Below are 72089 nucleotides of genomic sequence, written 5' to 3'. Positions count from 1 at the left end.
TGCATGGGGAGTCTGGTGGTGGTGGTATGTGGCATCGATGTTCCATCTCTATGACACCCAATATATTGTTGCGGATATGAGGACTGTATTTTTTTATTGTGTGTTTTATTATTATTATTATTGGTTATTCTGCGCCTCCTGCCTCCGGAGCTGTGTAAAGGTCAAAGGGCGTCCCATAATTAGTCCATAAAGCATCCACACCCCAGATAATCATAGAATACCCCTGTTCGATAGCTTATATCTTATTATGTGTTTTAGGGTAAGGCTGTGTCTCCCATTAATTGAAATACTCCATTGCACCAGTGAAAGAGATAGATTCCCTTCATTCCCACTCCCAAAACTTCCATTCCCCCTTTTCGTCAATTGCCATTCGCATTGCCAACTGCATTTTGGGCGGTTTTCTCTTCATCCGCCATTGACCACGAGGCAGGGTTGGGGAAGAAAGGCGGGTCCCCACCTCGTCATAGAGGGGAGGAGTGAGTCAGCCCCACTCAACCAACCACGAACAAGGGGTTGGACTTGGAGAGGGTGTGGAAAGAAAGATCGAGGAGGTTCGCGAAGGTTGAGGGGTGGGGCCTATATAACCCACGGCAGGGCGTTTCCCAAGGGGCGGAAGGGAGATGATGAGCTTTTACCGAAACTGCGAGAGAAGTCCAGAGTTGAGTTGCAGATCGAGCCACCGAAACTGCGAGAGAAGTCCAGAGTTGAGCTGCAAATCGAGCCACCGCAACTGCAGCCACAGCAGCGTGAGGCCTGGACGGCAGTTTGGAGCAGGGCCGCGAAGGGGCGGCGGCTGCCCAACGAGTCGATCGGGGCAGGACTAGTTGGACCTCCCTATCCCGCCAGCCATCCATCTCCCGCCAGTCCTATCATCATTCCCCGTGTAAGTGTGCTCGTAGTCTGTCTTTTGTCTTGTCCCTGGGTAGTAACAATAAGTCTGTATAAGCTAATATTTTCACTGTGTCACCTGTGTCTCATGTGCTTGTAAATAAACGTGACTGCTGTCTTTTTGCTTATGTGTGTGAATAGTAAATAAATGTAGTAGTATTTCCAAACCTTTCTTTGCCTTCGTTTTCCTCTTTGCATTCGGTCGCTTTAGAGTTTTCCATATTGGGCAGCCGCGGTGCGATACGGCCAACGTTTGGGTGGAATCGGGTTCTAGTCGGTGAATAACTGTTCGGTCGCGGCAACACCACCGCTCGGTAAAATAACATCTTTAACCGCGTCCGTAACAATTGGTGTCTGGGGGTGAGATACGGACCCGAAGCGCGCTTAACGCGCTCAAAATTACAAGCTGCTGAAAAATTGTGTTTTAAAGAAAAACCCGAATTTTGAAATCGCGCCATGGCTGGTCAAGGCGATCGGATGCCGGTGGGTGAGCTAGAGGAGGGGTTAGGAGTAACCCAGGATCAGAGGGACGAAGTAGAGGAGAACATTGGCAATGTGGTTGAGGGAGTATCAGACGCGCAAAATGGCGCTCTCGCGCACGAGGTTACAGGCACACAAAATGGCGGCCTCCCGTACGTGACGGCGATAGCCGGACCCGCAGTGCCAATGGACTGGGGTGTTTTGATGATGCATTTCAGTGCCGCTCTGAGAGGTGACAGTAAGGGATTTGATGCAATGATGGCTACTCAGGGGCTAGACGCGAAAAAAGCGAGGCACGAAGCAAGGTACAACCCGGTTGGATTTCGGGAGCAAATGAACGCCACGGTAAAAAGAATACAGGAAGACATTGACCGCAGGTTGGGCGAGCAGGTCCCACGGGTGCACGAGGAGGTAACGCGGGTCGTGAAGCGCCGGTTGAACGAAGCGGAGAAAAGCACGGGTAACCGGACCGGGGTAGAAATCGCGACACGGGGTTTAGAAAAGCCGGCGACCGATGAGGTAGAGGGAATTTTATTAAAGCCAACGGTCGTCGAGGTGAGTAAAGAAAAAGCGGAAGTGGGCGTTGAAATTGAAGAGACCGGGGACTTAGAAAACCACTCGCAGCAGGAGGAAAAGATGGAATATGTACAAAGTCCCTGCTCAAATCATAATGTGGTTCTCACTAACCAAATAAAGAGTTTGCAGGTGCGCGTGGAGAAGGGAATCCCCCAGGTGAGTCGTGCTGTATATTGTGCGGGTAGATTTTGCAGGAGGATGTTTGGCGACAAAAGAATTTTCGCGCGCTTGGGATCGAGGAAGCATCCGGGCGTTGGTGAAGGGTCCCGTGTGAGTGGAAATGGCACGCGTGTGGAAAAAAAGTGTGCGTCAAGGGGTGAGCATGTTACGAAGCACGAGTGTGATACCGAGTGCGAGCGAGAATGCACGTCGGGGTGTACGGATTGTGACACGGAGAGTGAGCTGGTGATTGCGCAGGTGCGAGAGGGCACATCGGAGCGCAAGTGTGAAACCGAGTGCGAGCGAGAATGCACGTCGGGGTGTACGGAGTGTGACACGGAGAGTGGAGGTGGTGGTGGAACGTGTGCGAGGAAGCACACCTGGGTTGGTGGTAGCGCGAGTGTGGGAGAGCCCATCTGAGCGCGTTAGTGGGTGGATGCCAGAGTGCACGCCCATGGTGAGTGTTACGGAGGACGTAACGGAGGAGAGGTGTGGACCGAGGTGTGCGCAAGAGTGTGCGCGAGAGGTGTGGTGTGTAACAGGGAGAGCGTTGGTGGAATGTACGAACGGCGTTGGAACGCCGGGTTTTGTGAGGGTAAAAGGGGTAGCGTATGCGTGTGAGCATGCCGGTGAAGCATCGACGGTAACCGGGTTAGCGGTTAGAGCGACGGATAGCCGATGCGAGCACTCGGGGCGCGGTGTGCTTTGTTGGGTGCGAGGCCCGGCGTGGATCGATGCTGCGTCGCTTCTCTTCGAAGCGTCGTTGCCGATTCGGGCTTGGCCCCGCCCCGCACGGTCGAGTCCGGGCTTTGTCGGGCGAGGCGACCGGTCCGGTTCAAGGGCGAGTGGGAGGAAGCGGAACGGTGCCCCCTCGTGGGGACGGGGTTCCGACCGGGGGAGATTGAGGCATCGGGCCCGGGACCGCAAGGTGCCGCGCCGAGATGGTGCGTGGAATCTCGGCCCAACCAAACCACCTCCCTTGAGCCGAAAGCCGGACGGATTCAACCTGCAGGCGACCAAACCACCCGAATTCATTGCTCGGCTTTACGAAGCCGGGTTTTAATGATGTCATGGCGCACCGAGGCTAGGATATAGCGGACTGTGATGATGGTGATACTGATAGTGGTTTTGATCCGAAATTTAGAAAAGTGAATAGAATTGGCAGTAAATAGAAAATTTTTGATTGGTTGGAATTTGGTGTGCCAAATTGATAGTGGGACCTCCCCGATGTGGTGGGATGGCAGCTCTGGCCTCCCTCACAGAGGGGGGCAAAGGAGCACTAGTCTTATGGGGTTGATGGCAGTGAAAACTAGCCCGGGTGGGTTAGGATATTGTGTGTAGGGCCCGAGAAGATGACCTTAGTTGACGTTAAGGTTAGGTAGTGACAAGGATACCTGTAGTGGGGACGAAGGTAGAATCGTGTGGATTATAATGACGTGGTATGTGCTTAGTTTAAAGGGAAGACGGGGAGCACTAAGTTAGCAGGGCAACAGGTAGTTCAGATGATGCCGTGTGAGTGTTGGAGGTGTATTCAAGTGTATTGAGCAGTGTGTGAGGAACAGGTGTGACTGAACAGGTGTGAGTGCACAGGTGTGAGTGCACAGGTGTGCAACAACAGGTATGGAGAATGGTTGTGTGGAATAAATGGTAGTGTGGAATATCTGGAGTATTGGAATGGATGGTCGTGGAGTGAGTATGATGGAAACTATGGAGTGGAGTGGATGGTGCGAAGGTGTGAATAGGGGAAGGATGGACCCCCATCACGAATACCCGGGGCGGGTAGTGGAAGTGTTAGGTAGAGGGTATAGGTAAATTGTGGTTGGATATTGGCATCTGTGGTGCGGGTGGAAGAATGGTGATTGGATGGGTGCATTAGTGTTGTGGAAATGGCTGGGCGTGTAGCCTGTTAGTGTGTGTAGTTGGTTTGGGCACTCCACCACTGTGAGGATGTCGGCCAGGTGAGGCCGCAGGTGGGCTCTGGGAGCCGGTAGAGTTGTTGTGGATGGGGCCCGAGGATCCGGAGGACGGACCCGGGTAGCCCAGTGCCAGAGGGCACCAGGGGGTGACAGAGCCAGGAGGGGCCTTCCCCAGTAGATAGGTTAGGTTAAGGAGCTAGGTAAGCTCGGGTGGCAACTGCAGTGGTGGAGGTGTGCAGGTGGGTAGACCTGCTGGGAGAGCTACACGTCACAGCCCAGAAATTGTGCAAGGGCACCGGGAGATGAATCGGGGGAGTGAGACCCCAAATTGAGAAGCACCACAGTTTGGTCAATGGGAATTGGTTTTTAGAACCCATAGTGTAAGTTGGCCAATGGATTGGCAGGGAAAGACCCCGGGTAGTGTAAAGTGTGTTAATGTCATTTAGAGGATAGTTAGGATTGGAGTCTCCTCGCACCATCTGCATCCACTCACCTGAGGTGACAGGTACTCCACACCATGCCATGTTTTGATTATTTTTTATGGTGCAGATGTTTGGAATGTGAGCCGCATCATGACGTGGGTGTGACATTGTGCTTTGTGTTCCATCTCTTCCTCCTTATGAGGATTGATGATGAATTGGGTGATGGCAAATTTTGAAGTAGAGGGATTGTGGAGACGAATTTGGTATAAGGGAAATAAGGGGAAGACGTGACGGTAGCGACGGATCGGTAAATGTGTAGATTTTTGTACATATGGGGTAAGGGCAAGGGTAGTGTAGGTGACAGGGGGGTGACGTACGGTAGGGACGAGCTTTCTCACTTCGCCCTCCGTACGCATTTCGCCTTGCATTGCCTTATTGATGTGTACCCTTGTGACCTTACCCCTCGCTCATTTGTCTCTTTTGTCTCCCACATGACCTGTGCGCCATTGGGCGCCGAGGGGAGCGTGCGTGGGTCGGCCATTGTGCGCCCGAAATTCCCAGAACCAGCTGTCTGCATCGATGCACCACATTATGGACCACATGCCTGTGGCCGAGCACCACTGATGGACCCCATGGGTTGGGGCATGGCCCCTCTGCTGGAACCAGCCATGAGGGCCCAAAATCTTGCTGGCGGACCTTGGCCACAGGGCACCGATGCCCCACAGGTGAACCACACTAGTCGGCCCTGTGGGCCATAAATAAAGAAAATAAAAAGGACACATTGGGCACACTGTATTGCAAATAGGCCGCCAGTAAAAAATGAAAGAAAGACAACAACTGGAAGACAATAATAATAACCAGCAGAGGGAGCCGAAGAGCAAGAGACCACCTGCAGGGTTAGGGGTTATTGATTTATTTTTTATTGTTGAACATTGATGAACAGTGATGACTGCACCGATTGGTGCTTGGGGGTCTATTAGTGCGTTTTTGGGTGCTTTCATGGTGCGTCGATGCAGAGCAGACTGTCTCCCCCCCAGAAAGAACAATTACAGGTCCTGGGTTAGTTTTGTAAATAAAAAGTGTCATTGTAAATAATGCTCCCCACCGTCAGTGTATAGTTTGAAGACCATTCCGCAATTCGGTTAACTGTGGGCGTAAGTCTGTTAGGCAGGGTGCAATGGAGCAGCGGGACACATTTATTTATGTTTTAAAACTGTCGCACTCAGGGTCAGGTTAAAAGTAGAGGGAACTACACCTACGTGTCACACTAAATAAAAGTTGTAAGCCCGGTACGTGCCTAAGAGGAGGAGGGTGCAGTGTTGCGGATATGAGGACTGTATATTTTTTATTGTGTGTTTTATTATTATTATTATTGGTTATTCTGCGCCTCCTGCCTCCGGAGCTGTGTAAAGGTCAAAGGGCATCCCATAATTAGTCCATAAAGCATCCACACCCCAGCTAATCATAGAATACCCCTGTTCGATAGCTTATATCTTATTATGTGTTTTAGGGTAAGGCTGTGTCTCCCATTAATTGAAATACTCCATTGCACCAGTGAAAGAGATAGATTCCCTTCATTCCCACTCCCAAAACTTCCATTCCCCCTTTTCGTCAATTGCCATTCGCATTGCCAACTGCATTTTGGGCGGTTTTCTCTTCATCCGCCATTGACCACGAGGCAGGGTTGGGGAAGAAAGGCGGGTCCCCACCTCGTCATAGAGGGGAGGAGTGAGTCAGCCCCACTCAACCAACCACGAACAAGGGGTTGGACTTGGAGAGGGTGTGGAAAGAAAGATCGAGGAGGTTCGCGAAGGTTGAGGGGTGGGGCCTATATAACCCACGGCAGGGCGTTTCCCAAGGGGCGGAAGGGAGATGATGAGCTTTTACCGAAACTGCGAGAGAAGTCCAGAGTTGAGCTGCAGATCGAGCCACCGAAACTGCGAGAGAAGTCCAGAGTTGAGCTGCAAATCGAGCCACCGCAACTGCAGCCACAGCAGCGTGAGGCCTGGACGGCAGTTTGGAGCAGGGCCGCAAAGGGGCGGCGGCTGCCCAACGAGTCGATCGGGGCAGGACTAGTTGGACCTCCCTATCCCGCCAGCCATCCATCTCCCGCCAGTCCTATCATCATTCCCCGTGTAAGTGTGCTCGTAGTCTGTCTTTTGTCTTGTCCCTGGGTAGTAACAATAAGTCTGTATAAGCTAGTATTTTCACTGTGTCACCTGCGTCTCATGTGCTTGTAAATAAACATGACTGCTGTCTTTTTTCTTATGTGTGTGAATAGTAAATAAATGTAGTAGTATTTCCAAACCTTTCTTTGCCTTCGTTTTCCTCTTTGCATTCGGTCGCTTTAGAGTTTTCCATACTGGGCAGCCGCGGTGCGATACGGCCAACGTTTGGGTGGAATCGGGTTCTAGTCGGGGAATAACTGTTCGGTCGTGGCAACACCACCGCTCGGTAAAATAACATCTTTAACCGCGTCCGTAACAATATGTTTTTTTAGTTGGTAGGTTCGCCAGAGTGGGTAAGACCTTTGGGGGACTGAGGTGGTCCCTCTCAGTCACCTCTAATGGTGCTACGAGAGGACCATGAGGGAAAGGAATTGTGGGACCGCACCTCGATGGCAGAACTGCTGAGGGCCTGAGGAGGTGACCACCCAGGCATGTTGCCAGTAGCCTCTTTGTGGGGCTCCAGAACATCCCACCCGCATCCATCAACTAGCCCCGCTGGGCTGGTCAGATGGATGTGAGTCCCAATTATGGTTGGTCATTCGATGCAGGACCAGGTCCGAGTACCGACACTGGACAACCAACTAAAGCATTATTAGACCAACCAAACACAACCAATTACTAGATTGAGAGCATAATTGAGAAAGGCCCAGAGAGGCCAGTATAACTTTCCACAGATAGTCTGCTGTGAGGAATGGGCCCTCAAGGTTGGGAAGAGATCCCTAGGAAAAGGTGGCTGTATGGCAAGGGAAGAATGGTTGCAACAGGGGCTGCTGGTATTGAACGCAGGAATGAATGATCGTTTTAAGGCCATTTTCCCCGCTAGAGCAGGGGTTAGCCTTGCGGACCCCTTGACAATCATGGTTCCCTGTTTGAGGCAATGTTTTTATGGCCGGATGCCCTTCCTGGCACCAACCCTTAGTCGCCTCTTACGATGTGCAGGGATACGGTGTACCTATTCTAAACCGGGGTACACACCGTGATCATTCATCCCAGCAAGCTGGTACTCAATTTGCCGACCTCGGAAGGATGGCAGGCTGAGTCAACCCCCTGGCGTTAATTCAGCGATCGACCGGGATTCGAACCCAGGATCCTAGGATCCCAAGCCGGCACCCTATCCGCTAAGCCAACACCTGGCTAAACCACCACTGTTTCATTCAAATTTGTAACTTTTTGAAAAATAAATAATTAATCAATTAATGTTTATCAATAATGGGAGGGAGAAAATGGGGAAAACAGGAAACCCATGGGACATGTGGCCTGCTACACTTTTCTAACTTTCATTTGTTTTCTTACTCACAAAATGTCCACGACGGCTATACACAAAATATGTACACAGAATGGGAATTTACTCAGGTAACAGGAAACAAAAGGAGGGTTCCTACCCCTCCCATGCACATTTCCATTTCATTGTTCTATGACATCTATTTCATGGTGATGGAATCATAACATTTGGGCTTCTCTCCTTGCTCTGCCTTGACAACATGAAATTGCCAATTATCTGGAGGATTTAAGCAAAGTAAATGCATCATGTGATTCCATGTCTTGCTGCTGTGAATATAATTATTCCACAAACCTCCAGTTCGGTGTTCATACAGTCACCAATTTATACTGTCGGTCTTTCCCATTCTCAAATTCAGGGCCATCCACATGTTACCGTGCTACGCATGCAAAGAGGCACAGGTCATTGAAATATATACTTTAAAGAAAGGAAGCTTGGGGTAGAGGAGCTGTGGAAGTGATTTTGTCATGGAATGAAGATAAACAGGTGTAGAGAATATTGGTGTATGGCAAGGAGAATGTATGGGGCAAATTGTGAGGATGGTTACATTTTTCTCTATTTTGCATGTATAACTGAGTACATATTGTTGTGGTTCTAGGAATCGGCACTGAAGCTAATTGCACCCAAAATACGGGTCCCACATAAAAGATATTCTGGGGAGGATATTGTGTGCGGACAATCTAGCTGGTGTGGTGGAGAGTGGGCAGAAGATGCGGTAAGTACTGGGGGAGTGGAAGGAGGAATTTGAGAAACATGGGCTGAAGATGAGCATGGGGAAGATGATGGTAATGTGGGTTGGGCAGCAGAGAAAATAAATTAATATCAGGTTAGAGGGGAAGGAGATCATACAAGGAAATAGGTTTGAGTATCTGGGGGGAACAGTAACCGGGGATGGTAAGTCAGAAGCAGAGGTGCGGAAGAGGATTCAGGTGGGTGTGAATGCATAGAGAAGGGTGGAGGGAGTAATGACAGACAGAATATATATGAAGGAGATTGAAAGGAAAGGTTCTGATGTTGTGCATAACGCTGCCCTACCTTTACGGCCTGGAAACGGTGGCACTGATGCAGAGTCAACAGAGGCTGCCCTCTTTCTTCCCATTTCAACAGAGGCCGAAAGGTTTTTCCCCTCTTCCCCCCATTTCACAATGATCGTCACGAGTTCATTACAATTTCCGTAAAATACGATGTGGCGCGGTGGCAACTAATTAGAATATCGTGCGGAAAGCCAGTTTGAATCGCGCGCCAAGACTAAACTGCCACCTTGTTTAACCCGACCACAACCTTCACTTTAGATACCACAACCACCACATAACCTTTATAATTATTTATCAGTACACAAATTTATTTACACTTTGCCTTTATTCCACACTTTAGATATATTGCAATAAGACATTATACATGCTTTTCCCACCACCCCAAGACCCGAAAACACCACAATCCACGAACCACGACGTCGCCTCAACCACACACAGCCTACCTGCATTCCTCCTCCATCATCCCCTCATCTACTCGAACCATGGACATCTGCCGCAGCTTGGGAGCACAGGGAGGGAAGCGCGGGGAGCTGTGACGAATGCCTCCATTCTCTGGACTTCATTCACACCAGAACAAGCAGGCGCCAATTCGCCATGAGCACCCCGTCGACACTTAATTCACTCCTTTCACTCCTACGAGTAATATTGGACATCACAGACGTCGCCCCCATGCCTGTAACATGTCCAGAGAGCGAGCCCACGTTCATCGAGGAGCACCTTCATGTGGCACAGCTAGATGGTGAAGTGAACAGCGGTCATTGTGGAGGTCTCGCGTGAGCGGGGCAAAAGCGGTAATGCACCAATCAGCATCCGTATTTACACCAAGTGTCCATTTTGATCCGATGCTATGCCTGCCCTTGCTAGGCTACTATAAAGGAGAAGCGACTTGGGTGTGTTGGTTTTTGGCTCGTGCTCACCTGGTGTGCAGTAGTTTTGGCATCGGGGCTCATCTGGTCCTGTGCTCGGTTCAAGGAGTTTTGAGGGTGGACGATCGGGACTCCGAGTGGTGGAGCTCACGTTTTTGGATCTGGAGCTGAGAGCTGGAGCAAATACAGATGGAACGAATGCCGTGCAAAGTGCACTTTAGGCCTGAGCCAATCCACACACATACACTCCAAGAATTTTCCATATTAAGGCATCACAATGTCACGTATTCTTTTTACTTCCTTTCACTGAATCGTTCTACTTGAACACAGAAGCACCAATGATTATAAAGAGCTGTTATGGATTCGGCCCTAATGATTGTTGTTATGATTATTGTTGTTGGTTCGAAGTATTCTGGTGATTGTGGTTGAAGGGAAAGGGTTATTATCGTTAAAAGATTTAAAAGCGCTCCTGGTAAAATGTGGCCGGAAATCCGGATCGTGACCGGAAGAGGTGGAGCGAGGAAGAAGAGGGGGTAGGAGATCGTGAAGAGATGTGGTTGGTGAAGCTCCGGACCGAGCGTTCGACGTACAGTATGAGTGAACTTTGCGTCCTTGAAGGGAAGTTCGGGCGATAAGAGTTATCGCCGGAGTGCGTGGAGCTTGTGTCGTCGGGTATCCTCATTGAGGTTCCAGACGATCCTGGCCTCAAAGCCCGGGTTCGAGTGAAAGCCGTCCGCCATCTTTGCCACGCGAGCAACCTGCAGTGAACCGGTTTTGGTCGTGTCGGCTGGGCATTATTCCCCGGTGGTTTGCCGGGGACGGCTGTGCAAGAAAGGGCGCTGAGAATCATACGGAGGCTCGCGGATTGAACCACAAACGTGTACGTCGGAGCGCGTCTTGGTGAGGTTCCTTTTCACCGCTGTATTGCGGGTGCTGAACAACGTGACATCGATCGCCTACGCCTCAATTGACTTTGATCGGGCCTTGACTCCCGATCGCGGGAGCGCACAGAGACATTGGACTTTGCCTTGGAGGGGTGCATAGACATTGGGGAGGTGCCGTGAGTTTTGGGTTAAGGGGCTGGATACGGTTAAGGGTTACGGTTACCACCGTACGATTTGATAGTAGGGGTGATTGCCCCCATTGTATGGCTCTTTTTGTGTGATTTATAATATACTAGCAGAAGTACCCGGCATTGCCGGGCGGGGGAGGGGAGGGAAGGGGAAGGGGAGGGGAGGGGGGGGGAACAGGCGGAAGGGGAGGAGAGGGGTAGGGGGGGGAGGAGCATGGGGGAAAGGGAGGGGAGGGTGGAGGGGGATGGGGAAGGGGTAGGGCGGAAAGGAAGGGGTAGGGGAAAAGGGAGGGGCATGGGGGAGAGGAGGGAAAGGGGAGTGGGGAAGGGGAGAGGGTAGGGTGGAGGAGTGGGAAGGGTAGGGGAGAGGGAGGGGGGAAAGGGAGGGAGGGGGAGGGGCTGGGGGGAGGGGAGGGGGAAGGGGAGGGGAGGGGAGGGGAACGGGGGGAGGGGAGGGGGAGGGGAGGAGAGGGGGAGGGATGGGAGGGGGAGAGGAGTGGGATGGTGGGGGGAGGGGGAGGGGAGGGGGGAGGGGGGTGGGGAAGGGGTAGGACAGAAAGGAAGGGGTAGGGGGAAAGGGAGGAGCATGGGGGAAAGGGAGGGGAAGGGGAAGGGGTAGGGCAGAAAGGAAGGGGTAGGGGGGAAAGGGAGGGGCATGGGGGAAAGGGGGGAGGGTAGGGTGGAAGGAGAAGGGAGGGGGAAGGGTAGGGGAGGGGGAGGGGGGAAAGGAAGGGGGAGGGGGAGGGGGAGGGGGGGAAAGGGAGGGGGGAGGGGGGAAATGGAGGGGGAGTGGGAAGGAAGGGAGGGGTGGGGGGATGGGGGGAGGGGAGGAGATGGGGGGAGGGGAGGGGAGGAGAGGGGGGAGGGATGGGAGGGGGAGAGGAGGGGGAGGGGAGGGGGGAGGGGAGGAGAGGGGGGAGGGGGGAGGGGAGGAGAGGGGGGAGGGATGGGAGGGGGAGAGGAGTGGGAGGGTGGGGGGGAGGGGAGGGGGAGGGGAGGGGGAGAGGAGTGGGAGGGTGGGGGGAGGGAGGAGTGGGAGGGTGGGGGGAGGGAGGAGGGGGAGGTGGAGGGGAGGGCGAGGGGGTGGGGGAGGTGGAGGGGAGGGCGAGGGGGTGGGGGAGGGGAGGGGGTGGGGAAGGGGTAGGACAGAAAGGAAGGGGTAGGGGGGAAAGGGAGGAGCATGGGGGAAAGGGAGGGGGAGGGGGATGGGGAAGGGGTAGGGCAGAAAGGAAGGGGTAGGGGGAAAGGGAGGGGCATGGGGGAAAGGGAGGGGGAGGGGAGGGGAGGGGGAGTGGGGAAGGGGAGAGGGTAGGGTGGAGGGGGAAGGGTAGGGGGGAAAGGGAGGGGGAGGAGGGAAGGGGAGGGATATAGATGGTTACTGGCAATTATTGATCACATCCAGAAATGATGTAATCCACACAATTTATGTACTTTACATAACGTCAATAGGAATACATGGCCGTGTAGATGGAAATACAGTTTGTTTGAAATAAATCACAAATATCAGATGAAAGTGAAAAAAACCTATGTGGTGTGAATGGCAATGTTCCTCGCTGAAATGTGAAAAAAACTGAATTCCGTGCGAACGCATAACTGTGAGATTATGGCGGCAAAGTTGGAACATCACGTGATCCTAGCAGAAGTACCCGGCATTGCCGGGTGGGGGAGGGGAGACCCGTACATTCCCAACCCTTACATTCGCCCTCTCGACTCAAGCTCGTATTCGATTCGTATTCGAAATCGAAAGGGTAAAGGGGAAATCCTTCGTATTCGAATTCGTAAACACGAAATATGGAATTAAAATTTAATTCATATCGCACAAAATCGACACAAAACACCGTCGCATAAAGGTGAAAAAACGCAATGGCTTTTCGCCCTGAATTACGTGCAAATGTGTGACGTGTGACGGGATGGAACATCACGTGATCGCTCTGAGCAAATCAGCGAGCTGCTCGCACTGGCTGAGATTAGCGGGTACTTCGCTGAAATGCGCTGAGGTAAATATGAATAAAAAATATGGATCTCGTCAAATATGGTCTCAGCCATGTTCGTCCATGCTCAATGGCCATGTCTATGCCAAATATCAAGCACATGAGCCTCTCCGTTTCGGAGTCTATCGATAACATTACACACACACACACAAACTGTGTTTTATATATATAGATTATTGTTTGTTCATAACCTGGTGTGGTTGCATTATTGATTTGACTGTTTCCTTGCTTGTTCCATTGAGGGTTTCATTATTTGCTTGATTTCAACCAAGGATAACACATCTTTCTGCCGGGGACCCTCTCGGGGTTCGGAGGTCTACCGAGACCAGATGTAAGGGGGGGACCCCATAACAGAAATTGGGGGCTCGTCCAATTGATATTCGTGGGCTTGCAATTGGGTCTGCATCCGGGATATAAAAATTCCTATATTTAGTCCAGGAAAGAATTCCCTAACATTCCCAGAATTCCCAAATTTGGAACTTTTTCCAACATTCCCAAAATTTTTCCAAAAACAAACAATAACAAAAAAATAACAATTTTTTTTTTTTGTTAAAAAAAATTCTTGTGTGAAGAGTTACCAGTAGTCACTATGAAGTTTGACGCAGAGAAGTTTACAGTGACCCCTAGTGAAGCACAATTTAGAGCATTAGTAAAATCGGACCTCTGGAAATTGGCCAAATATTTTAGCTTCGAGGTCCGAACTAATATGAAGAAGGCAGAGTTGCAGACAGTGGTGATACAATCTATGGTGGGATTAGAAGCATGGGAAGAGGTAGCCTGGGATTGGTTACCAGAAGAGCAAGAAAATGTGGAGCTCCAGAAACTGGAGATGCAATTACTGGAGAAAACTGGAGAAACTGGAGAAACTGGAGATGCCAGGAAAGGGAAAAAGCACAGGAACGAGAACTCCACGAAAGGTTAAAAGTACAGGAACGAGAACTCCAGGAAAGGTTAAAAGTACAGGAAAGAGAACTCCAGGAAAGGTTAGAAGAGAAAAAAAACAGAGGAAAGGAGAGTGGAAAGAGAACTCCAGGAAAGGTTAGAAGACAAAAAAGCAGAGGAAAGGAGAGCTGCAAGAGAACTCGAAACAGAGGAGAGAAGAGCCGAAAGGGAGTTAGAGGACCGTGAATTGGCGCGTCAGCAGGAAATTAAAGTCAAGGAGCTGGAGTTAATGAGAGAACGGGGAGAGGTACCATCCCTGCTGACTGGTTCGACACCTAGTCAGAACACCTGGGATATTGGCAGACACGTGAGGCTGGTCCCACCCTTCAATGAAAAGGAGGTAGCCAAGTTTTTTCCACACTTTGAGAAAGTAGCTCGACAGTTAAACTGGCCTGAGGAGTACTGGTCCATACTAGTGCAAAGTGTTCTGGTGGGTAAAGCTCAAGAGATTTATTCGGCTTTACCGATTGACCAATGTGCAGATTACAAGGTATTGAAGAAACACATTCTCAAAGCCTATGAATTGGTCCCGGAAGCTTACCGGCAAAAATTCCGGAATAACCCTAACCCTAACCCTAATAACCCTAACCCTAACCCTAACAACCCTAACCCTAACCCTAACAACCCTAAGCCTAACCCTAACAACCCTAACCCTAACCCTAAGTTGTTAGGGTTAGGGTTAGTGTTGTTAGGGTTAGGGTTGTTAGGGTTAGGGTTGTTAGGGTTAGGGTTGTTAGGGTTAGGGTTAGGGTTGTTAGGGTTAGGGTTAGGTTTGTTAGGGTTAGGGTTGTTAGGGTTAGGGTTAGGGTTGTTAGGGTTGTTGTTAGGGTTAGGGTTGTTAGGGTTGTTGTTAGGGTTAGGGTTGTTAGGGTTAGGGTTATTAGGGTTAGGGTTAGGGTTAGGGTTAGGGTTGTTAGGGTTAGGGTTGTTAGGGTTAGGGTTAGGGTTAGTTGTTGTTAGGGTTGTTAGGGTTAGGGTTAGGGTTGTTAGGGTTAGGGTTAGGGTTAGGGTTAGGGTTAGGGTATTTAATATTGATAATTATGATGTAATATGTCACATGGTACAGGCGCCTTATTGTGTAAATCAATTTAATATTTGACAGAAGGTGGCACAGAAATGTGGAATTTATTGGTTCATCCATTGCCATTCGCCGTTTTTTACCCAATTCATTCACAAACCGGCTGTCCATGCCTGAAGTCAAAAAAAATGTAATACTTACATTATTTGCTTACTGGTATCCCAACCGACGTCATACAGACTCTTCAATTAATCTCTCTCAATCAATTAATCTCTTCAACTAAATTATCAAACAAGCCTGGCTACGCCGTTGTTAGACTTTCGGTCTTGTTTATTGAAAGTTTGGAAGCAATTAGACTGGGAATTGCGACTTGAGAATCCGCTCTGAGTCTGGGAGGTCCGTAGTTTGATTCTGACCCCAGCCGAGTGCTACCAAGGACTTTAACAATGACACATGCTGCTTTCTTGCATGACGCTCAGCATTTAGAGGATAGAGCTTGGACGACCCCCGCCCCGTGGTGCGATCTTTCATTAAATCATTGTGGAGAGAAAAGTCACAAAATTACATCAGCAGAACCCACAATGCTCCGGAAATGAGACATGGTCTGCATTGGTGTTCGTCTCAAATAAAGTCCAGCATTGTTTGGTATCTCAGCATGTCAACTCTTTCATCTGTTAGGCATGAGTTTGAGACCCTGGAAAATGGGGGGGGGGGGGGTGTGGGGAGGGAGGGAAATGAAGGGTGCAACATGTTATGACGGAGTGAAATTAAAAGCATCCTTCAAATGCTTACTATAATTGGAGAGCATTTTAAAGACTGCATTGCATGTTTAAAAGTGAAGGGCAAGTCGAATTTCAAATTGGGCAGAGATGTGCTTAATTTAATCAATTAATTTCACATCATTTTTGGAAATATTCTGCCATTGCATATTAAATTCAGCTTGAAGATGACGATGCTAATGAAGACGACAAATCCGTGTTATGTGCCACATTTGAGCTCGATCTGTTTCCTGAAACCCTCTTCCACGTCTATCCGATGTGGGAACCACGTTGAGTTCAAGGTTAATGACGTTGGCTGTTCGAAACAGACCAATAACACTAAATGTTCCATAAATTACAGCAAATGTAATTGCAATGCGAACATAGTGGGGCTTGTGAATCTCAAGTCGCATTCATATAACCTCCTTGATTGCCCGACAGGGTTTTACATCAGTAACTCTCACTTCCCTTTAAGTTTGAACGCCTAGGTTCGATTCCCGACTGACTGTAGACAGGCAGAGAGTTGCATAACAATGTGCACTGTCCCTCGGATGCACGTTAGTGGGTCGATGTTAAAGGTCCAAAGTTGTCTTTTGAAGTAGAGTAGGCGAGTGATCACCAGCACCTGAAATAATTAATTACAAATTCCTGCTAAAACACATTCAGTCGAAATGAAGGCATTGCCAGCCGATTCGTGAAAGACGTGAGCTAAAAAATCCCCCATTCGACCTTTACAAGAAGTTGTGAATAAATGTGCCTCAACATAGTAGTAGTAGTAGTAGTAGTAGTAGTAGTAGGTGACGTAGTAGTAGTAGTGTTAGTAGATGATGTAGTAGTAGTAGATGTAGATGTAGATGATAATAATAATAATAACAAGCGTTACGCCTATGTCCCCCGTCGGTGAAGTGATGAGTTGACAAAGTGGAAGACGCATGGCGGCCATCTTGGATTTTGACGTGGCGACCCAATTTTCAATAGCGTTCTTCCTTATGTCGAGATACACCCACACGCCAGATTAGAAGTTGGTACTTTGCTTATTTTTCAAGATATTCCGCTCACAAGGTTCAGACATACATGGCGGCGGCCATCTTGCATTTTGACGTGGCGACCCAATTTTCAATATCGTTCTCCCTTATGCGTAGATACAACCACACACCAGATTAGAAGTTCGTAGTTCGTTTATTTTTCAAGATATTTCGCTCACAAGTTTCAGACATATATATGGCGGCGGCCATCTTGGATTTTGACGTGGCGACACAATTTTCAATAGCGTTCTTCCTTATGCCGAGATACACCCACACACCAGATTAGAAGTTGGTACTTCGCTTATTTTTCAAGATATTCCGCTCACAAGGTTCAGACATACATGGCGTCAGACATACATGGCGGCGGCCATCTTGGATTTTGACGTGGGTTGCACCCGCACACCAAATTAGAATTCGGTCCTTCGCTTATGCACGCACGCACGTCCGCACGCACGGACGCACGCACACATGGATGGAGGGGAAAACCATAGTCCCCCTTTCGCTCCTCGGTGTGACGGGGGCCAATAATTTGCTGGTTGGATTTTGTATCACTACAAAATGTAACTGAACATCGTAAACCAATGTATGAGTTTATAGTTTGACTTGTCCACTTTGACCAAGTCATGCGTTCCATGGCTACCTTTAAGAGTGTAAGGTTTGATTAACTGAGCAAGAGTAAAAACCCTTTTGTGATCCTTTGAAGAAACCATGCAGGATTGACAGATGACAAACTCGTCTTCCAAAGAAGCATCGTTTTGGACCAATGATCTGATTTTTACCTTCGACATATCGCTGGTCTACAAGAGCTTTGTGTTGTTGTTGTTGTTGTTGTTTGTGTCGTTGTTGGAGTTCCTGTTGGTGGTCGATTTTGAAATGTGCACCCATTGGTCAGACAGCTGCTGGACCACACCCACATCTGTCACTTGACTCCACCCACCATAGCACTGAGATTAAATAATATGTCCGCCATTTTGTTTTTCTGGTGGGCCAGAAACACATTAGGCTTGTCGGCATCTGCTGCTGATACACTGCAGGGGTCTGTTTGGGTTGAGTGTTATTCACGATGACAAACCGAAAAAAATGTAATCTTATGTCAAACAAGTAGAGCTACATTCATGGTACACTGCTCCATACCAAATAAAAAGATAACATAATAACATAACATGTCCTTCCGAACAGATAAACAGGTCCCACAACGCGCGACAATGCCAGGGCGCCTTTGATGCCTGGCGAAGCCGTGCAGCACATGGAGATGGTTTCGGAAGTGGTGTACAATAATTAATTGATTAATTGTGTAATTTAAATAAATTAATAATAATCGTAAAATAATTAATTTCTTAATCAATTGGCCAATAGCATACCTAAACCACCACTGTTTCATTCAAATCTGTAACTTTTTGAAGAATAAATAATTAATCAATTAATTGATTACTCAAATCAAAAATATCTTTATGGCAAAATCACTTGGTCACTGTCGTGTCCAAATATAAGCTTCCTAGCTCAAAAGAGATATTGGGCAGATGAGAAAGAAAATAAATAAGTACTTAATAAATCTATAATGATTAAGTAATTAATCAATTAATTCATTAATCAAAAAATAAAATACCATTTGCCAAAGCACTTGTTCACTATTGTGCCCAAATTTCAGTTTCCTAGCTCAAAAGGATGGCTGAGATATCACACAGATAAAAAACTAGGAATAAAACAAGAAATAAAACAAGAAAACACCCAAGAAAACAAACAAGTAAAGAAACGCAGTGAAAACTGAGTAGTCCCTTTTGGCATGCGTCTTCGCCGGGTCCCGACGTCGTGCAGCGCCTGGAGATGGAATAGAGAAGTGTGGAGTAGTTAGTGCTGTCTTAAGGCAAGGGTTAAAGAGTAGTTATTAACAGGTAATAAATTAATAGGTTTAATAAATATAATATTAAATATTTTATTATAATAATAAATATTAATCGGTTTAATTAATAGGGTAAACTTTACTAGTTAATGCATGGAATGGTCTCCCTAGGAAGGTAGTGGCAGCAGGAAGAAGTCGACAGCTTTATATTGGAATTAGATATTGCAGGGTCAGTTTTTCTTTCTTTATCTATCTATCTGTCTTGGGATAAGTAATTCTTGCAAATTGTTCTTGTTTGTAAGGCTCACTTGGCTGCTCCTTGATAGGTTTGAGCTGCTTCTAATCTATAATCAAACCTGAATCCCATCTAAGTTCCCCCTGAGGACTATTTTTGCTCTTTGCTTATTCCAGTTCCTTCTGATGACTCAAATGCAGTATTCGATCTTCAATTTGAATAGGTACCTAATGCATTGAAGAAACACGGATATTAGCATGCAGGACTTGAATGTGGCTTGTGTTGTTGATGGATGGAACCTGGTGTTGGTGTAGTGCAGGTATGATGTGCCGAATGGGTTCCTCCTGTAAGTTTCCATGTAAGTTGCTAAGATCACATTTCTCATAGGAAAGCGAATGATCCTTTATTCGTGTAAGTTACTTGGCTTTAAATAGGTCTCCTAATAAGTCAAGTCAGGCATGTGCTGGAGCAGTGCGTCGCCGCATCCACTTTCCAATGGTACTCCAGGGGCCTCTGTCTGGCCATCCCCCAGGCTGATGCCTGGCCCATCCCTATCGCCTTGAGATACCAATAAACCTGCTGCAACCACGAGGCACGCGGTCGGCCCGTTGGCCTCCTCCACTCATGAGGCTCCATTTCTGAGAGTAACTGGTGAGCTGGATCAGCGTCCGGAAAATGAGCCACATGTCCATACAGCCGCAGCAGATGCTCACGGACCATACAGGAAACAAATCTCATCTGAGTCTCTCTCAGCAACCGCTCATTGGACACAAAATCCGACCAGCGATAACCAAGGATTCTCCGAAGAGACTTGGTTCCAAAGGAGTTAAGTCTCATTCTCTGGCCTTTGGTAAGGGTCCAAGTCTCACATCCATAGAGCAAGACTAGAAGTACCAAGGACTTAAAGACTCTAACTTTCGTCCTCTTGTGTAGATACGGACAGCACCACACCCCATGATCCAGTTAATCCATGACTTTCCAGGCCTGACCCAGATGTCTATCAACCTCTGGCTCGCAACATGCGGAGACATGAATAACACTGCCAAGGTAAGTGAATCTCTTCGTGACCTCAACATCTTCGCCACAAACTGGCACAGACAAGACAGCAGCATCCAAGATGTCATCGAAAGCCTGGATCTTGGTTTTGACCCAGGAAATCCGTAATCCCAGTGGCTCCGCCTCCTCATTCAGTGCCTGGAGCCCCCCCCCCCCCCCCCGTAAGAATATCCAGCGTCTCCCCAAAGATGACTGCATCATCTGCGAAATCAAGGTCAGAGATCTTGACACTCCCAAACGAGCCTGACCTCTTGGACATCCTCTCCAGAATCCAGTCCATACAAGCGCTGAAGAGTGTGGGAGCCAATACACACCCCTGCCGAACTCCAGTAACAACTGAAAATAAGTCAGAGATGAAGCCACCACACCTCCCAGCACTCTCAGAACCAGAGTATAGTTCAGAGATCAGATTGATCAGCGTTGGTGGCACCGCACGAAGACCAAGAATCCTCCAGAGAGCATCCCGATTCACCGAAATGAAACACTTAGCGCAGATCAACATAAGCTGCAAGCAGCCCCTGGCGAAACTCTCGCTTGCGTTCGGTGAGGACCCGAAGCGCAAGGATACTGTCAATCCCATTAAGTTTGCAGAATAAAGTTTTATTTTTTATTTATTTCTGAAATTCGTTTAATAAATTTGCTGTGTCCGCCGACTCCGAAATGCAAAGTCAAAAAGGTGACACAATTTTGCAGCACAATGGAGGTGTCAGACACGTGATGTCATCGAGGAGGACGGGTCACTGTGCAACCTATCGATCTGATTTTCTCGGGGCTCATCGCAATTAGCCGGACCAATCGGAGTAAAGGATTGTGCTCACCTCGGGCAATGGGCTTGGTTTGTATTGATTTACCTCCTTTTAATCGCTGCCCTGTCCTTCCTTCCAGCCATTTCGCAAAGACAGACACAGCTTCCAGCTACATTTTTCATTATCTTTATGTACCTGTTATTGGCCTAATGGTTAGGGTGGTGGGCTTGGGATCCTAAGGTCCTGAGTTCGAATCCTGTTGAATTGACACCAGCTGTGGTTGACTCAGCCTGTCATCCTTCTGAGTGTCGGCCAAATGAGTACCAGGTAACTGGTTATAGAAAAGCATTGCATCTGTGGCAGACGCACCAACAGAAGAAATGATGCAACCAACAGCTGGGTGGTTGTACACGACCAACGAATTCTTTTCATGGCTTCATTCACCTAGACTTATAGGCCTAAGCTCGTCATTTTTTTTAGTGTTTGTAATAAGTTTTGTTTTCCCTTTGTAGTAGTTGTTGGACTCTTTAACATTTGAAATCCAGTATTATCTCCCCGAGGGGAAAGGGGCAATTAACTTTTGATTGTCTCGCTATTACCTCTCAATTTGTGATTAATAGGTGTAATAGGTGATTTATAGATGCAAACCTGATGCAATTATATCTAATTCATTGTGATTAATTGAGCCAATTTTTAAAGCTGTATTTTGTACTACATTGGAGAAAGTATTTTTTTTTTTTTTTTTTTTTTTTTTTTTTTGCCCAAATGTGAGGGCTGTGAACCCGAGGTCACACGAATCATGTTTGACTTCCACCGAACCGTGCGCTCAAAACCTTATTCCATCGATCCCTTTCGCTACCCTGATCCATCTCTCATCCCTTGATCTGCAGTTCAGGTTCTGGCTTTGTCCCTGCAGGCAGAAACTGATGTAATCCACTCAAACCGCCTGAATGATTTACTGTATAGTGGTCATTTATCCATGATCTGCATGTTCATGAACGACTCTTTCAGAGAGAAGTGTAAAATTGGCGAGAGAGAGAGAGAGAGAGAGAGAGAGAGAGAGAAAGAGAGAGAGAAAGGAAGAGAGAGAGAGAGAGAGAGAGAGAGAGAGAGAGAAAGAAAGAAAGAAAGAAAGAAAGAATGAAAAAAAAAGAAAAAAAGAAAAAGAGGAGAAAAAGAGAAAAGAAAGAATTGAATTGAATTTGCAACACCATTTATTTCACAAAAAAAACACACCAGGTCAAGTTACATTTTTACAGGAGAGAAAAAAAATAGAAAAAAAACAACAGTTCTTAATGTTAAAAAGAAAAGTACAAATTCGATTCATTCACAACACATAAGGCTTCATTAATACACCATTTGCACTCAAAGAGTTTGACATTTTCATTCGCCACATAATAATCAAACTCTAACCTTATTCTTGCAGACACCAGCCCTTTAAACATATGAACAACATCAAACCCATGCCCATTATCAATTTTAATTTTCCTTGATTTATATATTGAATATTTTGCTACAGCAGCTAAGAAGTTTAGGAGAACACCAGAGTCCTTGCAGGAGGGTCTGAAAGATACACCAAAAATAAAAGAATGTGAAGTAAAAGGAAAAGACAACTGGTCAAAAAGGTGTGTGAGAATCAAGAAAAGAGGTATTAGTCTTTCGCATTTCACATAGGCATGAAAGAGATCCTCCTTCTGTACACAGAAGGGGCATCCTACTGGCACTGAGCTGTCAAGGTGATGAACAAAGGTGTTCGTAGGGAGAGCCCAATGTGCTAGTCTCCACTGGATATCTGCGAGGAACCCGTAAATAGGTAGTTTGTACATATTAGGCCACAGTGGCGTGGCAGGAAACCCTGGCCCTAACCTTTCTGACCACAAGGCCACTCGTGTCACTCCGGAGAAGGGTGATGCTTGGTTTTCTCGAAGGAGCTTGTGAATACCCGCCTTTGTTACCAAATGAAAATGAGATACAAGTTCACAATTCGACTGGAGAGCTGGGAGCACCTTAATTTCAGGGAAAGACAGCCGAAAATCCTCCACATTGTTTATACCTTCCCAGCCAATATTTAACTCCTTAAATTCCTCTTGACGATGCGTATAATTTGGCTGACAATACGCACGGATCTTAAACCAAGAATGGCCGCCACCCTGCCAGCAGACATCCATTTTGTCCCAGATGTATCCCTCAGGTCACAAACTTTGCCAATTCCTCCTTGAGTAAATTTCCTAATCAAAGTCAGACTATGAGGAATGCATGGAAAAAACCCGTTATAGAAAATAGGCTCTTGGATAAACATCCGGCAATTATAAGCCTCAAGGCAATGATGAACCCCAAAACCTTTCCAAACTCTCAGCAAACCCTGATAAAAAATTGGGATTGAAACTTGTGAAAATCAACCAGATCCACAACTTGTCCCATAGGTAGGTTTAATCTCAATTAGATCTTTGACATCATCCTGTAAAATACAATCATGCAATAGATATCAGGATCTTGGTATCATACTGAGCAGACCGATAATAATAGACAAAGCAAGCGAGTCTAGCATATATGTGCGAGTCTAGCATATACGTACCATTCAAGACTACATGTAAAGTAAATGTCACAGGTGTGGCTCCGCATCGCGGACGTCCCAGGTTTTATAGACGCCCCTCAGTGGCTGAAGCGAGTAACTCTCCTGGGTTCAACTATGGTATAATTTCACTACATTCTCCCCGCCGTTAGAACTATACTGCCGCTAGGCAGATCGCAAGCGTGCATCAGCATTAATTGATTAGGGTACGTCATTCCATGTCAGCCAGTCCACCCGTAGCGGTCGAGGTGGCGAATGACCCTGCCAGCCCGCGTCCGGAAACTACCGGGTGCAGCGTCCCCAAGCCCGGAGTCCCCGTCGGAGTAGCCGCTGGAGGCAGGTGTCGGAGGGGGAACCCCAGAGCCTTCAGGCAGGGGTGTAGGTGACGAGAGGGGTGACGGCAAAGGTTCCATAGAGGAAGCTTCGGTAGAGTCCATAGACTCGTAGATCGGTTCGTCGATATCCCTATAAGGGTCGATGACCCCACAAGGGATGGCGTACAGAGACAGTGGACTCGCGTCCATCTGCCGTCAGCACACGAGCATGCTCGGGATTAGCCTGGAGTACCTGCACCTTATCCACAAAGGGGTCGTACTTGCTCGTGCGCACCACTCATTTGAGATAAGCCGGCCCCGGCTCAGCGAGCCAGCTGGGTAAAGATCGGATACTACCCGAGCTTCTAGGGTGGTGGAACAGTCACTCATGAGGGGTCTGGTTGGTGGCCGTACATAGGAGAGCCCGGATCGAGTTCAGAGCCGCAGGTAGCGACCAAGCCCATTTATCGAGACCCCGGCCGAGGGTCCGGAGGCTTAGAGTGACGGCCCTCCATATAATCCCATTGAAGCGTTCGATCTGCCCATTCGCCTGGGGTCTGTACGGTGTGGTGTAACTCGAAGCAACATTATTTTGGAGCAAATAACCCCTCAGCTCCTGCGACAGGAACACCGCACCCCGATCGGTATGCACGTAGGCCGGATACCCAAACATAGAAAACAAATTCTGCAGGCACCGTATGACCGTGGCAGCCCTCATATCCCTGCACGTATAAGCAAAGGGGAATCGCGAGTACTCATCAACGATAGTGAGCAGATAACGAGAGTTGCTCGACACCGGCAGCGGTCCTTTGAAATCCATCGCCAATCTCTCCCACGGTCTAGTAGCCCTAACCAGCGACCCCATGGGAGGGTTGTAAAAACGCGGTTTGAGTTCCGCACATATAGCGCAGTCACGGCAGATCCGGCGGATGCCCTCAACCGAGTATGGCAGATTACTACTATGCACAAAATGAGCGAAACGCGTCACCCCCGGATGACACATAGTGTCGTGCAGAGTGCGCAGCCCCTCCAAAGTTACAATCCCCACGCACGTAGCCGGCCTCGATAAGGCGTCGGCGACCAGGTTATCCTTCCCCGGGCGGTATTTGATGGTGTAGCAGAGGTCGGCGAGTTCGATACGCCAGCAAGTGATTTTCTCATTCTTAATACGTTGAGCATGCAAGGTGTCGTACATGAACGCAACGCTTTGTTGGTCCGTGATGATTTGGAAGCATCGCCCGAGTAAGTACGGTTGCCACCGCCGAATCGACTCGACGATCGCGTACGCTTCCTTTTCGACAGACGAATGCCTCCGCTCAGCGGAGGTGAGAGTCCGCGAAAAGAAAGCCACCGGGCACCCCCCTTGGGAGAGAGTCGCCGCTTTCGCATGATCCAAGGCATCACTTTCTACGACGAAAGATTCGCTCTCGTCGATTGTCGCCACAGCGGTGCCAGCGATGTCGGCCCTAAGGCCCCCGAAGGCCGCCAAGGCGGCCGGGCTCATGGGGAACGTGTCGCAGGCCATGAGGGGGCGGAGCTCCGCAGAGAAATTTTGCACCCACTTCGAATAGTGGGCGAACAGCCCGAGAGCACGCTTCAGCGAAGCTCGATCGCCGGGCGGGGCCATATCGAGCAAAGGTCGCAGACGCTCCTTATCCAGAGAGACAGAGCCATGGGTCACGGTGTACCCCAGAAGATCTATCGTGCGTTGAGAGTAATGACACTTAGCCTCATTCATGGTTTGGCGATACCTATGCGCGACCTCGAGGAAGCGCCTCAGATTAGCATCCTGATGCTCCTGGTCATACCGACAAACCGTAAGATTGTCCAGATAGACGAAGACATCTGTCAAGTTCTCCTTAGTAACGAGGTCGTCCATAGCCCTCTGAAAACAGGCGACCCCGTTCGTTACCCAAAAAGGTAATCGGGTGAACTGGTATAACCTTTGACCTGATTCAAAGGCGGTGTAGATGTGATCAGCCCTCGAGATGGGGATCTGATGATACGCACTACGCAGATCGAGAGTGCTGTAGACGGAGTACTGGGCCACCAGTCGTACTAGCGCGTCCATCCCCGGTAAGGGGTAGGCGTCCAGCTGTGTAAAGCGATTAACCGTCTGTGAGTAGTCGATTACCATGCACCGGCGATGGGCCTCACTTCGCACCACTAAGACCTGGGCCCGCCACGGCGACCGGCTAGGTTCGATGACACCGTCCTTTAAGAGTTGGGCCGTTTCTTCCGCAATGAATTGCGCGTCCGCTCGTGAGTAGCGCCGCGATTTTACTGCTACGGGAGCGCAGTCAGTGGTCAGGTTGGGGAACAGCGAAAGAGGCTCAATTTCCGTTTTTGCTAGTGCACACACAGCAAGCGTGTCCGTCCCACCGAATTGAATTTCCAAACATCCATGTCGCTTAAGGAAATCGTGTCCTAATAGGATGTCGGCACATAAGGCAGGCAAGACCATGAGATGTATATCGGAAAACATGCGTCCCTTTATCACAAGTTTTAATCGATATTCCCCCTTCGTGCTTAGCCGAAGTCCCTAGGAGGCCATGAAGATCCGTCGTGTAGTCCCGATGACCGGCCAACCATGTTGACGCACCAGCCGCTGATCGATGAAACTATCCGTAGATCCTGTGTCGATTAGGGCCCATGCAAAAATGCCTTCGACCAAGAGAGGGATAATGGCCTGGTCAAGGCCAGAAGATCCGGCAGGTATTGCGCCATCCGAGCGAGAAGATCGCGCCTCACGCATGGATCCCACACCGGCTGCAGTTTTCCGGTCGTCGAAGGAGCCTCCGGAGGGCCCCCGTGCCAAATGCATAGATGGACGTGCCGATCCAAGAGCGTGTAATTCGTACGAGCCGCCATCAGATGGCGCTCGTGTCATGTGCGAAAGATCGCAGTCAACATGTGCTCGATCAAGAGCATGTAATTCGTACGAGCTGCCGTCAGAGGGCGCTCGTGTCACGTGCGAAAGATCGCAGTCAATTGTACTTTCACTGCCGTCAGACGGCGCATGCGCAGGAGCTTTCAAAGCCGGCACTTTTTGTTAGTTTGAGGAAGGCGTTCGAACGCCAGTCAAGGTCGATCGCGCCGCGGCCGGTCGCGTTCGCGACATTTGTTGTGGCGACCCGATGTATTTCACCAAGGACATGCGTGCAGCCAGGGGCCCGGGAGGAGGAGGACAGCTCATCAAGGCCGGGTGAGGTGCCCCCGCTCCGTGCTCGGTCCGCTGGCTCGGCGATTAGCCCGTTCAAGGTCGCGCGTGCTCGAGTGCCACGCGCGGCCTTCTTGCAGACTTTAGCAAAGTGTCCTTTTGTAGAACACAAATGGCATATGGCTTCCCGAGCCAGACATGCTGACCTGGGATGCTGCCGGTTGCCACAAAAGTAACACGTCGCGTTCCGGTCAGGCCTGGGCCTTGCTGCTGTAGCTGCTGCTAGGCCGGAATCCGAGTCCACCTCGGGAGTGGCCAGGGGCTCGGCCGTAGTCGAGTCCGCACCCGCTTCCTCGGCGGTAGCCCTCTCCAGTCGCGCGAGTTGAGTAGTCCCCGCAACGATCCGAGAGTGGTCATAAGCGGTGGATTGTTTCCGGGCCTCAGTGTAAACGTTGGCTACCCGTAGAGCCTCCGCGAACGTTAGGTCAGCTGTCTCCAGGAGCCTGAGTCTCAGATCTGTAGAGCTGATTCCGGAGACGAAAGCATCTCGGACAAGATCGTCCTGGACTTGCTCGTGTGTCCGCACCTCTTGAGTACTGTCCACGAGGAGGTGCCGCAGCTCCTGTGCGAAGCGGTCGATCGACTCGGTTGGCTGTTGACGTCGCGTGGCGAGCAGATGCTGGTTGTACACCACGCTCCGCTTCTTAATGTAGAGTCGCTTTAGCTCTTCCATGGCGGTATCGTACGTCGTACATCGAACGATGCTCCTGTAAACGTTGTGGTCGACTTTGGTCTGTAGCACAGACAGCTTCGTTTCAGCAGTGGGTACAGCATCCTGGTCGCCGAACTGGTTCTCCAGCGTTACGAGCCAGTGAGCGAACACCGAGCCCGACTCCTCGGCTAGTGGGTCGGAGCCGAGTATCAGTACGTTGATCATCTTGTGTCCCGCCATTTCCGTAGATCTTAATTGAGATTAAGTGTTGTGAAAATCAACCAGATCCACAACTTTTCCCATAGGTAGGTTTAATCTCAATTAGATCTTTGACATCATCCTGTAAAATACAATCATGCAATAGATATCAGGATCTTGGTATCATACTGAGCAGACCGATAATAATAGACAAAGCAAGCGAGTCTAGCATATATGTGCGAGTCTAGCATATATGTACCATTCAAGACTACATGTAAAGTAAATGTCACAGGTGTGGCTCCGCGTCGCGGACGTCCCAGGTTTTATAGACACCCCTCAGTGGCTGAAGTGAGTAACTCTCCTGGGTTTAACTTTGGTATAATTTCACTACAGAAACTAAGTTGACACGGTCAAGGTTCACCAGGAACAAGTGCCTATCATAACACAGGCCTCCCGCTTGTTGCAACAAGAAAAACGCAAATGAGCACCAGGGCAGCTCTTCAGCATACAACAGACGTTGCACAGACTGTAGGCGAAAAGCTATAAGCCGGGTGGACACATCCACAATTCCATGTCCACCCTCCTTCCGAGGATGGTACAGTATTTGCGGCCGAAGCCAGTGGTATCCATTCCAAAAGAAATTAACCAAGACCCGCTGGATGGCTGGTATCAACTCCTTGGGTGGCTGCAAGGCAATTCGTTTATGCCATAATCTTGCTGCTATCAAGTTATTTATAACAAGAGTGCGGCCTTTATAAGAAAGAAATCGCAGCAGTCCTTCCCATCGTTTCAACCGGTGTGTAGTTTGTTCAGTCATTCCTTCCCAGTTCTTCGTTTCTACTTCCTGGTTGCCGAGATAGACACCAAGATATTTGACCCCATCTGTTTTCCACTCTAAATTATGTGGGAGTGACGGTGGCAGTGATAAAGAAAGGTTATCTGAACCGCACCATAAGGCTACACTCTTGCCCCCAATTTACTTCGGCGGAAGAGGCCGCAGAGTAGTCTTTAAAGCAACGCTGCACCGCAGCAACACTACTTGGGCCCTTAATCAGAACACATACATCATCAGCATAAGCTGTGACTACAAATCTTGAACCAAAAACGGCTCCCACATCCCGAGTTATTCGCTGCCTGATGGATGCTAAGAGTGGTTCAAGGGCAATTATATACAGAAGTCCAGAAAGGGGACAACCTTGACGGATACCCCGACGGAAAGGAAAAGGGGGACATAAACTGTTGTTTACTTTCATCATGCAGAAGGTGTTAGTGTATAACAGCTTAACATAGGAAATGAAAGTTTCGCCAAAACCCATCCGCTCCAGAACAGAAAACAAATATGTATGATCAACACGATAAAAAGCCTTTGTTTGGTCAAGAAACAACAACCCAAAACTGGCACGCAAGTACTTATTACAAAAAATAATATCCCTTATCAGAAAAATATTGTCATAAATTGACCTTCCTGGTACACAGTAGGTCTGGTCAGGGTGCACAATAGAGCTGATCACAGTTCCCAAACGGTTTGCTAAAACCTTCGACAAAAGCTTGTAATCCGCACACAGCAATGAGACAGGCCGCCAGTTCTCAACTAGTTGAGTGTCCCCAGCCTTTGGCAACAGGTAAATGACTGCTCTTCTGCAGGACAGGGGAAGCTCTCCAACATGAAGGCATTCATCAAATACCTCAAGCAGGTCAGGTCCCACAAGTTTCCAAAAAGTCTTATAGAACTCTCCGGGCAAACCATTAATCCCAGAGGCTTTACCATCCTTCAAACTCCGCATAGCAGTTTCAAGTTCAGCAGCCGAAACTGACATGTTCAATGTGCGTTGCTGGTCTTCCTCAAGTCTTGGAAGCCCAGTCGTCAGCTCCTGCAAGGTCTCATTACTTATGCTCTGGGGGAGTACAGGTTTGTATAAAAACCCTTCAAAACAGACTTAATCTCCTGTTGGGAGGTCACTATTGACCCATTAGCAGCACGTAGCCGGTGAATCTGTTGTGATTTTTTGACAGAGTTCTCCAAACCAAACAAGGCCTTATTTGGCATATCCAACGTTAAATAACTCATTCTCATGCGTATCAGGGTGCCCATTGCTCGCTGCCATACCAGTTCAGTCAACATTACCTTTTTAGTCCATAGCAGCCGGTCACCTGTAGTGTCTTTCCCAGCCGTATTAATGTTTTCCTCCAGGGCTGCAATTTCAGCCTTTAATGAATCAATCGAGAGATTTTTCAATTTAGTGGCATAAAGACTATATTGTTGACAGAACGATTTGACCTGACCCTTTGCGAGGTCCCACCACAGTCGAAGGTTAGCATGCTCAAATTTGGAGGACCGAATTCTTTCCCACACGGCTCGAAAAGCCTCTTTGAATCTCATATCATTCAGCAGGTGGGTATTAAGTGACCAATACGCACTACCACCTGAGGCCAGAGGCAAATTAAAACCCATTGAAACCAGGTAATGGTCTGTGAAACCAGTTGGGAGTATCTGGGTTGTGGCCATCACATTTAGCATTGGCTTTTTCACGTAGAATCTGTCTAGCCTTGCCATTGATATCCTCCCATCATGGCATCTGCACCACGTATAGCACCGTGAAGTTGGGTGTTGCAACCTCCAAACATCTTTCAAATGCTGATTTTTGATGATGTTCTCCAAAATCCTCGTATAAGCCGGATGGGGTTCATGACCGGTCCTGTCTACGGAAGGATTGATAGTGCAATTGAAATCACCAGCAATACAGATGAAAGCGGTTGTATCCAGTCCCTTTACAAAGTCATGCAGAGTGGAAAAGAACACTCTTCTTTCCATGGGCTCACTCGGTGCATATACGTTTACAATGATGATCCTTTGCGTGTTGCAATAGAAATCCACCGCTATCAGATGTCCCTTATAAATTTCCTTAAAGACAATCTTCCGAGCAGGGATTCTATCACTCAAGGCGATGGCAACACCAGCTTTGGGTGTGGTAAAACCACTCAGCCACCACTGCCCTCGATAAAGTTTTCCCCATTCAGCAGCCAGGGTGTTCGTAGCATGAGTCTCCTGTATCAGGATGATGTCGGCTTTCACCCTCTCCATCGCCTGAATTGTCTGAATTTTTCGTAAGGGGGTACAACCCCCATTGATATTCAGGGATGCGATACATGTCTCTCACAAAGCCATTTACAAAGGTAACTCACCCTCCGCCTGCAATTCCTTATTCGCCTTTGTGACCGCTTTCCGAAGACACTGAAATTGGGCCTCCGAGATTTCCATTGGGTCATTTCTTTGCAGGAGGGGTCTTGCAGCCCTGATGAAAGTTTTCACATCGGGAAAATGGTCTTTGACGCTGAAATTGGGCCTCCGAGATTTCCATTGGGTCATTTCTTTGCAGGAGGGGTCTTGCAGCCCTGATTAAAGTTTTCACATCGGGAAAATGGTCTTTGATCACAACATAGCGTTGCCTAAACGTCTCGTTTAGGAAACTGATGACGTTTTCCTTTGTTGCTTCCATCTGTTATTCTCCCTGATGATCATTCACAGACACAAGGCTTTGAGCTTCCTCATCCAGCTCCCTAACCACATCAACGTTGAAACTCCTTTGTTGTGTGTCAGGAGCTGGCACACCTTCTGTGTCATCACCACTGCAGTCTTCTTGTTGCATCACCAGGGGCACATCTGTGCCACCACTGCTGCCTATTATAGGTCTGCTTGGACCATCATCCTTGGTCGTTTCAACCGGATGTGAGCAACAACCGTTGTCACTCAGGCCCTGGGACTGCTCGTTGTCACAAGGGACAATGGTGCCATCATCACAACCAATACAGGTGCATTGATTTTCTTCAACAAGAGCAAGGGGTGAAGTCCTACTCTCCTCTGTTTCGTCACCACCCTGCCCAGCTTGCCGAGAATCATCAGGATAGTCTGAGATACTGTTTGTTTGTACGAGTATCACTTTGCTACCTTTGTCTTCCACCTCGGTGCTCAAAAAGGTACGTTTTAGGGTCCTCTTAGCCTCGGTGCCTTTTATCAATACCTCCTCAAAAACCATATTATCTTGAGGTTGCAGCCTCTTGTCCACATCGATTGGGTGCTCCCCTGCTGCACTAACCTCAGCAACACCGCCACCACTTGCCACACCCTGGTCTTCTGGTGTGGATGTCTGTACTCCACCAGGCTCATGAACGGGGGGGGCACTGCATCAGTCACAGGGGGGCCGACCCAGCTGCTGTAGCGTACGTCTTCTTGGCGTCTGGACAATACTGCTTAGTGTGTCCGTGTGCTCCACATCCATAGCAGATCAAGGTCTCGGTCGCCATGAAGATTCTATATTCATGTTCGCCTACTTTAAAGGTGTGGGAGGTGCTCAACTGCTTCGCTGCGTCTTTTAAAACAACAAAACAAAAACGTCTAAACGATTGTACGTGCTTCAACCTGCCGTTTCTCGTACGTAGAGGAACCCTAATGATTCGAGAGACGACAGTGCCAAACTCACCTAGCTTGTGTAGGATTTCCTCATTTCCTAGAAAAGGCGGAACATTGCTCAAAATGACTTTAACTGCCGGCGTGTCCATCGACGACACAGGAACAAACAGATCGTTTCCCAAGGTCAAACCATTCTGTACAACAATATCAGCCAGACTTATTTGCGAAACAAAAAACACAATTTTGTGATTCATACTGGATGCGGCACGAATATTGCTCACGTCGATCAAATCCCCAATCGCGAGCAAAATGTCATCCATTTCAACTCCCTCTGGCGGGACAAGGCACAGCCCGTGCTTACGCGATAAACCCTCATCGGTAACACGATCGGCAGGCCTTTGGCTACTCCTAGAGTCCCTGTATAAAGAGAGTTGCGCCATGCGCTGACCCGAGATTTCTGGTCACGTGATTTCGTGGCGCCATTTTGTGTCTAACTTCACCGTGCGTGAACGTCAGCTTGGTACGGGAATGTTGTTTATTGCCAAACAAAATGACTGGTTGTTCTGCTTTTGGTTGTTCAAACCAATCTGGGAAATATAAGATGTATAGATTTCCAAGTGATAAAGTCAGAAGACAAATTTGGGAAGCGAAAGTCAGACGAAAGAGCTGGAAAGCGATCGACTCCTCAAGACTCTGCCAGGTAGGCCCACGCCGCTTGATGATCGATGTTCAAAAGCAATTCTATCTGCTCGGTTTTTTTTTGGTTGTCTGTCCGTTGAAAACCCTTTTAAAGGGAAGTGATTTGTGTTTGTTTATAATCTTCAAGGAGCTGACCAAAAATGCATTTCCGTGGGAAGAACCCTGCTCAATTTTTTTTGGGTAGTCCTAGCGGACCGCATATTGTCATTGATTGATGAAATGTCCCGGTACAGTGACATTGCCTGGTCTGCGGTTGGGTAGTCTGCGGGCAATGTCACTGTACTTTTTCAGAGGGAATTAATTTTGATTTTATAGGGGTGGGAAACCCATGGTCCGTTTTGTTTTCAGTTGTCTGTCCGTCCATTCAAAACTTATTCCGAGGCAAGTTATTTTTTTGGTTTAAAATCTTTAGCCTAATCGGCAATCATAAAAGCAATTTTAGGGGGGGACCTGCTCAATTTTTTTGCGGGTTGTGCAGCCATACGTCCAAAATTTGCCGAGTTATTGTTTGCTTTGTACAGTACTCATGCGTCTTGTGGCATATTTGCTCAAATATTTCCCACCCCGGGATTTATGGCCAAATTGTAGTGATGGAAGATTTGGCACATTGGACAATCCCTATATATTTAACCTGGTGACAGCTATCGTTCCCAAAACATACAATATTTCTAGGTGATTAATGCAGTAAAACAGGTGTATTTGTGTACCCACATTTAAAACTGGCTCAACTTTCAAAAGCTGTTATCCCTGTTTGATATCAATATACATGTGGTCGATAGAGCTAGCGATTTGTCTGGCCATCTTCCGGAAGATTGTCCATGTGATTTTCTGTTGTGGAAGTACTAGTACATGACAGCTCATTAAAATTAAACTGTGTTGTGTTAGAATAAAAATTTCAATAAATAAATACATCAAGGACACTCATTGTATGATTGCAGGAACATTTCGATGTGAATCAGTTTGAGGGGGGGCGAGCTGATGACAAAAAGAGGTTGAAGTGCTCTGCAGTTCCAACAATATTTAGCTACCGGAAACCCGTGAAGCTGCGCAACTCCCCCAAGAAGCGTGGACCGTCCAGAACTGAGAGACTACATCTACCAAACTTGTCCGACCACACCTACTCCACTCATGAACGTATTGACTCCTCAAATGAATCTCAATGTAAGAATTGTTTTATTTATTACAAAATCATGGCAGGACATGTTCAATCAATGACATATTTTAAACGATTAATAAATGACAGGCATGTGCTTGTCTATATTTGTATAGCTCTTTGAACTATAATTGTACGTTCAGATTATGATGACTTCTTCCTGTTGCCATTTTCTTTTTACATTATTCTAAATATTTTGCAAAATTAAATTGTAAAAAAATTGTGTTATATTTAACGTTAAGTATAAAATTATCTTTCCCGATTACAACATTTATCTACAGAATACTGAGCAATTGTACATACCAATTTTCCAGTTGGCCATTAATTGTATATGTGCTCTTTTGTAGCTGAGAGTGAACCGATGGACACTGATACACAAGAGGGCCAAGATACTAGTGATTCTATTGAAGAACGGCTGCTGAGATTGGAGGAGAAAAATAAAAAACTGAACGATCAATTGAGGAATCCATCGCCAGCTATGAAACATATTAATCGATCAGGCAATATCCATCAGAGTTCTGGGCAAGGGTGTAGTAATAAATGAACGTTTCAATCTTACTAGATGCCGATGACGTTTTCCTTATGTCAGAGACAGAAGCTGACTTGCAGCTTGTTAAATCATGACAATGGAAATTGAATATAAATGTCGATAAAACTAAAGTTGTACACTATAGAAATATGGCAATACCACGTACAGAATTTGTTTTAAGTGTGTTAGACTATATGTCGGCTGGAAGTCCTACACCGGAATTGCTCCCCGCACCCTTTAAAAAATATTGGATATGCCCACACTCCTTTCTAAAAGTTATTAAAATTCAGAGAACGACAGCATTGGTTTGTCTTACTTATAATGTTAGCTCTTATATGCAGTGTTGGCTTGTAATATGCATTGCCATACCACTTTTAATATCACCACACAGCTCTTTTTCACGGCAATAGCTGAGTTTTTGACAAAACAAATATCACCTGTATGTAATAATAAGACTAAATATGTGTAGTAAATTTTTTTTTAGCAGGTTTAGAATATATCACCCCATATCGCGAATGTACATGTATATCTAATCCGACACACTTAGACACAAAATGGCGTCCAAATTTGAGTTGACACAACTCTCTATATACAGGGACTCTAGCTACTCCTATCAGCCATATCGTCAAAGGAGAAACGAAGTGAAAGCAAATAGATTTGTATAATCCCCAAAAAAAGAATAGAAAAAAAAAAAATATTAAATAACTAAAAACGAAAGCACGGTTTAAACCACGTTAGGAAAAAACGTGGTTTAAACAAACCCTCACCATGCTGGCTCTCCCTCTCTCTGTCTCGAAAGAGGGGAAAAAGAGGGACAGGTGGTAACGAAGCAGGAAGGGAGGAAAAAGGTCAACAGACACGACAAAAGTACAAAAGGAAAAAAAACAAAAAAAACAAAGGAAAGGGAAAGGTAAAAAGGGAGGTGGGGAGAGGACGAAAACAACACGAGCCAGGAGCTACAACACACAAACACGAGCACACGCCATCTTGCCACGCCCAACAACAGACGGCCAGCAGGGGGAGAGAGAGAGAAAGAGAAATAGAGAAAGAGAAAGAGAGAGAGAGAGAGAGAGAGAGAGAGAGAGAGAGAGAGAGAGAGAGAAAGAGAAAGAGAAAGAGAAAGAGAAAGAGAAAGAGAAAGAGAGAGAGAGAGAGAGAGAGAGAGAGAGAGAGAGAGAGAGAGAGAGAGAGAGAGAGAGAGAGAGAGAAAGAGAGAGACAGAAAAAGATAAAGAAAAAAAAGAAGAACGGAGAATTGCTATAAATCATTCAAGGCTTTGGAAAAAGCTTCAAAGGCTGTAAAGAAAATGAAAATGCTGTATGTACTTACAAACTGTATAAATATCACACTCCACCATATGCACACAACACGAACTACATGCTCATGAACATACAAATAGCCACACACTCATATGTACACGACACAAGCCACACAATCATGTGCACACCACTTATGACACCGAACTCACTACACAACCCAATATGCACATGGCCGACACTACACACACAAACACATATACACACACGGACAGACACTCTTTAATATTTATACAGTACGGATGTTCCAAAAATCTACTATAATTTAAAGGATTGCTGTAAATGATGTTAATTTCACAACATCTTGTATTCAACTTTATTGAAATTCTAAATCTCAAAACATAGTTCCCTTACCCAAAGTAAGAACCTTTACCTGTAAGCACTTGACTGGTTTCCCGACTTCACGGATCATCAGCTGGGCATTGTTCTTCCTCGAGGTTTCGATCCTTTCATCCCAGAACCTCTCCAAACCACGGTCCACCACCTGGTCATAGATCCACATCAGAAGATCCATAAGCTCAGCTGCCTCCAGGTAGTCAGTTAATCAACCCATCAATACACCATCACTAATCAAACATTTATCACTGGAGGATTTAATGTATTATCACATATTTATAACTCTCATCGTACATTTTATTATATGATAATACATTAACTCATGCACATCTTACCTTAAATATAATATGTCCACCACGCAGCACGTACATCCCACTTACCACTGAATCGAACGGTTATTCAAATAATGAAACAGGCATTTTTACATATTTTCTACAAGCTCCACTACGGCCCCTAGCAACGGCTGAAAAAAGGCATTCCTACAATGTAGAATGGAAAAGCATCTCGTTTATGGAATAGTTTGGTGTGAAATTAATTAGCCCATCTCCCATGCCCGGGAGATGGGTTGTTTTTTTTCCAATCGGGTGTGCGTACGTACTTTTTACCATTTGAACTTTTGGCAACAGATTTTTAACAAACCTTTATTTTGAGAAAATGGAAAAGAATAATTAATAATTTGGGCAAATGTCAAAAAGCAAAATCACAGTAAGTACAAATTTGCCTTCTTTCTAAATCCAACGCTGCGCAGCGCAAGGTGGCCTGATTTTATAATCGCTTCCCATTTTATTATTTGTTTTCCTTTGGAGCTTCAGTATCTGTCCAGATGATAAGCTCTTTACTATTGAGCCTCTTTCCTTTATTATGTGAATATGGAGATTTTTTTATGGCTTGAACAGTGTTTTTCCGTATGTATGTATGTATGTATGTATGTATGTATGTATGTATGTATGTACAGTGCATTCAGAAAGTATTCAGACCCCTTCACTTTTTTCACATTTTTTAATGTTGCAGCCTTATGCTGAAATCGTTTAAATTAATTTTTTCCCTCATCAATCTACAATCAATACCCCCATAATGCCAAAGAGAAAACAAGATTTGAGAAAGTTTTGCAAATTTATTAAATATAAAAAACTGAACTATCACATTGACATAAGTATTCAGACCCTTTGCTATGACACTTGAAATTTAGCTCAGGCACCTCCCATTTCTCTTGATCATCTTTGAGATGTTTCTACACCTTGATTGGAGTCCACCTGTGGTAAATTCAATTGATTGGACATGATTTGGAAAGGCACACACCTGTCTATACGTATAAGGTCTCACAGCTGACAATGCATATCAGAGCAAAAACCAAGCCATGAGGTCGAAGGAACTGCCTGCAGAGCTCAGAGACAGGATTGTGTCGAGGCACAGATCTGGGGAAGCCTACCAAAAAATTTCTGCTGCATTGAAGGTTCCCAAGAGCACAGTGGCCTCCATAATTCTTAAATGGAAGAAGTTTGGAACAACCAGAACTCTTCCTAGAGCTGGCCGCCTGGCCAAGCTGAGCAATCGGGGGAGAAGGGCCTTGGTAATAGAGGTGACCAAGAACCCGATGGTCACTGTGGCTGAGCTCCAGAGATCCTGTGTGGAGCTGGGAGAAACTTCCAGAAGGACAACCATCACTGCAACACTCCACCGATCTGGGCTTTATGGCAGAGTGGCCAGACGGAAGCCTCTCCTCAGTGAAAGACACATGAAAGCCCGCTTGGAGTTTGCAATAAAGCACCTGAAGGACTCTCAGACTGTGAGAAACAAGATTCTGTAAATATACGAAATATAATAAAAAAAATATACGAAATATAATCATAACACTGTAATCCCTTTGTCGTGACTGCAAAGTTAATGGATTGAAGTGGTGTATGGTTGGTTCATTGTTGACTCGAAACATATTGAATAAACCAGTATCTCAATGCAATCTCTTCACTTCCATGGTGACCGACAGCTTATACATTTATAGTACTTCAAAAAATGTAATACTTACATTATTTGCTAACTGGTATCCCCACCCAGGTGATACGATCCTCTTCAACTAAAGTATCAAACAAGCCCGGCTACGCTGCTGTTAGACTTTCGGTATTGTTTTTCGTTAGTTGTTGTTTTCATGAAGTTTAGTTTGAGTAAAAAGTGGACACAGACGGGCTTTGCATTTTGAGATGCAGCCTTGTTATTATTGATATCGATTTGTATAGTCCTAAAAAAGAAATTGAGTAAGAAACTAAAAAGAAACACTTCATTACATAAACCACACACATGCATGATATAAACTACATGCATATGCCACACAACACAATCTGCACACACATATTCACACTACATAAACCACACTACGCAAGCTCTATGGACATACCATACTACACAAGCCCCACGCATTCATATGCACACTACACAAACGACATACATACACTACAAACACGTTACAGAAATCACACGGTACTACACAAACCACACGCACACTAGGCCCTACACCAGACACATGCACACACAAAAACAAACAGAAGAAAATGACGTCAGAAGAGAGAGAGCAATTGAGACTGTGGAATAAATATACTCATCACAAAAAATGAAGCAACAAAGGTTTTAAGGTTTGTCTTGTTTTTTATTTTTATGGTTTGTTAAAATGTGCTCATAGTCTGGGTGAAGAGCGCATTGGTCTGCACACCATAAACAAACATGATATCAATGGAAGCGAAAGTTGTTGGTTTGTGGAAAAGAAGAGGACAGCTAAAAATGACTTTAAATTGGCAACATCGCCGGTCTACTAATGATTTAAAGTCTACAATGACAGAAATGGCTTTAATAATGTGTGTGTCCACCATTGACCTCAACACATTGACATCTGATCAACCAAATCAGACTATCCAGTTATCGCTATTGGCGGTTGTGATATTATTCGAACTCGGCATTACACTTCCAGTTGATCAATAAACTGTGGGCGAACTTTGTGACCACAAGCAGGCCTCCTTTAAATGTACCAAGCATATTCGATCAGTTTAAATTGTAGAGATTGTGTTTGCCAGTCCATGTGACTGATTTGGTACTTAAAGGGGAACCCAAACGCTCAGACAACCTCGACACTAATCCATCCCTTGATACTCAACAAAATAGAAATGATGTCATTTCCGATTTGCGATTCATAAAGTGGGTACTTTTTCAAATAATAGCCGAAATATTCTTCTTCATGATTAGCCATGAGGTCACACCATGAAGTCGACTGCCACTTCCGTATTGTTTACGGGTTACATCGCATTACGATTGAACTCAACCGGCGATTACTTTTCAAATTTCTACAAATATTCCGGGTCGATGCGTCCTTGGTGGTTGTAGTACTACAAACCGAGACGGTTTCATGCTACACCAATGGCCGAAAGATCAGAGGGTTGCCAGAAATTGGATGAGGTTTGTCGGAAATACCCGAGTGTGGATCGGCCTAAAAAATGGTCGCTTTTGTGTTTGGAACATTTTACAGAGAACTCTTAAGCCCCTGTCACACATAGGCGGATTTGTCAGCGACTACTGGCGACTGAAAAAATCGCCACCACCTGTCGACAATCGTAATGAAACCGTAATGGACGGTCTTCTGTAGTCGTGGTTATCCTCCCCAGGTCTGCTGCAGTCGGCAAGAGCCGCAAAGGGGCCAAATATTTTTTTAATGTTTAAAAACGGCGCTCAGTTGTCCTCAAAAAGAATCCGCCATGCTGTCGTGATGGAACCGCCATGCTGTCGTCGGTATCCGTAATAAGACCGCAAAGCGGCCGCAACCCAGTCGCTCATAGTCTTCCGCAATCGCCCCAGCATCGCCCCACCAGCTAGCACGGCAGAGATGCGAATGCCATACGGCCTTCCTGCGGCATCTTCCAGACTACGGGCCGACACTGTTGCGGCTGCATATCGACTACAGAAGAACTGTCACGTCTCCCCTGCGGCTATGGGAGACTGACGACGACAGCAGTAGGACTAGTGGCGGCCGAGTTACGGCCATTGGCGACAGAGCTACGACTGCCTGGCGACTGCATTACGACATACCACGATTTTCTGGCCAGGTATAAATAGGGGTGGACATTTCAGCTCACTGCAGTATGTTCTATGGTCAAGGTCTACCAAGGGTCTCTCTACCAACATCTATCATGGATGATGAACATAGGATGAAGCTGGTCCTTCTGAATGACTTGGCAGCACTGGACCAAGATATTGCTGCGAATAACACCAGGAAAGGATCTTCAACTACCGCTTGTCTAGAGCAAGGCGCATCGTGGAAAACGCTTTTGGGATCCTATCCAACCGGTTCCGCTATCTACTCACAACCATGGCCCAGACACCAGAGACAATCGACAGTATCATCCTGGCCACCGTTTGTCTCCACAACCTTATGCGTCTGCATTATCCAGCTCAGCAGAACGAGGTGATGGACCATGAAGACAATGACCACAACGTCATCCCAGGCTCCTGGAGGGAAGGTACGCAGCTGGCCGACATGGAAGAACGGGGGGTTAGAGGGAACGTGCACACCCGTGTAGCCAAGGACCAGAGGAACTACCTCAAGACCTACTACAACTCCCCTGCCGGCTCCATTCCATGGCAAGACAGGATGGTGTGAGGGTCTCCGTGGAGTGAGGTCCTGTGGTGCCGACAAGGATTTGGCTTTATTGTTTGGACTTAGGACTTTTGGGAACTTTATTTTTGGGACTTTGGTCCTTTGGAAACTTTATTTATGGGACTTGGGACCAGTGGAAATAATTTGTTGGACTTTATTTCCATTCTCTCTCCCTGCAGAAAAGTTTGATTATTACATTACAATGATACATCTTTATTAACTTTCTTATTGTACATCAAACATCTTTATGCTTCATGTCATACATCATTGAAATGAATAAAGTGAAATGTAAAATAGAGAAATAAAGATTTTTAAAAAAAATGCAAAATAGAAACACTGTAACGGTAGCTTTAGCCGTCTGATGAGTGCCTGTAGCGAGGACGAAACAGCGATTTTTGAAATTTATATTTAATATAAACAAATTTATTTGTTCATATTAAATACAAATTTGTTCATAGCACAAGTATCCAATAATGAATCACAATGTTCATAGCACAAGTATCCAATAGCACAGCACAAGTATCCAATAGCACAAATATCCACAAGTAATCACTAATGTGTCAATAATCCTGACTGCCAGAGTCATCGTCATCGTCAGCTGGTGGCAGGTTCGGTGTAGACATCGTCTCTTGATGTGTGAATGATTGTGTGTGATCACACAATCATCATGTGTGAATCGTCTCCAATCGCCGGCGGTCTTATTGCAGTCTTGCGGACGTCGGAGTAAACCGCCACCCGGGCCCAATGCAGTCGCTGCGATCCGCCATCGGTCGTAATCTAGCCGCCAGACTGTCGCCACGCTGCCGCCGTGCATCCGCAATGCAGTCGTCGTCGATCTTCAACAGTCGCCATCCCACTCGGGGCGAGGTCAGTGCTTCGTCGCAATGCAGTCGCAATGTGGCCGCCTGCAGTCGCCATACTGCCGCCTGACCATATTTGACCGCCCAAAATCGCCAGTGGTCGCCGAAAAATCTTGATCGCCGGCAGTCGCCAAAATATCCGCCTATGTGTGACAGGGGCCTTATGAAACCACAGAATGTCTATATCTTGTGGTTATCAACCACGAGTGAGAGAGGATGCCCTCCCCACGATTAAGCGGAAGAAACAGCCTTCGCTCAAAACTGTAACACCATCCAGCACCACTCCCCTTCCGCAATCCCCCATCAACCATCACCCGAGCTAACAATACCAACGGCCACTGCCAACACCACGTCAACACGGCACAGACACGACACACATGGCACGCAGTTTACCATCCATGTGAGAGTCAGCACACACATTGATGAATCGTCCTGCCCGTGAAACACCAGGATGCCAGAAATGCTGAGCATTGGTCAGGACCTCATAGCATTGGCATGCAGCTCGTTTCATGCTGTCTCTGTCGAAATTCATGGTTGATTGTTCTTTGCAGGTCATTCTGTTTTGCAGGTTTTGCCATGCAATAGTCATTCCTTCTGATAAGAGTGATAATATAATGATCCTCACAAGGAGTAGTTGTAACCCTTGGACAACCTGAAAGAAGTCCACAATCTCCACGCATGGCTTGCGGACTTCCTCTTTGGTCGTCGTCAACGTGTGGCCCTGAATGGATTTCTCTCATCTCCCCTTCCTGTTCAGGCTGCAGTTCCCCAAGGCAGTGTTCTGGGCTCTCACTTTCCTCGCACACTTTACCTCGAACTTTTGCTGTCGCTGCAACCACCCATTCAGCCTCTCACTTTCCTTGCACACTTTACCACAAACCTTTGTTGTCGCACACTTTACTTTACCACAAACTGTCCATTTTGACAACAAGACATCGCAGAGGTATGTCCTTTCCTCTGAGCTGTTTAGCCTGGTTTTGAATCTCGACCCAGATATGAAATGTTAGGCTGGTGTTTCTTAGGCAGACTGAAGCATCAATGACCCTCAGTGCCAACCCTCGGAGGGACGTTAAACCGCATGGGTATCGCATCCACTAAAATTTGCTGGAAAGACCTTTATAGATCCCACAGTATCCTTCATGAAGATTAGGGGAGATATCGCCGACACCTTGTACAACTCGCAATGGTACCCGCCCAATGGGCGTGGCTTCAATTGGGAGGCCCAAATGAAAAGGCAAAATATCAGAAATTGAAGGCTTTTTTTTTATTTAAAACGATTCATATAAACATCCGTTAAATCATATCACACGCAAATCATCAAAATGTAAACTATTTGTAGAATTTCAATAAAAGCCACATCACTGTTCATATTGGTAAATATTATTCCATCGTGTTTGGAAAAACTGGAAAATTGGGGAAAAAATTGGAAAAACAACATAGCCTATTTTACTCCAGGGGTTCCCAGGATTACCCACCCAAAATTTCGTTGCGATCATTTCAGCCGTTTTTGCGGTACCTGGGAACAGACAGACAGACATTTGGTGAATTATAATAAGATACCTTATCAGTGCCCAAAAATGATACCGCAATGAACATTGTACTGGGAGGTGATGCTAGACTGATAAATGTCCTATTGAACCATCCTGTCGGTGTGAGCCAACTCATCAATTGATGCTAAGCCATTCCTAAATTGAAGCAGACCACATGGTTGGCCAATTTATTGAGTGCATTATTGACATGAGTCGTTTGCAGACATATATGCACCAGATTGTGGGAGATGTGATTTGCACGTGAATTTCCAAGACCTCCGTTTCAGGTGAGGATTATTAGTAAGACGAGTATATAGCTCGTCAAAAATGACGGGTTGGAACAGTTTTTGATGGTACAGCGGTGTGAGCATGCCGAAGTCTGGGCCTTGTGTCAGGGCTGCTTATATCATCTTTATTTATTAGACATCATACAGACGTAAATGAACACGTTTTACTCTGCGCACTTTGCACGTCACGTTCAGCGAATGTCACCTCCCTGTGCCTTGTATTTATTGTGATTAAAAAAAAAACGTTTCCATACACCGACGTTGATGATCGGTTTGCAAGCCACCGTCTACAATTCCAATGTAAGAGACATAATTACTCTTCTTTTGGGTCTTCAGAGTCCGAAAGGGTCTTTTGGGTCGTCTGGTTAATTTGGGTCTTTTGGGTGCTCAAGCTCTTTTGCATCCTTGGGATCTCCTGGTTAATTTGGGTCTTCGGGGTATTTTAGGTCATTTCAGTCCTTTGGGTCCTCTGCCTCTTTGGGGTCCTCGGGTCTTTTCAGTCATCTAGGTATTTTGGGTCTTTGGGGTAATTTGGGTCTTTGGGTTCCACTGGGTCCTCAGGGTCTTTAAGGGTCTTTTTGGTGTTTTGGATTGTTTGGTTCTGTGGGGTCATTAAGGGTATTTGGGGTATTTTGGGTTTTCAGGGACTTTCTGGTCTTCTGGGTATTTTCGATTTTTTGGGGGTCTTTGGGATATTTTGGGTCTCTGGGGTCTTTTGGGGTTTTGAACCTTTTCGGTCTTTGGGGTCTTTTCGGTCTTCTGGGTCTTTAAGTATCTCTGAGATATGTTTGGTCCTTGAGGTATTTAAGGGTCTTCTGGGTCTTTTGGATCTTCGGGATATTTTTAGTTTTCATGGTCTTTTGGGTCTTCTGGGTATTTAAGGGTATTTGGAGTCTTTGGATATTCAGGGTATTTTGGGTCTTTGGGGACTTTTGGGTCTTGGTGGTCTTTTGGGTTTTTAAGGGTCTTGGGGTCTTTTCAGTGTTTTGAGTCTTTGGTGTCTTTATGGGTATTTCGTGAATTTTGGGTATTCAGGGCCTTTTGGGTTTTTGTTGTATTTTGGGTCTTTAAAGGTCTTGCAGTCTTTGGGGTATTTTGGGTCTTTTGGATATTTAAGAGTCTTTGGGGTTTTTGAGGTCTTCAGGGTGTTTTGGGTGTTCGTGGTATTTTGGGTATTTAAGGGTATTTGGGGGTCTTTTGCATCTTTGAGGTCTTTTGGGTCTTTAATGGTATTTGGGGTATTTCGGGTCTTTGGGGTCTTTTGGGTCTTTAAGGGAATTGGGGTCTTTTTCAGTCTTTTGGTTATTCGGGGTCTTTATGGGTCTTTGGGGAATTTGGGGTCTTCAGTGTCTTTTGGGTTTTGTGGTCTTTTGGGTATTTAAGAGTCTTTGGGGTCTTTTGAGTCTTCGGGGTATTTTGGGTGTTTGGGGTCAATTGGGTTTTCAATAACTTTTCTGTCTTTTGGGCCTTCAGGGTCTTTTGGGTCCTTGAGGTCTTAGGGTCTTTTAGGTCTTTGGGTCTTACCATAATTTTGGTTATTTGGGGTCCTTATGGTCTTTAGGGTCTTTCCAGTCCTTTGGGTCTTTCGGGTCTTCAGCATATTTGGGGTCTTTTGGGTATTTTCTGTGTTTGGGGCCCATTGGGTCTTTTTGGTCTTTTGGGTATTTGGGGTATTTGGGGTCTTTGGGGTATTTTGGGTCTTTAGAGTCCTTGGGGTCTTCTGAGTCATTGGGGTAGTTTGGGTCCTCTTTGTCATTTGGGTCCTCTTTGTCATTTGGGTCCTTGGGGTTGTTTGGATCTTTTGGATCCTCAGGGTCTTTTGGGTCTTCAGGGTATTTTGGGTGTTTGGGGTCCATTGGGTCTTCAGGATCTTTTCAGTCTTTTGGGTCTTTGGATATTTTGGGTCTTCTGGGTATTTTGGGTATTCAAATTCCTTGGGGTCTTCTGGGTCCTTGGGGTCTTCTAGGTCTTCATTATCTTTTGTGTCTTTTACAGTCTACAGGGTATTTTGGGTCTTTGGGTATTTTGGGTGTTTGGGGTCTTTTGGGTCTTCTGGGTCCTTGAGGTCTTTTGGGTCTTAGGGTCTTTGGGTCTTACCAAAATTTTGGGTATTTGGGGTCCATTGGGTCTTCAGGTTCTTTTCAGTCTTTTGGGTCTTTGGGGTATTTTGGGTGTTTGGGGTTCATTGGGTCTTTTTGATATTTTGGGTCTTTGGGATATTTTGGATCTTCAGAGTACTTGGGGTTCTTCTGAGTCCTTGGGGTCTTTTGGGTCCTTTTTGTCATTTGGGTCCTTAAGGTTGTTTGGGTCTTTTGGATCCTCATGGTCTTTTGGGTCTTCAGGGTCTTTGGGATCCATTGGGTCTTCAGGGTCTTTTCAGTATTTTGGGTTTTTTGGGGTCCTTTCGGTCTTTCGGTCTTTGGGGTATTTTGGGTCTTCTGGGTATTTTGGGTCTTCAGAGTCCTTGGGTCTTCTGGGTCCTTGGGGTCTTCTAGGTCTTCATTATCTTTTCTGTCTTTAACAGTCTACAGGGTATTTTGGGTCTTTGGGTATTTTGAGTGTTTGTGGTCCATTGGGTCTTTGGGGCCTTCTGGGTCCTTGGGGTCTTTTGGGTCCTCAGAGTCTTTTAGGTCTTTTAACCGGTGGGCACAGTCGTGTTCAAAGATTGCCCCTTAAACCTCCCCACTCAAATCCCTCCTAAAGCACTACTCAAAGCCTTTAAAACCTAGTCTTATGAAGGGGGACAGACACACAAACACACACACACACACACACACATTGTGTTTTATGTGGTAGATTACACGTTTCTTGACTAATTTCATGATTGCAGAGTTTCGTTCTTCAATAGCCATGGTTTGTTTACATGCACATGAGAAAAACGTTTTAAAATGTGAATCGATAGTTAATTACACAGATTAAAGTTATTGCTTAATTTTATTTTTGGAGGAGTATATTTGTGACACCGCAGAGTGATTCAACTCGAGTTGTATTTTCAGCATAACTTTTTGATACATCAAAAATGTATATATTGATGGAAGAATATCATTTCATTTCTGATCATAGAATAACTGATTTTTACCCTGCAATCGCAAAGCGTAAAGCAGGGTTAAGCATTCAGGTACGTACCTACGTACGTGTCTGCATCTTACTATAATTCACCAAATGTCCGTCTGTCTGTCTGTCTGTCCGTCCGTTCGAAGGTACCGCAAAAACGGCTGAACTGATCGCAACGATATTTTGGGTGGGTAATCCTGGGATCTCCTGGAGTAAAATATGGTATATTGTTTTTCCAATTTCAGCTTTGACCTTCAGCATTTTCAGGTTTGGACTCCCGCATAACGTAATTTTCCCGGGTGCCGCACAAACGGCTGCACCGATCGGACTCGGTGACCTCGAACAAAGACCTTTTATAAGGACATGGGTTGAATCCCTCCTTGAGAGAATGCCAACCCCCTCCCCGCCATCACGGTCAGTCTCTCCAACTCACAATCCCACGAGATATGCGGAAAGGACGACCCAAAACCAATTATCTTCTTTTTGATTCGTATATAAACATCATTAAAAGTAAATAATGACCTCGGCCAAAGTTCAAATGACATGAGTTTAATCTCTACATGAGAGAATTCCACATAGCTATTTGGGCGGTGTATACGCTAACAGATCGCCGTCTCCATCGATCTTGCCAAGACCAGAACACCTATCGGCTCAAAATCCTTTTAACTGTTGATTTGGCAGTTTTTACAATGCAGGAAACATTAACAATGTTGTTAAAAGTTTATTTTGTGATTAATTTGTGATTGGAGTTATGTTGTTTGGAATGAAAAAAGGGTCTTTTGTGAAATCTCATATGAAATCTCGATCAACATCTCTGCTTTCGTTTATTGAAATTATCTCAAGGCTGAAAGTATCTGAAATTGCATCTTTGCAATTAGCGCTGCGAGAAAGTTCTTTCGTGATGGATCTTTCGAGATAGTTCTGTCAAGATAGTTCTTGCGAGATAGTTCTTTCGAGATAGTTCTTGCGAGATAGTTCTTGCGAGATAGTTCTTTCAAGATAGATCTTTCGCGATAGTTCTTGCCAGATAGTTCTTGCAGGATTGTTCTTGCGAGATTGTTCTTGCGAGATAGTTCATGCGAGATAGTTCTTTCAAGATAGATCTTTCACGATAGTTCTTGCCAGATAGTTCTTGTGAGATAGTTCTTGCGAGATTGTTCTTGCGAGATAGTTCTTGCGAGATAGTTCTTGCGAGATAGTTCTTGCGAGATAGTTCTTTCGAGATAGTTCTTGCGAGAAAGTTATTGCGAGATAGTTATTGTGAGATAGTTCTTGCGAGATAGTTCTTGCGAGATTGTTCTTGCGAGATTGTTCTTGCGAGATTGTTCTTGCGAGATAGTTCTTGCGAGATTGTTCTTGCGAGATTGTTGTTGTGAGATTGTTCTTGCGAGATAGTTCTTGCGAGATTGTTCTTGCGAGATTGTTCTTGCGAGATTGTTCTTGCGAGATAGTTCTTGTGAGATAGTTCTTTCGAGATAGTTCTTTCGAGATAGTTCTTTTGAGATAGTTCTTTCGAGATAGGTCTTTCGAGATAGAACTTAAGAGATAGTTCTTGTGAGATAGTTCTTGTGAGATTGTTCTTGCGAGATTGTTTTTTAGAGATAGTTATTGCGAGATTGTTCTTGCGAGATGGTTCTTGCGAGATGGTTCTTGGGAGATGGTTCTTGCAAGATGGTTCTTTCGAGATGGTTCTTGCGAGATAGTTCTTGCGAGATAGTTCTTTTGAGATAGTTCTTGCGAGATAGTTCTTGCCAGATAGTTCTTGCGAGATAGTTCTTGCAAGATAGTTCTTGCGAGATAGTTCTTGGGAGATAGTTCTTGCAAGATAGTTCTTGTGAGATAGTTCTTGCGAGATAATTCTTGCGAGATAGTTCTTGCGAGATCGTTCTTGTGAGATAGATCTTGCGAGATGGTTCTTTTGAAATACACTACATGACCAAAAGTATGTGGACACCCAAACATCGAACATCTCATTCCAAAATCATGGCCATTACTATGGAGTTGGTCCTCCCCTTTGCTGCTATAACAGCCTCCACTCTTCTGGGAAGGCTTACCACTAGTTGTTGGAGCATTGCTGCAGGGATTTCCTTCCATTCAGCTACAAGAGCATTAGTGAGGTCAGGCACTGATGTTGGGTGAATAGGCCTGGCTCGCAGTCGGCGTTCCAATTCAGCCCAAAGGTGTTTGATGGGGCTGGGGTCAGGGCTCTGTGCAGGCCAGTCAAGTTCTTCCACACCGATCTCGACAAACCATATCTGTATGGACCTCGCTTTATGCACGGGGCCATTGCCATGCTGAAACAGGAAAGGGCCTTCCCCAAACTTTTGCAACAAAGTTGGAAGCACACATTCATCTAGAAGGTCAATGTATGCCGTACCGTTAAAATTTCCCTTCACTGATACTAAGGGGCCCAACCCGAACTATAAAAAACAGCCCAGACCATTATTATTCCTCTGCCAAATTTTGCAGTTGGCACTATGCATTCGGGCAGGTAGCATTCTTCTGGCATCCGCCAAACCCAGTTTCATCCGTCGGACTGCTAGATGGTGAAGCATGATTCATCACTCCAGAGAACGTGTTTCCACTGCTCCAGAGTCCAAAGGTGGGGAGCTTCACACCACTTCAGCCGACGCTTGGCATTGCTCATGGTGATTTTAGGTTTGTGTGCGGCTGCTCGGCCATGGAAACCCATTTCATGAAGCTCCCGACGAACAGTTGTTGTGCTGATGTTGCTTCCAGAGTCAGTTTGAAACGTGGTCGTGAGTGTTGCAACCGAGGGCAGACGATTTTTACGTGTGACGCGCTTCAGCACTCGGCGGTCCCGTTCTATGAGCTTGTGTGGCCTCCCACTTTTCGGCTGAGCTGTTGTTGCTTTTAGACGTTTCTACTTCACAATAAGAGCACTTAAAGTTGACCGGGGCTGCTCTAGCATGGCAGAAATTTGACAAACTGACTTGTTGGAAAGGTTGCATCCTCTGGCGGTGCCACGTTGAAAGCCACTGAGCTCTTCAGTACGGCCCATTCTACAGCCAATGCTTGTCTATGGAGATTGCATGGCTGTGTGCTTGATTATATATAACTGTCAGCAATGGGTGTGGCTGAAATATCCGAATCCACTAATTAGAAAGGGTGTCCGCATAATTTTGGTCTTGTGGTGCAGTTATTGCGAGATAGTTCTTTCGAGATAGTTCTTTTGAGATAGTTCTTTCGAGATAGTTCTTTCGAGATCGTTCTTTCGAGATGGTTATTTCGAGATAGTTCTTTCGAGATAGTTCTTTCGAGATGGTTATTTCGAGATGGTTCTTTCGAGATAGTTCTTTCGAGATAGTTCTTTCGAGATAGTTCGAGATCTTTAGTTCTTTCGAGATCTTTAGTTCTTTCAAGATCGAGATAGTTCTTTCGAGTTCTTTAGTTCTTTAGTTTTTTCGTTCTTTCGTTCTTGCTTTAGTTCTTTCGAGATCGAGATAGTTCTTTCGAGATCTTTTTAGATAGTTCTTTTGAGATAGTTCTTTCGATATAGTTCTTTCGACATAGTTCTTTTGAGATAGTTCTTTCGAGATAGGTCTTTCGAGATAGGTCTTTCAAGATAGTTCTTTCGAGATAGGTCTTTCAAGATGGGTCTTTCGAGATAGGTCTTGCGAAATAGTTCTTTCGGACGGTGTTTACTGCGTTCTCCTCAGGTCGGAGAACAACTTTAATTACCATGGTGTTATGTGATGTGGGAGCATAGGAGGGATTTCCCAAGCTCTGTTTTTTTTTATTTGTGAACCTACTCCTCCGAGCTGCCAAGATTAATCACCACAAAACTTTACAGGATAACTTTTTTTTTACCATCATGCGCCATAAAAATTACTTTCACAATTCATCTATCTATAATTCCAGTAATCTCTGTGTGTGTGTGTGTGTGTGTGTGTGTGTGTGTGTGTGTGTGTCTGTGTGTCTGTGTGTCTGTGTGTGTGTTTGTTTGTTTGTCTGTGACCGCTGTTTCTCGACAACCACGGGTCCGATATACTTGCAACTTGCCAGGTATATTGCTGGGGACCCGAGGATGTGCCTTTTCAAGGTTTGAAATTAATCGGACAAGTAGTTACCGAGCTATGTCCAAAAAACGATTCAACCAATCAGAGAGCAGCGAGCTATCACGTGTGCCGAACGTGCCGAACAGACTCTGCCTCGGACGGCACATTTGAGAGCGTATTCATTTATTTCACGTTGGCAAACTATGTTGGCGTTAAACTATGTTTTAAAACTAATTAAAACTAATTTGCGATTCTTTCGCTTTCCTGCGCCTTTGTGCACGCTATGGCGATTTCTTTACCAAACTCCGCAAGCCGTTCGCTTTGGACCAAACCATTTCATGTAAATAGAGGGGGGGGGGGGGGATTGTCACCGTACTCGCAAGCCGTTCGCTTTGGACCAAACCATTTCATGTAAATAGAGGGGGGGGATTGTCACCGTACTCGCAAGCCGTTCGCTTTGGACCAAACCATTTCATGTAAATAGAGGGGGGGGATATAATTTTAGATATATATATAGTACGGGCATGCCCTAGTCTATCTATAATTCCAGTAATCTCTGTGTGTGTGTGTCTGTGTGTCTGTGTGTCTGTGTGTGTGTTTGTTTGTTTGTCTGTGACCGCTGTTTCTCGACAACCACGGGTCCGATATACTTGCAACTTGCCAGGTATATTGCTGGGGACCCGAGGATGTGCCTTTTCAAGGTTTGAAATTAATCGGACAAGTAGTTACCGAGCTATGTCCAAAAAACGATTCAACCAATCAGAGAGCAGCGAGCTATCACGTGTGCCGAACGTGCCGAACAGACTCTGCCTCGGACGGCACATTTGAGAGCGTATTCATTTATTTCACGTTGGCAAACTATGTTGGCGTTAAACTATGTTTTAAAACTAATTAAAACTAATTTGCGATTCTTTCGCTTTCCTGCGCGTTTGTGCACGCTATGGCGATTTCTTTACCAAACTCCGCAAGCCGTTCGCTTTGGACCAAACCATTTCATGTAAATAGAGGGGGGGGGATTGTCACCGTACTCGCAAGCCGTTCGCTTTGGACCAAACCATTTCATGTAAATAGAGGGGGGGGGGATTGTCACCGTACTCGCAAGCCGTTCGCTTTGGACCAAACCATTTCATGTAAATAGAGGGGGGGGGATATAATTTTAGATATATATATAGTACGGGCATGCCCTAGTAACTTATAAACACCCGAGCTGTCACCTGTCACCATGATCTCAGAGGGTCGATCCACATATACAAAGCTTTTTTAAAAGCCCAATTTTTTGTGGATTTCAACTCGGATATCGATTTCATTAGTTTGATGGTGAGCTCCGATCGTCAAATATGTTTTCAGATGTGAAAACAACTCTTAATTAAGACGTTACCATGATCATTAAGTTCGGCAAAGAAGGAGTCGCATGACCTCTGAAATGCATGAATGAATTCAAAAATCGAAAAGAGTACAAAGACACGCTATACATCGATGTGAAGGCAATTTTACTGCTCATATAGCAATATGAACTCTCCAAGGGTGAATAAATAGTTAATAGAAAAAAGGACCCACGTGATGCCATCTCCAAAGCCACCACGTGTGTGAACCTCCAACAGTCACGTCACAATAAGGTCAGCTCTTGTTTTTCTGTTTGTTTGTGACCTTACTGCTTTGAGCTGCCAAGGTTAATCACAACAAATCTTTATACTATCAGATTTTTAACCAGGATGCACCTGAATAGGGGTTTTATACCGTGATGAGGAGGTCATTTGGCCCGTTATTGCCGTGTTGCATTACCGAGTTAATTTATTTATGAACCCGAGGTAATTTCATTACTACAGCTTCACTCCTTTACACACCTTAGACCCTTTAGACCACTTACACTCCTTAGATCCTTTCCACCACTTAGACCCCATTAGACCCTTTACATACCTTTGACCCCTTACACCCCTGAGACCCTTTACACCCCTTAGACCTTTACACCCTTCAGACACTTTCATACCCATTTCAACCATTTTGAGATATATCCACCCTCTTCGACACTTTTCTGACCTATTGACTTTTTAAGACCCCTTGGACAATTTAAGACCCTTTGGACAATTTCAGAACATTTGGATAATTTAAGACAATTTGGACACTTTTCACCCCTTTTGTTATTTTGCCCTACAACCCATTTGGATCCATTAAGCCCTTTTAACAACCTTGATTCTTAAAACACTTTAGTCCCCTTTATGACACTAAAAACACTTTTGACCCCTTAGAAGAGTCGAAATAAATTCCTCCCAAAATCTGTTTTGCCGACCTTTTCCATGCACTATTCGCGTCGTATCACAAGTTGCAATGACGAATCTAAACTGATATCTCAAAGTGAAACTGATGTTGAAACGTGAAACTGAAACTCCTGATCTATGGATCATCGAATGGGAAACCAGAATGAAATGCTGTGGGAAATTGCTGAAAGCAGAGAGAGGGGGAAGGTTGGGGGCTGGAGAAACAATGCAGAGAAGCATTGGTGCCTGGAGGTGGTCGGTTGGTATGGAAAGAACTTTGGTGATCTTCCACCAGGCTGTAGCCCCAAAACCTACCTAAACCCGTTTCCCAGCTGAGCTTTCATAATATCACCCTTACTCCCGAGCAGTACTTCGAAGGTACAACAAGCATGGATTGGAAATCTTAGCTGATAGAATGGAATGAGGTTGTATATATGTATCCAAAAGTAATTACCCCACTAATGTTGCCGACAATAACAGATTCAAGCCACAAAGAGGATTTAGAACAGGTGAGGATGTGTGCAGACATGAACTGGTCGTGGTTGCAGGACGATTGTGTCATGCAGACTGGCGTAGCGCAGCGAGAAGTGTGGCTCGGGGTGGGAGAGGAGAGGAGGTCGCAATGGTATGGAGATAGCGTCCACGTCTCTTGATCGGTCCTTGATGAGCCATGAAATAGAGAGAGGGAGTGTTGTATCCACAAAGAAGCCAAGTCATCTGTCGTCCAACGCACATGCGTGGCCATGACCTTTACCACCTCTGGGAGCACCTTCCCAGCACACGGGAGGTTCACTTCAGGCCACCCTGCCCTATGGAGCAGCCCCTCATCAGTGTTCTGCCCTCAACCAGAGCTTCACAGCTCACTGAATCACAGTGGCTTGCAGTTGCCTGGCTAAATGTCCCATGGATGTCAATTTAAATGCAAGAAGTGCTTTCTGTGTGTCTTTGTGCCACAAATCCTCCAGCTGGCCTCGCCTGTATAAGAGGTTTTACACAAGACGTCCGTAGCCTATACTGGTCTATGATGGATTCTCACTGCCTCCTCCGTGCACATATTACATACAACTTACCTTTGACTTGTCCCTAGTACAGATGTCAAGATAACCTACAGAATCACACGGCCCATACTATTCTTATCACATTATAGCTATGGATACCCCCCCCCCCCCTTTCCTCTTTCCACATCACTGTATAAATTGCTGACACATGGTGGAAATTCTCCCAAACTGATGTTCGATAAACACACAAGGCTTAAATCAACATGTTTTCATTATGTTATGAAATTACTTGCCTTTAAAGAGTAAAGGCTGTGACATTTTCCTTTGCTCATGCTATATATAATAGAAAAGGTTGTGTTTTTCACGAAGGATAAAATGGACAGATTATCTGCCCGACCAGACCTCCAATTTTGGTGTCTGGTATTGCATCCACAGTTGATGGAATTTCATAATGTTGGCACATTTGCACCTGATTGTAACATGTAATTCCCATTTCTGATTCCTTCTCATGCTCTGAATTAATGGGCTTCTACACGACTGTTTTGTCTGATTATAAGCCATTCACCACAAATCTTAAACAGGGTGGATCTCAATGCCTTCAGGCTCACACCACCCCTATGTCATGTCAGATTAATGGGTGTATGCTTGGTTTTACAGTTATGAAATGCTTGTTCTTCTATGTCCTCCCAGAGCCATATGCATTATTTTATTCTTTCTTGTTGCATCCCCATCTAGAAATTATTCCGTGTTTAAGTCTTCTCCCTGCTATCCATATTTTTCCAATGTATGTTATTCAAACTCGGTGCATGTCTTGGTTTTCCAGTTTCCTCGCGGGGTGATCTATCTCCACCTGCATTGACAGTGCACTCTCTGACTCCCATCACATGAATTCTGGTGTCCCTCAAGGTTCTGTCTTCTCACCCGCAATGACCTCACAGCTACTAACAATGCTGTCCATTCCTTCGCTGACGACTCAACTAACTCTCCACTCCTCCACCAGTTGTAAATCCCAGTACACCTCCCAGTCCCCTATTCCTGCCGATTGCCTCTCAACCTTTTCCTCTTTCAGTTGTGACCTCATTCACATCCAACAATGGGACTCCGACAACCAATTGTTTCCTTCATTCAATCCAATACTCAAACCTTCCTTATATCCAGCAAGATAAACACAGCCACCCCTCATCGTCTCATGTTCTATTCTGAAATTGATTTCACCTCTTCAATATAGCCAAATCTGCCTCTAATAAATTTGGTTTCCTCTTCCAAGCTCGCAAGTGCTTCAATTCCCATGAGATTCTCACACTCCACAAATCCCAAGTCATCCTTCTGAGGTCGGCAAATTGAGTACCAGTTCACTGGTAATTCCCTGTGTGTCGCAAGAGGTGACTAACAGTGTTGGCGGCAGGAAGGGCATCCGGCCATAAAACATTGCTCAAAAAGGGGCCCACGGTGCCCAAAAAAGACCAACCCCTGCTCTATGGGGGAAAATGGCCTCTAAAGGTGGTTCTTCCAAGCTCGCAAGTGCTTCAATTCCCATGAGATTCTCACACTCCACAAATCCCAAGTCATCCTTCTGAGGTCGGCAAATTGAGTACCAGTTCACTGGTAATTCCCTGTGTGTCGCAAGAGGTGACTAACAGTGTTGGCGGCAGGAAGGGCATCCGGCCATAAAACATTGCTCAAAAAGGGGACCACGGTGCCCAAAAAAGGCCAACCCCTGCTCTATGGGGAAAAATGGCCTCTAAAGGTGGTTCTTCCAAGCTCGCAAGTGCTTCAATTCCCATGAGATTCTCACACTCCACAAATCCCAAGTCAGACTGGTGATGAAATACTGTCTGGGTTAGTGCTTCTCCGTCAGTCATTGGTATTCTGGATCGTGTCGAAGCCAAGATTGTCAGACTGATTAACGATCCTACTTTGTCGACGCATCTCCAACTTTGGCCCACCGTCGAGGTTTCTTCCCTGTGCCTTTTTCACTGCTACTTCGCTCTGTAGAACACTGTTTCTGTTCCTCCTCTTCAGTCTGTTCATAATACCTGTCTAGTTTTTACGATTCACCCTTTCAGCGTTACCCACCCTTTCCGCTACTCCATTCGCCATGCCTCCTGCTTCTTCTCCCACACTCCGTCTCTTTAGCACAGCCTCAAACTCTCGCAGGAGTGTTCCCCAATTCTATAAGCATGCAACAATCCAAGTGACAAATCAATCGTCTAGATCTGATGTCGTCTAGACAGAGGTCCCAGCTTCATTCTTTGCTTCTTCACCCAGGTGGTCCTTCTTGGCGGCAGCCCCCACAATAAAACCAGACGGCCCCCACAATAATCGCAATGAATTATTTGTGCTTGAAAATCCAAATAGATTCCAACAAATGAAAATTCAAGGAACCGAACCGAAAATTCAAACTCTTAGTTGTTGATCTGATTTATGATGAACCCTAGTGCAGGTGTTACACATATGTCTAACTCTCCCTCTCCTCTCTCCCTCCTCCCACCAACATCACTCCAAAAAATGGAAATATAATATCGACTGCTGTTTGACTGCTTCCCAAACATACTGATCTTTTTCCTCTGCAGACGTGAAATGCGGATCGGGCGGATGGTGATAGATCACATAGTTTTAAAAACAGCTGTGAGCCTTTCCTGCATGCCATGGCAAATTTTCTTTGCCGAACCCTTCGGCAAACTAAAATTCCAATCTATTAAGTACAACTTGGATTGTGAAGTTGTTTTGAATCTCAGTTTGTGGCGCAAACCACAGTAGCAGAGCCATCTCAAGATTGTGTCTGAGAACACAGGCACATATATGATATAGGTCCTACATTTTAACCACTAAGTGACCTTCAACTTAAACTGAGCAAGACACATAATTGCCAATCCTCCAAAGAGAAGCTAAGGAGGGTAACGTGGGTTGCTTTGCTAAGAGAATGACGGGAGGGATGGAGAGAATCCAGAAAAAGGAGGAGTTGCGGAAGACAAGAATGAAAAGAGGTTTGGGGAGGATGCAGAGGGAAATGAAAGGTGGATGTGGGTAGTTGGTTGAGGCATGTCTGCATGAAGGCCGCAAGACTTACAATGTAACTTTCTCGTTATCTCATCATGCCATTACCCATTCCTTCCATCCTTCTCCTTCAGCTTCCACAACTAACCTTACTCTCAATTATTTCTGTCCCTATTTACAAAGGCCATTAATTAAATCAAGAATAATGTGCATGATTTAAGACTATTATCTGATTGAAATATATATATATATACATATATGCCCATGGAGGATCTAAACAACAGTGGGCAACAGTTTTACAGACTAGCAGGGGTTAAAAGGAGAATAAGCAGACATAAACACATGAGCAAAATGCAAACGAGTACGGTAGTTGTGTGCATGACAGCAATGCAATAGGGAGACCGAAAGAATGAATGAGTTGTCAGAGAGAATAGAAGAGAATGTGCGTACGGTAGAGGAAAGTATGAGGTGATGATGGATGGCATGCTTTAAATATTAGAGGGAAGAGCAAGAGGCAACAGACACAGGGAGTCAGCTCCACGAACGACAGAATAGAGGGATTAATGAATGGAGGTGAACATTGACCTTTGACTTCACTTTTGAGAAAGAAACCTGCGGTGGGTTTCTGGAAGAACAAGTGTGACTTAGGTGGGATGGGGAAAGATGGAGGGAAGAGTGAGGCCAAAATTGAGGCCGTAGAATACTGATATAATCTACTAACCACCTATAGTGGGTGAGAAACATACGTCGGGAGTAACTCTTAACAGGATATATGGCAATAATTTGAAAAATGAACATTCAAATACCAGTGTACATAGACAGTAATGCTATAGTAATGGATAGGCAAATTACCCAGCACACACAAAGCAAACAGCGGGGTTAAACAATTGGTTCATGTACGTCCGTCTTCTCACAAACGTCAACTTATGATCGAGGAACAACTTGTTGAAATTGAATGTTATATTTTGAACATAAATCGGGAAACAAATCTGCCGTTTAGCAGTATTTTGGTTATGGATTTGTCCTGATCGCGCATGCACAGAGAGGTGTGAGATCATTTCTAAGCGGTGAAGCCGCCTCAATATTTGGCTATGTCCATCCGTCTGTCCGTCTTGTCCTAAAGTGTTCTAAAGGGTAATTCAAATGGGTTCTAAAGGGTAATTATAAAGGGTTTTAAAGGGTAATTATAATGGGTTGCAGAGGATAATTCTAAAATCTAAAGGGTAATTCTAATGGGTTCTAAAGGGTTTTAAAGGATAATTCTAAAGGGTTGTAAGGATAATTCTAAATAGTAATTCTAATGGGTTCTAAAGGGTTTTAAAGGATAATTCTAAAGGGTTGTAAGGATAATTCTAAATAGTAATTCTAATGGGTTATAAAGGGTAATTCTAAAGGGTTCCAAAGGATAATTCTAAAGGGTAATTTTAATGGGTTCTAAAGGGTAAGTCGAAAAGGTTCCAAAGGCGAATTCTAATGGGTTTAATTCGTTTCTGGTCTTTGCCTATTTCATACTAAAAATGCCAAACTGAACCGCTTTCTTCGGACACGGGTACGATTTTTACTCTGTTTTCCCATCTGGCAGTCAAACAAAATTGAAAATCATTCCAAACAGAAACTTACTGTTTTCAAGGATGTTATTAAGGACTCAAATAACAGGCATGAATAACTAATGTAACGTGTTCGATAGGGTGTTGTAATAGACACTGTGTCAACGGCAGTAAAACTCAGATTTATACAACTTTTGCGATCTGTATTTTATTTAAATTTATTTATATATTTGAGCACTGCAGAACACAAATCACCTTCTTTGCACTTTCAAAACCCTTCCGTGTAGCAGTACTTGGCCATGTTAAATAAGGTGTTGTTTGAGGGTTTTGCATAGAGTGCTTCAATGGCGCTAAACTTCTGAATTAAAAAAAAAAAACGATCTTTAAAATCCATGTTATTTTGATCGAAGTATATGCTTGATCACTTTGTAGGGTAACATGTACTATGAACTCTCTAACTATCTCCACCACCCTATCTGTCTGTCGGTATGTCTGTCTGCTTTTTTTCTGAACAGGTTATCTCAAAAAGTTGTGGATGAATTCGGATGAAATTTGGTTGACAGGTTGGGTGTCTGATAAGGACGAAATGATTAGATTTTGGTGAAGATCCGGATTCGAATCCGACTACAATATTTTTTAAAGCGATTCTTCACCATTGGGAGATAGGGCCAAAAACTATACATAGCACAATATCTCAAAAAGTTGTGGACGGATTTGGACAACACTTGGTGGACCGGTTGGGTGTCTGACAAGGAAGAATCGATTAAATTTTGGTGAAGATCTGAATATGAATTCGGATATGAGAATTTTTTTTTTTTTTAAGTGATTCTTCACCGTTGGGAGATCGGGCCAAAAACGATACATAGCAGGAAATCTCAAAAAGTTATGGATGGATTTGGACGAAACCTGTTGGCCAGGTTGTGTGTCTGACAAGGAAGAATCGATTCAAATTTGGTGAAGATCTGGATCCGGATCCAGCCAATATAATTTTTGACGTGATTCTTCACCATTGGGAGATAGGGCCAAAAACTATACATAGCAGGATATCTCAAAAAGTTGTGGACGGCTTCGGACGAAATTTGGTTGACAGGTTGTGTATGTGACAAGGACGAATTGATTCGATTTTGGTGAAGATCCGGATCCGACATTTTAAAAATGATTCTTCGCCATTGAAAGATGGGACCAAAAACGATATAAATTTATAACACGATACTTCAAAAAGTTATTGACGAGTTATGACCAAACTAGTTGGATGAGTTCGTTAGGTGACAAGAACAAGCTGATTCGATTTTGTTTCAGATCCGGAATCAGCTCAGTGGGATACAAAACGTAAACTGGTATTGTTCAGTCTGGCGGAGGTATGCGCTCTACCAAGTGCCGTTCAAATTTCTGATATTATGCGAAACGGGGATACTGATGTCCAAATCGAGATCGTCCTAAACATTGTGACAAAGGAACCTGTGCATTATTTCGCCTTGCCCTGGACAAACAGAGCAGCCCCATCCCAAGAACATATCATAATTCCACCAAAACCGAGGGGAATCTTTTATAAAATGCCACTTCTGTATGAACGCGAACCCAGAAATAACTTTCTTGGTAGGCAAAATGGCTCGATAGAGACCACGTGACGTGGATTGAACAATTACACAGCCGGATCACTCTGTACAAGCAGAACAATATATGGCCAGACTCGAAACTGATGCAGTGGGTTTTGCTTTATATATGGCATTCCCTCCCATCATCTATTTCCTGAGGTAAGAATCCTAAAGTTGACATTCTGTTATCTCCCTTCGTTGATGGTAATTCCACTGGATCATTTTGTGGATAATTCCACACTGTGTACATTCTTTGTCACCGTGGCACCATGAATGCTGCGGTAACATTCCTCTCTGCCATTAGAGACAAAATAAGAAAGTGGTCCTTCTTGTGGAATGTGTCTTTTAATGCAGACGGCTCATATTCTCTCATTTTGATCCTCCATATCGACCAGCTGGCAACCGGCAAACCCCCTTCCGTCCTCCCAATTTATTTTTGTGCTCAACCTCAGGGAGATGGACAGTCTCTGAAGCTCTTGGGCCTCATTATCAGCTATAACCTGTATTGGAAGGATAATATCACCAACCAGGCCCACCAAGCCAGCTACCATTTTTGAATTATCCACAGGGCCAAATCCTTCCTCTGCAATCCTCAAATTTGTTGGTATTCATCAGCCTTCATCCAAAATACCATGTAACATGGCTCCCCCCTGTGGGCTGGTGTTGCTGCATCCCATCTTGTCCCCGTTAAAGCCTGGTAGACTAGTAGTCATATAGGCAGGCCATCTGTTGGCATCTTGCAAGAGGAGGCAGATTCTCTGTCACCTTTTGCTCACCGCAGGCAAGTTTGAGGCCTTATAGCCTTTCATCAGCTATGTTGTGATCTTCCTCTTCCATCCATCACCTTGCTGCCCAAACCCTTCCAGGTCACACCCTTTCAACCAGAAACACCTACCTTTTTACTCTGCTCATGGTCTTAGTTTAATGCTCTCCTCCATTCATTCATCCCCCTTTTCTTGCGCTTGTGGTACCACTTTACCAAGATTGTTGACTCCTGCTCTTCCCTCTGAGCCTTCAATTCTTCTGCCCATCAATGTCTGAAGTTATCTACTATATTTATCTCTGCCTTGTTCTAAGCCCGATACAACTGCTGAGACCCAATCATCATTTCACCTACAACTCCTCTCTTTGATTATTTTTTTTTATAAACAAAGTCAAGGCTCATTGAGAAGCAAGGCCACAACTGACCAGGAAGTAACAGAATGAAAATAACAAGGGTTGCCAGGATGGCCAAGGGGAGAGATGTATGCACACTCACCTCTGAGCCTTTAAGCCTGGGTTTGAATCTCAGCCCAAGCTACAAACCGGTGTTTCACAGGCAGGTGATTCATCAATGTGTGTGCCGTGCCCCAGATGAACATTATGCTGGCAACCGGCATCTTGCAATTTGCAACCGGCATCCCGTCTGCCAGCATTAGTTGGTGGATGATAAATATCTCCTGATGTCCTTTTTTTTTTTTGATACAAGATCGAGGCTCGTGTAAGAGCTAACATTAATGACAAAAAAACAAAAAACAAACGGATACATAAGACGAAATAAAGGGAGCGGAGAACAAGATGGGGAGAGAGGAGGAAGCACATAAGTACAACATTTGAGAGCAGGGGCATCAGGAGATCTGTGGGAGGTAGAGGGCTTGGGGAGGCGTGGGAAGGTGGGTGGGGGTGGGAGAGTTAAAAAAAAAAAAAAACACATGGACACTGCTCGGACTTCCAGGAAAGAAGTTGGTATTTCAAAAAGTGGATCTGGGGTGAAATTTGCGGGGGTCGAAAAGATCAAGGTTTTTCGATGGGGGAAGATAAGAGATGGTGGTGAACAGCTGTTTTAAAGACCTCGAGGGAGGAGTGGGATTGAAGAGAGTGAGGGAGTTTGTTCCAGAGGCAGGAGAAAAGAGGAATGAAAGAGTGAAGGTGACCAGAGAGTCTTGATTTTGGCAGTTTAACCACAAGAGGGTTGCAGGCAGATCTTGTGCGACCTGCAGGAATATTTGGGGGACAGGGCACAGATAGAGCTGGGGGAGCAAGGCCAGAGAGGAGTCGGTAGAAGACAGAAAGACCACCAACCTGCCTGCGGTGAGTGAGTGAAAGGCCCTCGGAGTTAGCTTCATCGCAGGAGCTTCCAATGACTCTGAAAGCTTTGGTTTCGACAGCGTGAAGCCGAGCGAGGTGTGAGGCAGGATCACCAGCCCAGAGGGGAGAGCAGTATTCCATTGAGCTGCGGATGAAAGCCTTGTATGTGGTGAGGAGCTCAGGTGTGCCAAGGAAGGACTTCGCACGACGGAGAATGCCCAGTCAGCGACTGGCTTTTTTTTTTTTTGGATGCAGGATCGAGGCTCGTGAAAGAGCTAACATTAATGACAAAAAATCAAACAGACACACAAAACATATAATAAGGGGATCGGTAGACAAGATGGGGAGAGAAGGGGAAGCACACAAACACAACATTTGAGAGCAGGGACATCGGGAGATGTGTGGGAGGGAGCGGACTTGGGGGGAGGAGGCGTGGGAAAGGGGGATGCGGGGGGGGGGGGTGGGAGAAGTATAAAACACAAGGACACTGCAGGACTTCCAAGAAAGAAGTCGGTATTTAAAAAAAGTGTATACAACAACAACAACAACAACATGCATTTTAAAAGGCCATTTTCCCTGCTAGAGCGGGGGTTAGCCTTGCGGTCCCCATGACAATCTTCTCCATTTTGCCCTATTTTCTGCATCTCTCCTTGTTAACCCCCTTGCCCGCATTTCTTCTTCCACCATCTTTAGCCAAGTCTTTCTCGGTCTTCCCCGTCTTCTACTTCCTTCTACATTCATTTCCATCACTCTTCTCAACCAGTCACTTTCATCCTTCCTCAACACATGACCAAACCATCTCAACCTGTTCCTCTTCACAGCATCAATCACAGGCTCTATTTCCATCATCTTTCGCAATTCATCATTTGTCTTCCTCTCTCTCAACGATACTCCGCCCATCCGTCGAACCATTCGCATTTCCACCCTTTCCAACCTTCGTTGCTGCTCTACGTTCATTACCCATGTCTCGCTCCCATAAATCATAACACTTCTCACACATGCAGCATACACCTTTCCCTTCAGCTTCAATGACACTCCCCTCATCATCAGCACGCCACTCAATTCCCGAAACTTCTTCCATGCACATCTCACTCGAGCAACCGTTGCCGAGTCTGATCCACCTTCTCCATTCAGCATGTCTCCGAGGTAGCAAAATGTTTTCACACCTTCCAGCTTCACGCCGTCTCCAAGATCCAACTCAACATTTCCTCCATCTGCAGCTCCCTCTGTGCACACCTTACATTTGAATGTAGCTGCCACACTGGTTAATGACCCTCTCAGACCACTACATTTTTGATGAACCCACTCAGCGCACATTGTACACTGAATGGAGTTCACTCCGACACCCTTCCTACACACAGCACAGGGCCACTACCCAGTTCTTTCCACCTCACCACATGCTTTACCACTTGCCATCACCTTCGTCTTTCCGATATTCACCTTCAGACCTTTTGTCTCCATACATTCCTTCCGCGTGTTCATCTTTTCCTTCAGTCCATCCATACTTTCTGCAATCAACACCAGATCATCTGCATACAACAACTCCCACGGTAAACCCTCCTTTACGTTCTGAGCCAGCACCTCCATCACAGCTACAAATAGTAGTGGACTTAGTACCGACCCCTGCTGCACTCCCACCTTCACCTCAAACTCACCACTGTTCCCGTCCTTCGTCCTTACAGCTGTGCGCGCTCTTTTGTACATTGCCATCACTACTCTGATCAACCATTCCTCCACTCCTAACTTCCTCAATGCCCATGTCAATACTTTGCATGGAACCCGATCGAATGCTTTCTCCAGATCAACAAACCCAAGAAACAACTTCTTCCTCTTCTCCATGTACTTCTCCTGCAACTGCCTCACAATGAAAAGCGCGTCTGTCGTTCCTCTTCCTGGCATAAATCCAAACTGAATTTCGTCGATCTTCACTTTCTTCCTTATCCTCCTCTCCAACACCCTTTCCAATACCTTCATTCCATGCTCCAATAACTTTATCGCTCGGTACGAGCCACACTCCAGAGGGTCACCTTTCCCCTTGTATAGAGGGACGAGGGTACTCAGATCCCAATCCACTGGAATGCGGCCTTCTTTCACCACCAGATTACAGATCTCTGTCATTCTCTTCACACCCCAACTTCCTGCTGCCTTCAACATATCTCCCACAACTCCCGTCGGCCCTCCCGCTTTTCTACCCTTCATTGCTTTTATCGCTTCCTCAGCTTCCTTCTCAGTTATCTTCTCTGCCGGTCCTAAAACTGGGTTACTCTCTATGTTGCCATCCCATTCATTCTCTGTATTCAACTGTATTCAATTCAACAATGATTTAAAAAAAGTGTATCTGGTGTGAAATTCACGGGGGTAGAAAAGATCAAGGTTTTGGATGGGGGAAGATAAGAGATGGTGGTGAACAGCTGTTTTAAAGACCTGGAGGGAGGAGTGGGATTGAATAGAGTGAGGGAGTTTGTTCCAGAGGCGGGAGGATCAGGTATGCCAAGGAAGGACTTCGCACGACGGAGGATGCCCAGTCGGCGACTGGCTTCGGAGGCCAGATTGGAAATGTGTTTTTCCCAGAAAGATCATGGCAGATAGTGAGATCATGGCGACTGGCTTTGGAGGCCAGATTGGAAATGTGTTTTTCCCAGAAAGATCATGGCAGATAGTGGGATCATGGCGACTGGCTTTGGAGGCCAGCTTGGAAATGTGTTTTTCCCAGGAAAGATCATGGCAGATTGTGAGACCCAAAAGCTTGAGTGACAGAACTTCTTCAAGAGGATTGTTAAGAAAGTAGATGGGAAGGTTGTCCAGACAGTTTTTACAGAGAGACAAAGTGAGAGTGTGAGATCTGTCAGGATTGAAAGACATGTTCCACTTGTTTGACCAGTTTGTGATATTGTCCAGTTCTGCAAAGAGTGAGGAGGTTGCTGACTGCCGATCTGAGGGTAGAGATATGGAGCGGCAGAGAGTGGAGTCATCAGCAAAGCGATAGAGAGGATTTTCCAGAGAGTCGGAGAGATCATCAATGAAGACCAGAAATAAACAGGGCACAGAACACTGCCTTGGGAACTCCAGCCTGAACAACAAGGGGAGATGAGACAAATCCATTCAGGGCCACACGTTGACTACGACTAGAGAGGAAGTCCGCAAGCCATGCATGGAGATTTCCATGGATACCATAGGAGGAGAGTTTGGTCAGCAGAGCGGGGTGCAAGACCAGCTAGGAGGTGGTAGAAGACAGAAAGACCACCGACCTGTCTGAGATGTGAAAGTCATAGTCCAGAGACCCAGCTTCATCGTGGGAGACGCCAATGATTTTCAAGCATTTGTTTTGACGGCATCAAGGTTTGAGGAAGGGACGCCAGAGCAGTGATCCATGTAGCTGTGGATAAAGGCTTTGTAAGTGGAGAAAAGTTCAGATGTACCAATGTAGGAATTTCCCAATGGAGGATGCCTACTCGGTGGCTGGCTTTGAAGGCCTTAGATATGTGGTTTTCCTAAGAAAGACAATGGATGGTGATGGGATTCAAAAGTTTGATTGACTGAACTTCTTCAAGTGAATTGTTTAGGAAGTCGGTGTGCAGTTCAACAAATGATGGTATTTCCAGGGCGACAGAGTGAGTGATATTTGTAAAGATTGAACTACATATTCCAAGTGTAGGACAGCTCGTGATTCTATCAATGTCTGCAGAGAGGAAAGAGGCTGCTCCCTACCTATGTAAAGGATGAGGGATGCTATGAGAGAAGGTGGTGCCATCAGCAAAGCCAGAAAGATTGTTGATGAAGATTAGGAATATAACTGGGCCCATAACACTGCCTTAACAGGGAGAGGAGATGAGAGGATCCCGTTGAGAGCCACATGTTGTCTCCGGCAGTAGACGAAGTCACTCAGTAGAGGAATGTGCTAAAGTGGCTTTGGATTCCATAGGCAAGGAGTTTGCAGAGCAAGATTGGGTGCGAGACTGTATCAAATGCTTGAGATGAGTACGGAGACGGCCCTCAACTTATGTCGGAGATTGAGGGCCTCCCTTCATGGTTGGGACAACAGAAGTAGCATATCCAGGATAGAGTGACAATGTATGTATCCAAACTAACGGCCTGAGATCAGGCCGTTGGAGAAAAGGAAGGGATTTGATGTTATGGCAATGATGAATTCCATGACTTTGATGATGACCTTGGAAGTAGTCTAATCGGTCGGTAGATAAGAGAATCTGTTTGTGCACCATGTTTCGATAATGTAGTGATGTCAGCTGATGTGCAAGCAGGCGGAGGATGACTTAGAGCAAATTATAGGGTGAACAGAGCAGGAAAAGGATGTGCAAGATCAGCAGAGAAGTGCGATTCATCTGTACGATGCGCTTGTGCTCGTTTAGGATCTACAGTGCATTCAGAAAGTATTCAGACCCCTTCACTTTTTCACATTTTGTTATGTTGCAGCCTTATGCTGAAATCGTTTAAATTCATTTTTTCCCTCATCAATCTACATTCAATACCCCATAATGACAAAGAGAAAACAGGATTTTAAAAAGTTTTGCAAATTTATTAAAAAGAAAAACCTGAAATATCACATTGACATAGGTATTCAGACCCTTTGCTATGACACTTGAAATTTAGCTCAGGTGCCTCCCATTTCTCTTGATCATCTTTGAGATGTTTCTACACCTTGATTGGGGTCCACCTGCGGTAAATTCAATTGATTGGACATGATTTGGAAAGGCACACACCTGTCTATATAAGGTCTCATAGCTGACAATGCGTATCAGAGCAAAAACCAAGCCATGAGGTCGAAGGAACTGCATGCAGAGCTCAGAGACAGGATTGTGTTGAGGCACTGATCTGGGGAAGCCTACAAAAAAAATTCTGCTGCATTGTAGGTTCCCAAGAGCAAAGAGGCCTCCATAATTCTTAAATGGAAGAAGATTGGAACAACCAGGACTCTTCCTCGAGCTGACTGCCTGGCCAAACTGAGCAATCGGGGGAGAAGGGCCTTGGTAAGAGAGGTGACCAAAAACCCGATGGTCACTCTGGCTGAGCTCCAGAGATCCTGTGTGGAGATGGTTGTCCTTCTGGAAGTTTCACCCATCACTGCAACACTCCACCGATCTGGGCTTTATGGCAGAGTGGCCAGACGGAAGCCAAACAGTTCAATCTTGGTTTTATCAGCCCACAGAATCTTGTTTCTCACAGTCTGAGCCCTTTAGGTGCTTTTTTGCAAACTCCAAGCAGGCTTTCATGTGTCTTTCACTGATGAGAGGCTTCCGTCTTGCCACTCTGCCATAAAGCCCAGATCGGTGGAGTGTTGCAGTGATGGTTGTCCTTCTGGAAGTTTCTCTGATCTCCACACAGGATCTCTGGAGCTCAGCCAGAGTGACCATCGGGTTCTTGGTCACCTCTTACCAAGGCCCTTCTCCCCCGATTGCTCAGTTTGGCCGGGCGGCCAGCTCTAGGAAGAGTCCTGGTTGTTCCAAACTTCTTCCATCTAAGATTTATGGAGGCCACTGTGCTCTTGGGAACCTTCAATGCAGCAGAAAGTTTTGTGTAGGCTTCCCCAGATCTGTGCCTCGACACAATCCTGTCTCTGAGCTCTGCAGACAATTCCTTCGACCTCATGGCTTGGTTTTTGCTCTTATATGAATTGTCAGCTGTGAGACCTTATATAGACAGGTGTGTGCCTTTCCAAATCATGTCCAATCAATTGAATTTACCACAGGTGGACTCCAATCAAGGTGTAGAAACATCTCAAAGATGATCAAGAGAAATGGGAGGCACCTGAGCTAAATTTCAAGTGTCATAGCAAAGGGTCTGAATACTTTTGTCAATGTGATATTTCAATTTTTTATTTATTAATAAATTTGCAAAACTTTCTAAAAGCCTGTTTTGTCTTTGTCATTATGGGGTATTGAGTGTAGATTGATGAGGGAAAAATGAATTTCAACGATTTCAGCATAAGGCTGCAACATAACAAAATGTGAAAAAGTGAAGGGGTCTGAATACTTTCTGAATGCACTGTAACTCGTTTTGTATCCATTACTCATCATTGTCCATTTTTGTTGTGCTATCAATCTTAAACTCATAGGTCACAATGTATTTTTGAGTGAAGAGAATGAAGCTTCATCTTCTTCCAACAGCCTCTCCGGGTGACACCTGTGGCAAAATGATTCGATATTGTCATACTCACCTAAAGTCCCATAGTTATTTTGCAAAATCCATCACTTGAAGCATTCACACTCACCTCTAAGCTGTGTCGCCTGGGTTTGAAACCCGACCTAGCTATAAACGGTCATCCAGGTGTTTCACAGGCAGGGTGATTCATAAAGGTGTGTGGCATCTCTTGGGTGAATGCTAAACTGGCGTCCCATCTGGCGACATTAGTTGGTGGACGTTAAATATCCATTTGTGGTGGTCTGCCCATTGGCAAGGATCACACATCTTGGTACGAATCACACAGGGTTGTTTATCATCTCCTTCCCAGTGGTAGTTAGGATTTTGCCACGAACCCTAACTCTAGTCTTCGACAAATAATCAATGGGATATTTCAAGTCAACCAACAACCCAGGTTGGTAGATATTAGGTACCTAGTTTAATGTCTCCTCTACCGGAAGGGTACAGTTCTCCCTCCCAAACAGTTCAATGCCATGCTGTGACGTACCAACCCAACAGTTTGTAATTGGGTCAAGAATCGAACCTGGAATATACAGCTCAAGGGTTAGTTAGTGTGCTACCTTTGAGCTGTAATACGATCTACACAAGATGATATAGGCCTACTTACACTTGTTTAGACAACTTTGTATACATATTGTGTGAGACCCCAGATTCCGAGCAATATTAAGATGCAATGTTGCATGCCTATGGCTGGCATCACATTGGCCTGCCAGTGCCAGATGGGCAACATTACTTATAAAACCTTTAGTTTGTCGAAGTAGAATTTCTCACCTGCTTTCCTTGGTTAATATGATGAAATTTTCAAACCTCGTTTAATATGCGGTAGTACAGACATTTAATTCACTATATCTGTGACGAACTTGTCCGTGCAGCAGAATCATCGCGGCATTCAGTGCATCATTTCACTTCTTGCGGTAAATTATCCAACGCGGAACCAAACAACGACTTTTCATCTGAACATTTGATAAAATCTGGTTTTAGAAACGACTTTGTTCATCAAATGCAATTGATTATATTATAGTTTTACAAACACATTTCCCAAGTATTGGGTGTGCCAAGAGCTCACGGCTTGGTTAATGGTGTGCACAGATCGAGTGTGCCAGCGAGCGCTCTGGGTAGGTGTAGGTTTCCATTCAGGTAGATCCTGCAATTAGAATCTCGACTCGGCTCTACTTTCTCTTACGATGATTATGCGTGAAGGGAGCCACCCATCAATGTGTGCACCATTCATCAGAAGGATGATAAGCCAGCGAACCCATCTGCCAGTCCTGGTTATTCGTGCATGCTAAAGATGTCAAGGTGTCTTTCACAAAGAGTAGGTGAATTATCGCTATGGAAACCTGAAAGAATTACAAATTCCTTCTGTTACTGCTGGAGAGGAAACAGCAAACCATCCAACATAATCCTTGCCAAAAGACCGCTTCAGCAACATCAATGATCACTCATGCACGTGATATGTTGATGTTGATGCTGACAAGTGTTCCATGGTAGTAACATCTGAATGTAGAAATGCAGCTTATTTTAATGCCTTCACCAAACAGTTGCACTCTTACCTTTCTTGTTGCAATTTCTTTCAAATTCCAATAAATACTCTGTTCTCTTGATTGTTTTGCTGCCTATAAGTTCGCTAATAACCACCTTCAGAGGCCATTTTTCCCCGCAGAGCAGGGGTTGGCCTTTTTGGGGCACCCTGGTCCCCTTTTTGAAGCGATGTTGTTATGGCCAGATGCTCTTCTTGCCGCCAACCCTGTTAGTCGCCTCTTGCGACACACAGGGAATGACCAGAGAACTGGTAATCAATTTGCCGACCTCGGAAGGATGCCAGGCTGAGTCAAGCGACCGACCGGGATTTCGAACCCAGGATCCTAGGATCCCAAGCCGGCACCCTAACCGCTAAGCCAACACCATGCTTAAGAGTTCGCTAATAAGCATATGATATTCATGTTATGCAGCAGGATGCCCGTACAGTCTGGCATCCCGCATTGCTTTCCAAACGCTCTGCCTCTGGAATCCTAGGCCGACTCCAAACGTGGCTTACTGCCTTCCTCGACTCTCGTAGCCAATGTGTGCCCCTCAACAGAATCCATTCATTTATTCTCCCGGGTAAGGCTGGAGTCCCCAAAGGCAGTGTTCTGGGCCCAGGCCTGTTCAATGATCTTAATCGATGATCTCTCTAACTCTCTGGAAATCCCTTTTAGCTATTGCTGATGATTTTACATTCTGCTGTGACATCCATCATCCTTCAGACAGGCTGCAGCTTCTTCCCTCTCTTGAGACCTTGAAAAAATCACAAGATGGTCTAAACACTTGGAATATGTCCTTCCATCCTGAGAAATCCCACACTTTCACTATCTCTCTCTTCGAAAGGACCGTCTGGCAAACCCTCCAATATACTCTCTTAAAAATCCCCTTGAGGAAGATCAGTCACTCAAACCTTTGTGCCTCACCATAAACCACAATATATTTTGGGCAGACCCTATTTCCAAGATGGCTTCCAAAGCTGGTCTCCAAAGCCAACCACCACCTGGGCATCCTCCATCATGTAAGGTCTTTCCCTGGCCAATTTGATATTTCGACAAACTACAAGGCAGTCATTTGCAGATTGATGAAGTCGTACTCTCTCTCCCCTTTGGGCTTGTTTCCATGCCTCACACCTTGCCCTTCTTGGTGCAGTGGAAAACAAGGCCCTTAAAATCATTGGGATCTCTCACAACTACGTTGAGCGTCTCAGCCTATGACCTGCGCATTGTAGACAGGTTGGTGGCCTCTCTGTATTATACCACCTCCTTTTTGTTTTGCATGCCGTAACCTCTCTTGGCTCTTCTCACTGTTGAACTTCAGACTATGTATACAAGAATAAACAAATCTGATCAGGTTGTATTATTACTCCCGCTTGGGAGTAATGCATTCGATCGTGTGTGTGTGTGTGTGTGTGTGTGTGTGGGGGGGGGAGGGGAGGGGGGGGGGAGGGGAGGGGAGGGGAGGGGAGGGGGGAGGGGGGGGGGGGGGCTGGGGGAGGGGAGGGGAGGGGGGAGGGGGGACTGGGGGAGGGGAGGGGAGGGGGGAGGGGGGAGGGGGCGGGGGAGGGGAGGGGGGAGGGGGGAGGGGGCGGGGGGAGGGGAGGGGAGGAGGGGGGAGGGGGGGGGCGGGGGGAGGGGGGAGGGGGGAGGGGAGGGGAGGGGAGGGGAGGGGGGAGGGGGGAGGGGAGGGGAGGGGGAAGGGGGGAGGGGAGGGGAGGGGGGAGGGGAGGGGCGGGGGGAGGGGAGGAGGGAGGGGAGGGGGGAGGGGAGGGGGCGGGGGGAGGTGAGGGGGGAGGGGGGAGGGGAGGGGAGGGGGGGAGGGGAGGGGGGGGAGTATGCGCTCTACTGAGTGGCGTTCTAGTTACCCTGCTGTCATCACTAGGACTATTTCACTCATATGTCATTGCACGTTTCAATTTACTTGAGCGTCTATTTATCATCAAGAAATAAATGCAAAGCATTATATAAAATAACATTCTTGGGTGACTCGATGGCGACAAAGTAAGATGCATTTCTAAACGTCAAATGAATGGTCACTACGGCATTGCATACTCTGCAACTATGCCTTTGTTTGACCTTCTTACAATACATAAACCGTGATAACATCTTATTGGTCACCACCTGACAAACATCTCACACCAACACCAACTGCAGCTTTCTGGGTTACCTTGGCCGTTTGCTATGATCTGTGCTAATGAGGGTGTTTTGTGGTTGTTTACACGTTGATGGCAGGAGTATTTTAATTAGTTAGCCATTAGAGTCACGTTGGTGCCACATTGTAATGGCACCATATGCCAAGTGTAGAAACCAAGCACGATCGATGTCATAAAATCTCGTTAATTTTTTATGCCCACTCCCACCTCCCTTTCCCCCCTTTATAACCGAAGAAATGTCAAAAGGTTTAACGTGTGTGTGTCTTGTTATAACATTAATTATTATAATATTTTCAAGTTCCATGTTAAGTAATGACGCTGCTAATTTTATTCGGTATTTTATTTTAAATACACATTGTGGTGTGAATTTTTCGCCTTGCTTCATACAGTTTTGTTGAAATTTTCCTGCTTTACACCGGACAATGAAATGATGTTTACGTTGGCAAGGGATGTGAATACTTTCTGAAGGCACTGTAATAGAGCTAACGCAT

The sequence above is a fragment of the Myxine glutinosa genome, chromosome 8 (assembly GCF_964187855.1).
Source record: "Myxine glutinosa chromosome 8, kmMyxGlut1.1, whole genome shotgun sequence".
In the NCBI taxonomy this organism is placed as follows: domain Eukaryota; kingdom Metazoa; phylum Chordata; class Myxini; order Myxiniformes; family Myxinidae; genus Myxine; species Myxine glutinosa.
This window is presented reverse-complemented; position numbering follows the sequence as displayed.